This window comes from Cenococcum geophilum (genome assembly GCF_001692895.1).
Source record: "Cenococcum geophilum 1.58 unplaced genomic scaffold K441scaffold_3, whole genome shotgun sequence".
In the NCBI taxonomy this organism is placed as follows: Eukaryota; Fungi; Ascomycota; class Dothideomycetes; order Gloniales; family Gloniaceae; genus Cenococcum; species Cenococcum geophilum.
This window is the reverse complement of record NW_027137561.1, coordinates 5,283,205-5,351,240: the sequence shown is the minus strand read 5'-3', so window position 1 is coordinate 5,351,240 and position 68,036 is coordinate 5,283,205. Positions and strand designations below refer to the sequence as shown.

Genomic DNA, 68,036 nt, shown 5'->3' with positions numbered 1-68,036 from the left:
GCGGTAAGTTATAACTAGCGGCGCCGGATTATAATAAAGGGGTAGATTACCGCGACTATAATAAACTAGAATATAACACTACCACGCATTACCCTCTACGCGCTAGCTACCCTTTATATTCTATACACCGTACTATTTACCTTAAAAGTAGGTAAATATCGCAAGGAACTAGGCTTCTATGCGGTATAGAAAAATTATTATATAAAGTAGGACCCTACCGTCAGGAAAACGGGAGGGTGGTAGGGGCTAGCCAGGGGCTAGCCCGGGGCTGGCCCGGGGTCATTTNAGCTGGATCCGCTGATCTGCTNATATACACTTATTTACGCTAGCCCGGGGCTAGCCCGGGGCCATATTAGCAACATTAGCAACATTAGCATGTTTTATACGTTTTATGCGTTTCATACGTTTTATACATTTTATACATTTTATACATTTTATACATTTTATACATTTTATATAATATTTCCTATAGCTGCAATATTTATAATTATAAAATAAATAATAAAATTTAAAATTTAAAATTAATGGTAGCTATAAGGGATATCTCTCGCAGACTCTAAATCGTCAATTAGCGGCGTTCCCAATGATCCGCCGGCTATGTACTGATTTCCTAACTAGGCCTAGTGCCTGCGTGCCTGCGTGCCTGCCCTGCCTGCCCTGCCTGCCCTGCCTGCCCTACCTGCCCTACCTGTTCTGCCTGTCCTGCCTGTCCTGCCTGTCCTGCCTATCCTGCCTGTCCTGCCTGTCCTACCTATCCTACCTGTCCTGCCTGTCCTACCTATCCTGCCTGTCCTACCTATCCTGCCTGTCCTGCCTGTCTAACTGTCCTACTTGTTCGTGCCTACCTGTCTATGCCTACCTATTGTGCCTACTTGTCTATACCTACCTGTCTATATCTGTAATTCGGGATAGAGGTCGGCCCGATCGAAGGTTCTGCTTAATTCGATTGCGATTAATTATATTAATTTAAATCGTTCTCTATGGGCGTTCGCTGGCTATACGTTTAAACGGTAGTCGTCTGGGGTGCCTCCCTAAGAGGCCTCAATTTAATTCGATTCGATTTGGTAATAGGGTAATATTAAGGCTCTGGTTTAATTCAATTGACCGATTAAATTAATCATGGTGTTCACTGGCTGGTCGTTTAAACAATTATCGTCTGGCTCCGGCGACAGTCATAGTTCTAGCGACGGTCCTACCTACCTACCTACCTATCTGCTTACCTACCTACCTACCTACCTACCTACCTGCCTGCCTGCCTGCCTGCCTACCTACCTGCCTACCTACCTGCCTGCCTACCTGCCATATCAGTACCTAATTTAATTTAGGGAAGGGATCGGCCTAATTAAAGGCTCTAATTAATTCGAATCGTTCTCTATAGGCGTTCGCCGGCTGTACATTCGAACGGTAGTTATCTGGGGTGCCTCCTTAGGAGGCCTTAATTCGATTCGATTTGGTAACGGGTTAATATTAAGGCTCTAGTTCGATTTGATTGATTAATTAAATCAATCGTGGTGTTCGCTAGCTGGTCGTTTAAATGGTCGTCGTCTGGTTCTACCGTCGTCTGGTTTTAACGACCGTCGTCTAGTTCTGACGACCGTCGTCTAGTTCTGGTCACAGTCCTCTACTGGCTGCCGTTCTGGTGCCTCCCTAGGTAAGGAGGGTAAAGAAAGGTTAAAAAATAAGGTGGCATTTAGGTGTATAAGGGGTATACAAAGGCACGTATAGAGGCTGTCGGGAATAGAATAGGGACCCGATGGTACTGTTATATAGGACGATTTAAATAATTAGGAAAATTAAAGTCCTGCTAAGAGCCTACTAAAAAGCCTGCTAGGAGCCTACAGGAGGCCTTTAGAATTTTAATACCCTAATAGCAATAAATGTAATAATAGTAATAATATTTATTTTATAGCCAGAAGCTGGCGTATAGCCCTAGGGTTTAGCTAATATGGCAAAAAGCCAGTGTATAGCCCCAGGGTTTGGCTAATATGGCGAAAAGCCAGCGTANAGCCCTAGGGTTTGGCTAATATGGCAAAAAGCCAGCGTACAGCCCTAGGGTTTGGCTAATATGGCGAAAAGCTAGCGTACAGCCCCAGGGTTTGGCTAATATGGCGGAAAGCTAGCCCTGGGCCCCAAAAGTACTTTTAGCGAAACCAAATTTCCTGCGCCACTCCCCGTTTTCCTGACGACGCTATAGTAAGGTAATCTAATTGCCCTATTATAAAGCCCAATAAACAGTTAGGCCGCCCTCCTAACTTATTATTATAAGTTTATTAAAAATCCTTTCTATATACTCGGCAAAAAATGCCTAATTTATATTATAAAAGTTAACCAGGTCGTTATTTAAAGCATATTAGGTATAAGACTCTAAATTATCTAGCGTCTTTTAGGGAAGTAAGGTACGTATAAAAGCTAAATAGTTCTACTAAACTAATATACTTATCCTCTACCTATCCCATAAAAAAGTAAATAAAGATACTATAAGTTAAGTAGTAGCTTCTAAGATAATCTAGATCTTAAAGGGGATAATATTAGGCTCTATACCGTAACTGTCTCTATTAAAAGGTAAGGCTATTATTAATATGCTACAGTACGACCTATTATTATTAATTTCGATAACGTTATTATATTATGTTATGTTATAATATTCAATTACGCTGTTACGGCTCCCGTTAGGGTCCATATAGCGGGTCTATATGGGTATATATATATATATATATAAAAGGGGAACCGTACCACTAGGGCCGGATAAAACCTCTCCTTCTCTTATTATATAGCCTATATAGCCTCTCTTCTAATTAGTAGCTGCTAAGCACGAGTAGATGTCTCTTTAAGGCGCTATAGAAAAGCCATCTTAATATATACTCCTGGGTCTATCCGGTAAGGTATATAGCTAAGGCCTAGGTTCTGTTCCTGACTGCTCTAGTTATCTAGTTATCTAGGTAAGGTGTAGGCCAGTAGCCTATAAGGCTAGTAGTAGTGTAAAAGGTTTCATTATTTACATCTACGTTAATATATATAGCTCTATACCTTGCCAAGTTTTATTAAGTTCTATTAGGATATTAACCTCTACTAAATTCTACCAGGTTACTAAATTCTGTTAAATTCTGCTAGGTTGCCTAAGTTCTGCCAACTTCTGTCAGGTTATTAGATTCTGCTAAGTTGCCGAAATTCTACCAAATTCTATTAGGTTGCCGAAACTCTGCTAAATTCTATTAGGTTGCTAAAATTCTACTAACTTCTATTAGGTTGCTAAATTCTGCTAAATTCTACTAGGTTAATAAGTTCTGCTAAATTTTGCTAGGTTGCTAGAGTTCTGCTAACTTCTACTAGGTTACTATCTACAAAATTCTACTATATTCTGCTATCCCTATAGTATTTATCCTCCGCCTCTTAAAGCACTTCCTAGCCTCCTTTCTTTACCCTAGCTAGCTCTCTAGCAAATAAAAGGTATAGTAAGAGGTTTATTTATATAAACTAGTTTATAACTACCTTAGTAGCCTTTAGCTTGGTTAGGAGCTCTTTATATAAGGATATTCTAGTATAGTAATACATTTCCGCCCGGCTAGTAGCGTGCCTAGGGCAGAACACTACTACGTGCATTATTAATTGTTGGCTATAGCCGCATAGGTAGGCTAAAGTTGGGTGCCCTAGTACTTTTTAGTGGTAGAGGTATCTATTAAGCCCTATATACTCAGTTCTAAGCAGCGTATTAATTGTACTCTCTACCTTTATAAGCCTTATATAGCGTTTAAAGACTTTTTTATTTTATAGCTCGGCCTAGGCCGTTATATAGTAGGCAAGCGTGCTCTAGTACTTTTCTTATTCCCTTTTCCACCGCTCTTTAAATGCCTCTTATACCCTAGCCCTTTTACTTCTCTTATACTGCGCTTTAGATAAGTCTATTAGCTATATATCTATCCCTAAGATAGTAGCCGCCATCCTCTTAAGCTTATCCCATCTAGTGGGCCATATTAGTAGCTTTATTCTAGGCCAGAGTTAGTAGGCTATTATAGCCCATATAGTATTACACTCCCTTTTAATATACTCTTTTGCCGGTCCTTTTAGCGTCCTTTCTATATAGGCTACAGCTAGCTCTTTAAGGTGCATCTAAAGCGGCGGAAACCCCATCTCGTGCTCCAGTACTACTATTAGCGTTAATTTATACGCCCCCGTAATAGTGCGGAGGTATAGGTTCTATACTACGCCTAGCTAGCGTAGCTTAGTTTTGCTTATTTCCTTAGGCTTCGTCCACTCTAGTAGCGAGTACTAGGTACTATATCTATATAAAATTGCCGGCCGGACTACGGCGGAGTATACTATCCGCGCCTTTTAGAAGGAGGCGCCCTATATAAAGGCCGTAAGCCGGGTTAGTACGGCTATTTAGGTAATCGCCTTCGCCTTAACAATATTAATATACGGTCCCTATTTAAGCTTTAAGTTAACCTATATCCTTAGTATATATAGGTTACTAACTAGGCCCTTTATAAAGCCACGTATATTAACTATAGCCTTTATATTAAACTTTTTATGGCTCCTTATAAAGTAAATAAGGTAATACTTTTTAGGGGTAAATACTACCCTATGCCGGCGCGCCCATATTATATATACTTTATACGCCCTCTCTAGGGCTCTATAATTCTCCTCCGTGGTCTTACTATATATTAGTATATTAGAGTTATTAACGAACCTAAACACTATAGTGGTACCCCCTTATAGCTCCGGCAAAAGTATATAGGCAAAGAAGAGGAATAGGATTAGCGATAGTACTAAACCTTAGGGTATGCTAGTGTTTATCTGCATTATTTGCGCTATATAGCCCCTAATTAAGAGCCTTATTATTTAATCTTAAAGGAAGGACTTTATAAAACATACTATCCAGTTAGGTATGGCCTAGGCCTTTATATTATAGATTATTCTTTTATAGGAGACTCGGTTAAAGGCCCCGGAAATATTAAGGCTTAGCAGTAAGACTATTAGGTTTAGGTTACTCCTCTATACTATATATACCTATTAGGTTAGTAGCTCTAACGCTATTTATATTAAGCGCCCTAGCCTTACTCCTATCTAGCTAGCTAGTAGTATACCCATTTCTTCCGCAATTTTAAATAGCCGGCTAGCTACTATTCTCTTAAGTAGTTTCCTAATAGTGTTAAGTAGCGCAATTAGCCGGTAGGCCTTTGCCATAGTATAGGACGGCTTCTATAGTTTCTGGAGAACTATTATAATAGAGTTTTTAAACGGCTTTAGGTAGTATCTAATTGCTATATAGTTACTAAAGAGCTTAGCTAGTATTAGGGCTAGCTACTCTCTATACATTTTAAGGAATTAATTAGTAATCTTTTTTAGGCCTAGGGCCTTATCGGGGGTAAGCCCCTTTAGGGCTATAATAATGTCCTCCTCCTCTACTTCTTTCTTTATAGTTCGCGGCTTTAGGTATATAAACCCTAGTATATTACTAAGGTCCACCTCTATAGGTAGCGGGAAGAACTGCTCTATAAGGATAGTAGCCTTTTCCTTATTATTATAGTATAGGGTCTCCTCTCCTAGTCTGCTAATAGGAGGGAACTGTGGTAGGGCTTTTAGCTTCCCATCCGCTGTATATACCCATTTTACTATCCTCCACAGTCCCTTATAGTCGTTTATTAGCTTCTTAACGGTCTATCTCTATAGCTTTTTAGCCTCTTACTAGATTGCCCTTTTCTTCTTATTATATGCGACTTTATAGTTAATCTAGTTAGGTACTAACCAGGAGGCCTTTTATATCTAGGAGGCCTACCAGGTTTCCTTTACCACCTCTATATATTCCTTAGACCACGCTTTAGAGGCTTACGGCAAGGGCCGCGCGCTAGGTACTATCTTTACTATAGTATTCTTAATAGCCTAGTATATAGCCTCCGCTAGCGCGTCTAGCTCGTCCCTTATATTGCACGGGAGTTATATAAAGGCTAGAGCCGGCCCTTTAGTTTGCTCTACACTACCTTCCAGTTAGCCTTCTTTTATAGCGGTTTTTTAGGTAGCAAAGGCCCCTCTAACGCCTTTACGTCTACCTCTATAGTAATAGGAAAATAGTTAGACCCTATATGCTAGCGGTCCTACCTTTAGCTCTATAGCAGCCTATTAGTAATCTAGGGGGAGGTAAACACTAGGTCTAGCGTGCTCCTTAATATACCCTTTACCCACGTTTCCATGCCTACCTTAGTGGCTAGGCTTAGGCTAGCTGCCTCTATGGCGCGGATAAGGTCATCCGCCGCGTTATCTACACTCGTTACTACTATACCCCCCTAAAAGGGGTGGTGTAGATTAAAGTCTCCTAATAGTATATGTTCTCCTTTAGTCCTTAATAGCTCTAGTAGCACGCGGAGGCTACTATTTATCTATTAGGGGTTATAGATATTATAAATCTAGATAGTCCGCTCGCGACCCTCTAGTTTAATTATACACGCGTCCGCTAAGTAGTGCGTAGTCGCCTACTTATTTCTATTAATAGCCTTATTTATATAAAAATAGACCCTTATATTACTAACTCCCGCGTATACTAGGTGGTAAGACTTTATAGTGCATATTATATTTCCTTAATTACTACGCCATAGCTCCTAGATGGCCAGTATATCTAGCTAGGAGTCCGCCTACTCCACCTCCTATAGGAAGTAGAGTAGCACGCTATTTTTACTATTATTAGTGTTATACTATATTATTATAAGTGGTTTCTAGTGTCCTAGCATAAGAGATCTATGCTAGCCTTCTCTTATAATGTGGTTGTAGTGCCTACTAACTCTTCTCTCTAGATTTAGGCTTTTACTTCCATCTCCGCGTTAATCTCTATACTTAGTAGGGGCTCCTAGGTTACTAGGACTTGAATTAGGGCGTATATACTGCTATTTAGCGCTATTTAGGGTGTTAATTAGGGTGTTAATTAAAGTATTAATTAGAGAGTCCTCTGGCCCCTTTCCCTCCTAGTATAGTTAATAATCCGCGGTCGGCCGACCTTTTAGGGGCCTTCCTCCGCCTATATAGAGCTTTCTTACGTAGCCGTTTTCTTTAGCTTTCTTTTCTTAGCTTATTACGAGGCCTCTTAGGTAGTAATCTTATACCGTAATTATAATTGCTGTCCGCTCGCGGGCGCCTTATAGGCGCTAGCGTAGTATATTAGAGTAAAAGGCCCTAATTATTGCGGCCTTCTCCTACTACGTCCGTTTGACGCTGTACGCCCTACTCTACGCCTTATAGTCTGCCTTGCAGTTAATACACTTCTTAAGTAGGTCTCCTATATAATTACTTGTTATACTACCCCGCGCAGCGTCCGCATCTAGCCTCTCTTCTACAGCTCTTAGCTATATGATTAAAGCCCTAGCAATTAAAGCACTACGTTACTAGAAACGTTGTCTTATGTTTTATAACTAAGTAGTGGTCTCCTCCTAAGAAGAGGCCCTAATTAAATAGCGTATTAGCTACCTCTTTTAACTATACGCCTATAATAAGCAATAATTTAGCTTTTCCTTCTATCCGGACTCTTTCTGGCCTTTTCTATACCAGCCTCTCTACTATAAGCCCCGCTATAGTAGAGTTCTGCTTTATTATATCCTCTATTATCTGCTTAGCCTCTAGGCCCTAGATAGCGAGGCTTATAGGTACCGCGTAGACCTCCACTAATACTAGCGGTATAGCTAGTATAGCGGAGCGCCCTAGGACCTTCGTCCACTCCGTTTTTTATAGTAGCCTATCTCTTACGTCTTTATCTATAACGTACGCCCTAATATCGCTACTCTGTAGCTTCTTTACGGATTATATTTTATAGGTGTCTAGGGGTCCTATAGCCTAGAGCTTATATACTAGGGCTTAGCTGTTCTGCTTTAAGGCCTTCTTATAGTCGGCGGCGTTGCCTATATAGATTGTGATCTTATTTACTTCTATAGGCTTATAAGTAGCTTATCTTATAGCTTAGGGTATTAAGGGTGTGGTGGCAGTAATATATACGTATAACTACGGACCTGCGGATACTAGTCCACTCTTTATAGCTGTCGTTACTGCCTTCTAGAGGGCGCCAATGTCTGTCCGGATTACCTTTATATCTTAGGCGTATTATTCCTAGGTTCCTTAGGTCTAGATAAGCTCCGCTAATATAGCAAAGGCTACCCAAAGGGTTGTGATCGCGGTAGTAAGGAAGGAGAGCATAGTAGTACGCTCCTTGTCCGCATTAAGCGATCATTTCTATAGTGTCTGCTAGGTTTATTCTGCGGCTTTTATAGTTTATAGAACGCGTTCCTAAAGGGCGCGCTGCTCAGTTGGGGTCGTTAGGTTTAGGGGTTTAGGGGTTTGTTATAATCCGGCTTTAGGGGCTGCATACTAGAACGCACTACGTATGCCTCCACTAACGCCAAATTGGGGTATATGGTATTAATGGGGAGAGTTTCTATAGTCCTTTGGAGCTCGTAGGAGCTCTATTAGGCTAGTTTTAAAGGTTTCTTTATCGGGCGATTGTATTGTGTTGTCGATAACGTTATTCTAATAGATAGTTCTATTCTTGTTAGACAAAAGCCTATAAACCCTAAGCAACCATAAGACATCCGAAACTTATACTTAAAAGAAACGTATATATTATTTAAAAAAAACAACCGCTATGGGATAACTTTAGATAATATATAAAGCAGCTACTTAGCCTAGTTAATATAAAGATATATAGTATCGTTTAGATACGTCTTATTATATAAGTAATAATAGGCTCTATGCCTAAAGAGCTCTATCTCTCTTCCTAGCTAAAAATAAATATAAGCGGTTTAAATATACTAATAAAGCAAATATAAAAGAGGTAATTACTATTATAGACCGTTATAAAAACCTAATAAATAGAGTATTAAGTATACCACCGGGGCCGGCGGTACGTAAGGTTTGCGGTCCTTAGATTTAATAGTACTATACTAACTAATTTTCTAGCTATATAACTAGCTTAGCGTATTTTAGTATTATATAATAAATGTAGTGCGCAATACCGTTACTAGGAGCTATAACTATCTTAAACTAAATACTAAAGCTATAGTAAAGAAAGTAGCGAAACTACTTAAGGATAACCGCTTTACGCTTAGTGGCCTAGTTAGTACTCTACCTTTTATTATACCTAACTAATTAAGGCTAGAATAGAGAGATAAGATTTAGGGCGCTAATTATTACACATTATATTAAGCGCGTATTCTTTAATACTGGGCTAAGGTTACTTGCCTTTAATAAGAATAGTACTAACCTCTTCTTGCCTATTATAGCTAATATAATATAGCTTATATATATAGCGATTTAATATACTTTTAAGGACTATAGAAGCGGAATATAAGTTATTTATAAGTTTAAAGCTAATGCTATAATTATAGGTAAATCTATAGGAAGCCTTTTACTATACTTACTAAAGCGTATTATAAATAGTTGGGAGCGACTATAGAATACCTAAAAGAGCTACTAACCTAAGCGTGATAAAAGGCTATATAGGCTACTTTTATAATAAGTTAATAAGATATAGAATATAACTAGAGATAAGATGCTATAGACTTAATAAGCAATTAGTGATCCGTTTAAGGATATTATAAAAGATTTAGAGAAACTAGATCCTAAGTATAATAATAGGTTTACTTAACGACCGTATACTATAAGTATAAATATATAATATTATATTAATCGCATTATAATATTATATCGTAATACTCGCTATATACTATAGCACTTTCTTACCGTTTTCTATATTATAATATTATACTATTTTAATTGTTATATACGGGCTAATAAAGATAATATAATAGGACAACGGTAAACTAGCGTATTTATCGTAAAGAATAAACCCTAAAACTATATATAAGGTCTCCTTCTCGCAGTATACTAATAAGACGATTTTAATGCTATATAACTATAATATTAACGCTATTTAAGCGCGCCTTAAATAAATTTAAGGTAACAATAAATAGGAAATAGGAATTAATTACTATATTTTACAGTATACTTTCGCTAGTAAGTCTAAGGTTATAAATATTACGGATAATACTATACTAGAGGATATAAAGGCCTACCTATAAAGTGGAGATAAACTAGTAATACTAGAATTTACTAATAAAGAGGATAAGAGTAAAGAAGGTAGTAGAATAGATAGGGAAAATAACGGTAATAAAGAGGATAAGAGTAGAGAAGGTAGTGGGATAGATAGGGAAAATAATAGTAAGAATAACGGCGAGAATAAAGATAATTAGGGGTTTAATAGTATGGTGCTATTATTACGGCGGGACTTATATAAATATTAAACTTAAAATAGTAGGTTAACTAAAGGGCGTTATTAGGCGTATTAAGGTTATACTATACTACTATTAGGTTAAAATATATTCTTTATATAGTATATACTAGGTATATAAAATAAGTAGAGAATATTAACTATATAGAATAAGTAAAGGGTACTAACTATATAGAATAAGTAAAGGGTACTAACTACGTAGATTAAGTAAAGTATACTAATTACGCGGAATAGGTAAATACTACTAACCGCGTAGATTAAGTAAATACTATTAAGTACGTAGGAAGAGTAACGCTTATTTATTACTTAAAGTAAATAAAATATATAGAATATGTAAAGGAGGTATTATATATTAATTATATATTAAATATAGAGAGAGCTTAATAAAATAAAGGCACTACTTACCCGGGTAGCTATAAATACATAATTAGCTATACCGCGTTATTAAATACGGCAGTATATTATACCACGTTATTAAATACGGTAGAATGCTATACCACGTTATTAGATGCGGTAGAATGCTGCACCGCGTTATTAGATGCGGTAGAATACTATACCACGTTATTAGATGCGGCAGAATGCTATACTGCGTTATTAGATGCGGCAGAATACTATACCGCGTTATTAGATACGGCAGTATACTTATACCGCGTTACTAGATGCGGCAGTATGCTGCACTACGTTGTTAGATACGGCAGTATGCTATATCGCGTTATTAGATACGGCAGTATGCTGTACCGCGTTATTAGATGCGGCAGTATGCTGTACCGCGTTATTGGATGCGGCAGTATGCCGTACCTAAGTTAATACTATACGCTACATATTACAGTGCGCGGATTGCGCATTTGGCCGCCAAATGCCGCCAAATGCTGCGAAAATGCTAGTAAATTTTTTCCTGACAAAGTCATTAATTAGATTGCTAGAGAGCCTGGAATAATAATCTAGTTATTATTCGCGACTAGTTTAAGTTCTTTTAAAGCGTATGGGATAAATACTTAATTAAGCACTTTAAATTTATGCATAACTTTAACGAAAAAGGGGTAATGCTAGGCCTCGCAGTATCGGCCTAAGTAATTATAGATGGTAAGACTAGTAAGGAGAGGTTAAAGAATCGGACTGTTTAATAACCAGGAATACGAGAGCTAGTCTTTATAATTAAGATAATTAGCGCTAACAGCTCTTACCTACCTCCGTTTATAATTTAGAAAGGGTAGTAATACTAGGAGACTTGGTATTAAATTACTAAGTAGGATAAACGTCTTTATAGGTATGCCTATGTAACCTTAATAAAAGGCTAGATAGACGACTCGCTAGGCCTATACTATATTAAACACTATAATACTTATACGTAATATCTTATGGAGGATAATAAGGGCGATATTCGAAGCTATCGCATACTTATAATGGATAATTACTTAAGCCACGTTACCTGGTAGTTTATTAAGTATGCGCTATCGCATAAGATCGTTCTAGTTGCGCTCCTACCTCATTTAACGTATAAGTTTCAGCTACTAGATGTGAGCTGTTTTGGACCTCTTTAGTACTACTATAGCGTAGAGGTGGATAACTTCTGTTGTTATAGCCATACAGGAATTAATAAAGAGTATTTTATAAAGCTCTACCCTATGGCGCGCGCTAAGGCGTTTACTTATAAGACAATTTATAGCGCCTAGAAAGCTATAGGTCTTCTACTATATAATCCTACCGCTGTCTTAAAGACTCTACTATGTATAGAGGCCTCTGTAAGCCCTAAAACGAGCTAATTAATTGCGATTTTAAACCGTTAAACCCTAAAGACCCCTAGGACTGTAGAGGACCTTAAGTCTCTATAAAATTAAATTACTAAATTAACTACTGAGCGACCAGACGGTATGCTTAAAACCCCTATTTAGTAACGCGTTAAAAAGCTATTTAAAGCTGCTATTAGCTTTGCTACTAATATATAAATATAGAGAGAAGAGAATAAGCGATTTTAGAAGTATAAGATAGATAAGAAAAGTAGTAGGAGACTCCTAAGTAAGGGCAGAGTCCTTACCTAGGAGGACGTTAATTAATTAAAGTTAGAGGATCTACAAAAATAGGAGCTTGCTGCCTAAAAGTTAGCTTAAAAGGAGTATAAGGAAGGGACCTCTCTACTAGAGCTTAACGTTGCTTTATATACTAGAGCTATATTAAACCCTAGTAAATATAGTTAAGACTGGGCAACCTTTACATACGTCTTTTGGTGTAATCCTTAGCCTATAAAGGAATTTAGTAGTGAGTTGATCTAGAAGGGAGGCTTGGAAGAGTATGGTAGTAAGCTATCTAATTAGTTAACGTTGGGGGCAAACTTACGCCTATAACGTACTTGGAAACTTCTAAGCCGTTTTCTTTTATAATAAGAAGCATAATCGCTTTAATTTGGTCTATTTAGATTTAATATAAAGGTGTTATTAATTTTATTATTAATACAAATATATCTAGGGGTAAGTGACTTACTTAGGGGGTGTCTCGCTTTCTAGGGTCCCACGTTATATAGTATAACTATAGTAATATAAACTACTGTCTTATAAGGCCCTTACTAGATAGCCTAGACCTAGAGAAATACTATATCCTTACTATATAAGAGCCGTACTACAATACCTACACATAATTAATATACTGCCCCTAAGGATTCCAGCTCTTATATAAACCAAAAGCAGCCATATATATATGCTTTATAATCAGTAAGACTATTAGCCTATCCTTATAGTTATAGCAGGCAGTTAATCTAGATATTATAGTTATAATAATCTAGATATATAGAGGACTAGTATAAATTATTAATATGTATAACCCTAGGGTTAAAGGGGTCCTATAAATAGAGAATATTATATTAGTAATAAGCTTACTTAAAACTAAAGGTATAGAGTTTATCCTATTAGGAGACATAAACCTCCACCACTCGTAGTAGGGGGGTATCTATATTACTACTAAATAATAGGCAGAGTGCCTACTAAAAGCTATAGATACCTAGGGCCTTAAGCTAGCTACCCCCCCTAGAGCAATTATATAGTAATAAGGATCTGCCAAAAGTATAATTAACCTTATATTTATAGACGAAGGCCTATACTAAAGACTTAAAAGGTATAACCCTAAAGAAAAATAGGCACTTACTTTAGACTATATCCCCATCTAAATATAGCTAGATTTAGACATTAAGGCGTAACTAAATAGTAAAAGATATATAATAAGGATGCTTAAGGCAGACAGCTTCCTTAATATAGTTAAATAATAACTCTAAAACCTAGAAGAAATTTACCTAATACCAAATAAGCGAGGCTTATTAGCTACCCCTAAGGAAATCAACTAAAGACTAGAAAGGATCTAGGCAGCAATTAAAAATAGGCTAAAAGAGTACTACCCAGTCTTAAGACCGGGCCCCTACGCGTAATATATATAGTCCGCATAATACGCGGTTTTTATAGCTAGCTAATAACAAGCAAGAAGGAAATACTTAAGTAGCTATAACCCTAAAGATAAGAGACAATATAAAGACATAAGAAACCAGTTAAAGAATACTCTAAAAAAAGAAGCAAGGAATAACTAGAGACGATTTATAAATAAGTATACTTCTAACCCGAGCCTCCCCTATAATAAGGGCCTGTAGGCTATAGCGAAATAGGTAAAGAAAAAGGTAGGGCGACTAGTAGAAGACCTATACTTACTACTCCTATAAAGAGTAGGGGAATTATAGGCCACTAATAATAATAATAAAAAGGCAAAGATCCTTATAGAAAGGTTCTTCCCCTAACCAGCTCTAATAAACCTTAGTAATATTACGGGTAAAACACCAGTGACTTACCTACGGATTAACAGCGATATAATAATAGAGGAAATGGCTAGAACTATTAGCCGTCTTTTAAATAATATAGCACTAGGACTAGATGGGATTCTAAATAAGGCCCTAAAGACCTATAGACCACTTATAGCACCCTAGCTTACAGATATAGCTAAAGCATGCTTTACTATAGGCTACTACCCACAACTTAGAAAATCTATAACAACGGTTATCCTATAAAAAGAAGGTAAAGTAAATTACTTAATCCCAGGAAGCTACCGCCCTATTGCCTTAGAAAACACCCTTAGTAAGATCTTAGAAAAGGTAATAGCGGACTATATAGTAGACACGGCTAAGGAATACGCCCTACTACTATAGAGCTAAATAGGGGCAAGAAAGAACCGCTTAATACTATTAGCACTTACGCTACTCGCTACTACCATTAAATCTGCATAGGTAATGCGAAGGGACTTTATAGTATTAATACTCAGCCTAAATATTAGTAGCGCCTATAACAATATACCCCATAAGCGTCTCCTATATATCCTTAGGGCAAAAGGCTTCCTAGAATAGATTATACAATTTATTTAAGGGTTTATAGGTTAGAAAGAAACATTACTAATCTTTAGCGGATATTAGAGCCCCCCTATTACAGTTGCAATAGGAATACTATAAGGATTACCCCTCTTGCTTATACTCTTCCTTTTCTTTATAAGCAACCTGCTTAACTCCTTTAAGAAAGGGGCGACCTAGGGAATAGGCTTTATTAATAATACAAACCTAATTATATACGGGCTAACAGCCATAAAGAATTGTAGAATATTAGAGAAAGCTTATAACACTTATATAGAATAGGTAAGATAATATAGAGTCTAATTCTTACCAGAGAAATACTAGCTAATCTATTTTATAAGAAAANGNAACTAATCTNNAGATCTCTNGCATNTAATNTATATCTAAGGCTTTANGGGNNAACNAGTTTANGNCCTAAGGGTATTAGGAGTATAGGTAGACAGTAAGCTCTAATAGAGCGTATATGCGGCGCAAGTGGCCTATAAGGGCTAAGTATAGTACATCGCATTATTTAGTATTGTTAATTTTATATAGGGTCCATACTTCTAGAGGTTACGCCTACTATATATAGCAGTTATCTAGCCAACTATAATATATAGGTCCAGTATTTAGGCTATTAGAGAATCTAAAAAAGGCCCCTCTAAGTCGCTCCTTAAACCACTCTAAAAGGTCTAAATAGCCTGCCTCTAGAGTATAATAGGCGCATATAAGCAAACGGCTATAGCACTACTTAAGAAGGAAGCCAATATTCCCCCCTATAACTATATATTAAAGCCGCTATAATATAAAGGGCGTAAAATAAACGCAACTCTAATATTATAAAGTATATTAAGACACGCCTAAATAAACTATAAAGGGACCCTAGGGCGCCTTATAGGAGAATAAACTAATAACCCTAAAGTAGGGAAGACATATTAGAGAAACAAGTGAAGAAAGTAAAAGAAGAATAGTGCTGCTTTAGGGCCTAGGCCTATATAGAGGAGGAAGGAAAACGCGTAAGAGGCTAGTAAAAATAATAGCAAGAGAAAGAAAGGAGCTAAAGTAGAGTATAAAAGAACGCTAGGAAACCATTTACTGTAATATAATACTAGTGTGGTGGTGTAGATTGGACGTCGCCTACTGTCTTGGCATTTTCCTATATTTATAGAGCCTTCGGCTTCCTTCCTTCTTCCCTCTATCATATATATTACGACCCTACCAGTTACCGGAAATACACTCTTTTCTTTCTTTCTTTCTTACTGACTGATTCTGACCGACTGACCGACCGACCGACCGACAGACAGACTGACAGACAGACTGACAGCACTGTGACTTTCCTATCTTAGAGAGGTCGTACCCTCCCACACTAGTTAGACCAACGCTAAAGAGGTATATAGGAGTTAAAGGTATAGAGGCTAACTAAGGCAAGAGGAACCTAAGCTGTAGTATAGTTAACGCTATAGGGGGTAAACACTCTAGGGCTCTAAGAAGGCCTAATAAAGGTAAAAAATATAATAGTAATACTCTTAAGAACAGGAATAATAGGACTAAAAAACTGGCTCTACTGGGTGGGTGTCCTAGTAGGTAGCCTAAGATATAAATATAGCTGGCTAAGACAAATACTAAAATATATAATACTGTTATGCCCCTTATACACTAATTAAGAAATAATACTCTTAGTAGCTAGCATAGAGAATTATAATATACTACTCTTAATATAAAAAGGCCTTAAGGCGGTTACCTAGTAGCTTATTAGCTAAAATATACTAAACCAGTTCCGGGTTATAAGGGAAATAGTAATAAAGGGCGGGGGGGCGAGTAACGGGCGCCCCCTAATGACTCTATAGTAGTAGAGTAAAGTATATAATACTAGCGCGTCCGTAGGCTTATTACGGTAGTAGTAATTCCTAAGAAGGTTAAAAAGTAAGGTAGTAAAAGCACTATAGGTGACTCGCAGGCGCCCTATAGGCGCTTTATAGGCGAGTTCTAAAAGGCAGAAAGATAGATTATAGGGTTTTCTTAAATAGAGTTTTCTCCCTATATGTACATAAGGAGTAGTCCGCGTGGGCCCAATAGGGATCTAAATCGGACGTTAAGCAATAAATTATTAATTAAATCGCTTACTTAAATAACTATCTTATAATTAAGTTCGGGTGATATCTAAGATCGTTATACTTATTTCCCTTAAAATATAAAGTAGGGAGGTAATTAATATTAACCTCCTAATATACACTTAATAATAGATACCTAATCGCGATTACCTGGCTCCGTAATAAAGGCTTAAGCCTCTAATTAAGGAATAAGCACCTTAACCTTATTGCCCACCCCTATCGCAATTCCTTTCTTATTTATATTATATTAATCGCTTAGGGGAATTATATACTTGGTAACGGTAGCTTTATAGAGGCTAAACTATTCCTTAATAATATTTGGATCCTTAGAATCCTTTTGCTTTTAATTAAAGCCTTAGGCAAATTAAGCTTAAAGCTCTAGGTATTAGGTAAGGAAGTTTTTATACTAGTATTAACTAAGCTCTAAAGGACACTTCTTTATAATAAGGATACTTTTAGCTATAGATTTAAGGTGTTAAATTTAAGGTGGCCAACCCTAAGCTCCTATTGTATTAATCCATTTAACTAAAGAGGACTCCTTAATGACCGAGAGCTTTTAAAGCTTTTAGTAATACTCCTTACTTAATTGGCGGCCGTTACAACAGTAGTAAATAGAAAAAGGCGACAGGTTATATATTTTGGCAAGCTTACGGCCAAATAGGTTAGAATTGGCTTCTAATAATTAAAGAATAATTTATATACGATCTTCCTTACTAAGTAATAGCGATTTGGGGGTGGTAGAGGACATAGTGGTGGTGTAGTAAAAGGAGTATTTTAATGTTTTGATTTTGATTTTAGTAGGAGGTCCGTGCACTGTCTTAAGTAGGTAGCTGTCTCGTCTAGGTGGCTAACCCGTTATGCTTTAGTAATAAGCTAAGTCTATAAATTCTATCCCTTTATTACTACTAGCTATACCTAGTACTTAAGCAGTTTATTTTTAAGGGGCTATAGGCTAGTAGTATCCTTTGCCTTTTTATAGTACTTCTATAGAGAAAGGGCCGTATAGTTTACCTATAGTGGTTTATTAATAAGGTTAAGTTCTATAGAGTTAATAGGGTATATTTTAGCTTCTAAAGATTCTATACTTAGTTTTACCTATATTTAAGGATTAAGGTACTCTAGTTATAGTAGCGTTTAACTCTATAATTAGAAACTACCTAAATAGGCTTAGGAGTCCTTCTAACTATACTCGCTAGTACTAAAAGCTAGAGATAACAGCTAGTATTTCTTTATTATAAATTAGGTAGTTTAGCTTAGTATTTACTATAGTCTTTAAATAGTAAGTAATAAGGTACTATTCTCTATCTATCTACTTCTAGGAATAAATACTAACTATAATACCGTCTAAAGCGTTAGTTTTTAGCATTAAGGGCCGTTTTAGGTTAAAGTAGGCGAGTAAAGAAGCGAAAATTAGTTGTTTCTTAAGCTTATTAAAGGCCTACTTATATACGGTATTAAAGTAAAAGGGCTGGTTCTTTTAGGTAAGGCGGCTAGGAGGCTAGGTAATCTTACTATAGTTCTTAATAAAGTATTAGTAGAAGTTATAGAAATCTAAGAATAACTATACTCCTCTACTTCGCCACTTTAACCCTAATTTACCCCTAATAGTAATTACTAACGCTTCTAATTATACCTATAGCGGTATACTTCTGCAGCCTTTAGGGTAGAGAGATTAACTCTACTAGCACCTAATTGCTTATTATAGTTAGAAGCTTACTAGCCTAAAAGTATAGTATAATACGCATAATAAAGAACTACTCGCTATAGTATAATGCTTTAAGACGTAGCGCTATTACCTTAAATACGCCGTATATATAACGTGCGTGCTTTGCGATTATAATAATCTTAGGTACTTTATAACTACTAAAAGCTTATCTACTTACTAGGCCTAGTACGCTAAGGAACTAGCTATGTTTAATTTTAAGATTAAATATAAGCTAGGTAAAGTAAATCCTATTAATATACTATTCTAGCTCCCGGATTATATTAAAGGCTTTAAAAATAGTAGTAAGAGGACACTCCTTAATGCTATACTACCTATATTATAGTAAAAGTTGCGGGTTATAGGCCTTATAGGCGGCTCTAGTGCTACTATACTAAACTAGCGAGTAGTATACGTATAGTATGCGAGTAACCCTTGCGAACTTAGCGCCGGCGGACTAGAGCGTCCTACTATTCTCTTTAAGACTACCTTAACTGGCCTAATAGCGCTTAACCCTAGGGAAGACCCCTTAGCCTAGGCTATAGTCCCCCGTAATAACCTAGTAAGTTACCTACGTATTACACATTACTTTACTAGTACTAACTTTACGTAAAGTCTTATGCTATAGTAAAAGGTAGTAGTAGCTGCCTTAGCTAAAATATTGTTTATAAAACACCCCCCTAAGTTACTAATTAATTTTATTTATAGAGTATAAAAAAGGGATGCCTTTATATGCTTTATATATAATTAGTTAACTTAAAAACAAGTTTCCGCTAGTAATAAGGACTATACCCTTAATAATTAAGGACTTTTAAGGTAAAATAATAAGGTCTAGGTGCCGAATTATATACTATTATAATAGGAGATCCTTAAGCAAAATTATAACGATCCTATAGGCGGCTACTATAGTTTTAACTATACCTTTAAGGTAATCGCGCGAAAGTACGCTTGGAATGGCCTTACCTAGAACCTTTACAAATACCTAAATAATTGCGATGCCTACTAATGCTCTAAATCGCGCCGCTATAAACCCTATAGTAAGCTATAGCCTCTTTAGGCCCCCACCTAAGCCTAGCGGCATTATTTACTTAACTTTATTATAGATTTTCTAGAGTCTAAAACTCCTAATAGCGTAGAGTATAACTCCGTCCTTATCCTTATAGACTGTTTTATAAAGCTAGTACGCTACTATCTAGTGTATAAGATAATTAATACTACGCAACTCGCAGAACTCTTATTTAGAGTCTTTATATAAATAGGGCCTCTAAATAATATTGTCTTTAATAAGGGTAGTGTATTTATAAGTAGGTACTAGAGCACTATGTGCTACTATTTCCGCGTTTAATGTAAACTTAGCATTATATTTTACCCGTAGATAGATAGTTAGATAAAGCGTTAGAACTAGGAGCTTAAGGTATACCTATATATATTTACGAACTAAGAATAGTCTAATTAGGCCTCCCTACTTAAAGAAGTAGCCTTTACCTATAACTCTAAGGTCTATACTATAATAAAGCGTTCCCCTATTAAGCTCGCCTATAGCTAGCTACTAAACATCCTAAATGGAGTTCTAGATAGCGTTTAAGACGCCTAGTAAAGTAGGGAGGGGTTTAAGTTAATAAATGTCTAACTTGTAGAGATATACCTATAACGCCTGCGCCTTATATATAAGGTAGCGGCGGCGTCAATAATGCACGCCTAAAAGCTTTAGGTAAAATACTATAATTATTACTATCTGGCTAAGCATTTCGCCGTTAGTAAACGAGTTCTACTCTTTTCTAAGAATATCTGCATAAAACGTCCTTATAAAAAGCTTAACTAAAAGTTTATAGGACCGTTTTAGATCCTAGAGCGCGTAGGGTAGTAAGTATATAAGCTAGAGCTTTTACCTACTATAGTATAGCTCTACCTAGTCTTCTATATCTCCCTACTAAAGCCTTATAGGTCACGCCCTAGGTTTTAACCCCTGGCAGTAAAAGAGCTTAAGGAAGGTAGCTAGAAAGTAAAAGCAATTATTACCTACTAGAATTGTGCTAGATAACTATAGTACCTTATTAAATAGCTAGGATAGCTAAATAAGTATAATAAATGGAAATATAAGATAAAACTTGAGAATTGTTAATAACTGCTAGATAAGTACTATAAGTGGGATACCCTAGCCTTATAGCTAAAGCGCAGGTAAAAAGTAAGCGCCGCTGTTAAAATATAACCTATATTAAAGCGGAGTAGAGGATATCCTAAGAAATTAAAGAATAAGTAATAATTGCTATAAGAACTGCGGCGTATATATAGGGTAAAGTTTTAATTTATTAATATCCTATATAAGCCACACTTTAATATAACCTAATAATACTAGTAACTTATAGGCGAAGCTACGGCGTATACTAGTAATAAAGCTTAATTTAGAAAGCACCCTTTCTAGACCTAGTTTATTACTCTATACTAGCTAAGCAAATTACTTATATATTAGAAAATAGGCCTATTTATAACCGGGGTTTATTTAACTAGGGTCTATAACCTACTAGTAACCTACTAGTAGTAATCTATACTAATAACTTATACTATTCTATGTATATACTATATAGATAACGCATAAGGCTAAAGTATAGGTTAGTAGCGGATTTAATAGGTATATAGCCTTACCGCCCTAAACCTAACTATATATAAGTAACCTATAACCTACCCACAAAGTATATATAGCGCTATACCGGTATAGCGTAAGGCTAAAGTAGAGTTAGTAGTGGGTTTAATAGGTATATAGCCTTATTGTTTATAAATCTAGCTATATATAAATAACCTATAACCAACCCATAAGGTACTAGCGACCTACTTATATAAGTGAGCTTTTAGAATATTTCCAGTCTACCAAATTTAGGCGACAGTATTAAGCTTTACTAGCTCTACCTATTAAATAGACTAATTAGGATTTTCTATACCGGGTATATAAAATTACTACTAGCTTAGTTAAATGTGGGGGAGTTTTAGTAAGGTAAATCTAACTAATTAGATAACTTTAACCGCCGGTTAAAGTTCCTTAATATGTTTGCGCCGTGTATATATACTATCCGTCTCTCTATATACAAAATTAAAACACTCTTTCCCCTTTAAATTTTTTCCTTACTAAGGTTTTTTATGGGGTTTTATTAAGGCTTAAGTATATAAAGGATTAGGGACAACCCTTTTTAAAGGGGGGAGCATTATTAGGTAAAACCTAAGTAGATAGTTATATAGCTATAAGGTATAGGCGACCCTAGGGTAACCTAGGGATAACTTGCCTATAAAGTACGTGCTCTATATATACCTAGGAAAAACCCTTCCTACCTTATATATAGACTCCTCCTTTTCCCTTAAGGATTTGTCTCTATCTATATAATATACCTATTATTCTATTATTGGACTCCCTATCTATATCCTTACCTTATAACTCCTTATCCTTATTATTTTTATTATAATGGTTATTTTTACTACCTAATAATTATTAAATAAGGCCGTTATATAAGAGGGGAGTATATACCTAACCTATAGGGTGCTAGTTAATCGCTAACTTTATTAGCTTTATTGCTAGTATTACTAGCTTTATTACCTTTAGCTTTAGGTTTTAAGTCTAAATTAGCTATATTATCTTTAATAAATATTAAATTTGCTACTAGTTATTAGATATATTTATAGTAATATATATATTACTTCTAATTTAAACCTAATTTAAGTAGAGCGCCTTAGTTACTATAGTAGATCTTTTTAATTAAATAACTTTACCTACTAGTGACCGAGGCGCCTTAACCTCACTAGGGAGACCTCCCCCTAGAAAACCTTATATCTATATATATGCCAATTGAACTCTATGCTATAAGGCTCTAGATTGGTTTATTAATCGTGAACTCGCGTTAAATTTTCGTTGGCGGACCCCAACGATCTGTATGTTATCGTCTGGGAACGAGATAACCGTGGATATGCTACTGATGTTGAGGTGTTGTGCGGAAAGAGAAAAGCCGTTGCGGAACCGCCGGAATTCTGAGACTTGCATTGCCAGCCTATCATCTCTTTGCTTATGGCTTCAAAATGGATATTCTGACTGTACCAATTAGCGCTCCGGCCTTCGTACCATGCTGGACAAACCCGAAACTCGAGTAGAATTTATGGGACAGTAGGACACACGCATCATTCCGAAGTCTCCAAAAAGCCTTCATCACAAGAAACTATTGAAGCAGAGATATTATTTCATAGGGCAGATCTTTCGTGCAAACAACTTTGATGTAAGAAATGGTTTTATGTCAACTAATACTTGCGATATGTCCTTGGCGGAGATTGTTCTGCCATACGGGAAGGTAATATAGTAGAGCTATATATCACGGGAGCGTAGGATCCAGTTCGTGCGTTTGTTTTCAGATCCACTATCGACACTTAGTGAAGTTACCGGCATTTGCTCTATAGATATCCAGGTGAGTTAGTGCAAAGAATATAACTTGAAAATATAATAAACCGAGGCGCTCAATTACTGGTAGTACAAATGTATTCACTCTTTGCTGGCGTTAAGTAAAATGTTACATACGTTTAATATAGCCCAAGAAACCTCAGCTTCCTCATGGTTACTCCCTATTTTTGTTCACAACGCTCCAGACATTTGAGCACCTCCTGCGAGGCCAAAGGTCATGGGTCTGACTAGCCTGACTGTCCGAGAAACGTACCCCTGAGCGTTTGATCGTACAAGGGAACGCCGACGAGTCCGACTTCTCCGTAAAGACTGTAGCAGCTCACCTTCATCCTCCGCTAGTAATTCAGATTTAGTAAATTTAGGTTTTCGTTACTATAAAACGGCAAATATCTACTTACCAGAGTCCAAATCTATAGTAGCATTTTGCTCAACTATAATGGGGTTACTGTCAATGACTTGAACACTTGAACCACCAGGAGATGCAAGAGATGTTTCGCCGGTAGCACTCCGGACCTTAATGAGAGTCACTCTGATGCGATAAGTTCCTTCTTGGCGGATAACCAGATTGGGAAAGGATACATAGCCTACGCCGCGAGTTTCGGCAGTTTCGTGACCATGTAAGTCGTCGTCCCCTATAAAAGGGTGAATGGAATCGAAACGACGACCTTCTAGAAGTGAATTCGGATCAATTGGACTTGCTGAGTCATTGAAACTGTCGGCTGTTAACGTAGCAACCGCTAGTAAATTTGCTGTCTCCGCGTTGTCAGCTTCACCTGCTGTTTCCCCGTTCACAGTCCGTAGTCGAACCGTTACCGGAGGCCGAAGAGCAGCTCCAAGTCGAGCAGTTGATGGCGGCTGAACGATCATATCCATTCCATAAGTCGTTTGGTCGTCAATAACTGATGAACTATGCCGGTTGGCAGGTTCTCGGGGCCGTTGAGTCGTAAAATGTCGTCTTCCTCCGGCCGGGTCTTGTTCGACGTTCTCGTTAGTCCTATTTCTTCCTGAAAGATGTCTCGATCTCTCTCGAACAAAATCTGCTTCGACAGCTCTGGATCTTATTCTTTCCGCAGTCTGCGTTCGTCTTGCAACATCTGCCACTGAAGCGTTTGCTGCGGGGGGTCCTGTTGCTATGGTTGACTGTTCTGCGATTCTGGCAGAGCGTCTCAAAGATCCGCGGGTGCCTGACGATGAAGCAGCAAGGCGAGCACTCGATCTGTTTTCTCTCCTAGAAGTATTGTGGGTGAGGCTGAGATTTCTTCCCCGACCCCTCCCCTTTGGCATCTATCGAAAGATAAAACCTAAAAGATTGCTTAGCGAAATATTCAAGACCGTCAATGGACGATGCTTAAAGCATGACGCTATGCGTGAGGAAAAGAAGAAAAGTAGAAAAGGAAAGGAAACATTGGACAACAGTGGGGTACTGCATCAGCTGCAAGTACATCCTCATGTCCATGAGATCCCGGGGAAAAAGACAAGCCGAGCCCTCAAGATAAAGGAAATGTGGAGTTCGCGCCACGAGCCAGGATGCTCTTGAACTCTCCCCTTTTTTGGCGTCTGCTGGGTGACTGCTACCCTAAGTTGATAATGATCATAACAATGTCCGAGGATTATTGTTGAATCAAGGGCCACTTTACGTGCCCTTTAATCTCATCAATGCTTCTTTCGTGGACAGCGAGCCGGGCAGACCATCCGATTAGGAGTGACTGTATAGTGAGAGCAAGCTAAATATCGAGGACGCTTCGCCTCGCTGCACCACACGCGACATGCGGATCATTGTAGGGGGTTTCAATGCGCAGACAAAGGATGAACGGGGTAAGCGGCTGCCTTAGCCCTTTGCTTGAAGAAGAAAGGACTGTGCTCTGAGAGGGTTGAAACGATGAGAATGAAGGGCAGTTGACCAGTCGTGCAGGACGTTGGCACATTCCATTGAACCCGGCTGGCCATGTGGAAGCCAGGATGCGGGCTTGGTACGTGCACCTTAGATAGCGAAATTATCAATATCTCACCTTTCGCCCTGCACTTCCAGCAACTCCTCACCAAATGCCTCGGTCTTGAAGTGCCCCCAATTTCGTCTTGCACTTGAACTGAATGTCGGCCCTACGGTAGCTGTCAGCGCCCGCCTACGGCATCCTGAGTCCAAAGGCTCCAATATGCTCTAACCTGGGCTTGACAAATGTTACATCCAAAGATCGGTATGCAGGTAATCCGACAGCGGGCTGATTGGTCCGTTCCTCGTGCACAAGGCACGCTTGTTCAAAATCCTTGAGCACGGTTATCGTCGAAAACTGCCCGTGCGTGGCAGATCCTCTACTTTGCTTGATATATTAACCATCGAATAGCATCGGACTCAGGCGGCCAATAAGACGGATGATGATGAGGAACTTGAACATGTTTTGGGAGAGGTGATCCAGTTTGCCACGAACGGCTTCGGACGCCTTATATCCTTGGCGCCTTCTGGGAGAGGCATAGCGTAGGGAAGATGCTTTTCGGGACGAACCTTCTTTTTGACAATCGTCACTTGGGTTTGTATAGACCTCACACACTCCAGCTGGCGAAAACAGCGCTACCTGCTTCGGCCACTCGCCTGGAAAAGCTTGACCGCTTGGGAGCAGGAGTTGGAGGGGTATCTCAGATGAGATGAACTCTCTCGGGACCAATGCCGGGAGGTTGGGCCGGAATACGCTCCTGCAGAGGATATTTTTCTCCCGAGAGCCCTCCGACTGGATTTTATACACATCTCGACGTTGCAGCGCCAGGAGACCTCTTTCCGCCCCTAGCACAGGCTGCAGCAGATTCGAAAGCCTAGAGCCGGGCACTATTGGTCTTTCCGTATATTCCTCATTGTGACAGAGATCCGGAGTGCGTTGCTCACTTCTGGCAGGACTGATTCATCTGATGAGCCGTCATCCCATTAGAACTCAGGTTCGGGGAACAGGCTGTTGAGGATTGCTGGCAGCCACGAGGCTTGTGGCTTGAGCAACGAATTCTCCCATCCAAAGAATTGCGTTTCGGAGCAAGTGGCGTCCTGCAAGATCACAGATCTGTCCACAAAGCGAGAGACATGAAGCCTCCCTGAAATCCGACATTCTATCCACACGGAAGCTCTCTGCTGTCCGGTCAACGCCACGATGATGCTGCCAATACTAGCATCAAAGGCCAATCCTTCCAACCTTCTTTGTGACACCAACGTCTACCATGGCGGTATTCCTGTCTTACTAGTCTTATCATCCCTTTTTTCTACCGAATCAAACTACCAATTTTCAAAGTTTTCAACAGCTTTTCGGAAGTGTCTTACCGATCCAATAACGGTCTCTTTAAGAAATATCTGACAGGGAAGTACCGCCACACCGAGCATCTCCGCAGGTCCTCGCAGCCCCATGACTTCATCAACCTCAAATCCTCCAGCAGATTTTAGGCTTTAGTGATGTAGTCGCGCCTCACCCCGAGAATTGCCGGGAACGTTTGCATATCGACAACCGATAGTATTCCTGCAAGCTATGCGCTTCTATTTCGATGTTGAATTGGACGACATGTCAACTTTCCTAAACGTATTCTTCCCTCCTGTTCCTACAATATGTTTCATATCATTGAAGTCTAAAGACTGAGGGAGGCAACAGTGGTCAAGTCTTTTTTCGAAAATGAATTCTCCAGGGTACATCCTAGATGCCATCAGCCCATTTTAATGCTCGATCCCATGTGCATATGCGCTTAGTAGTTTCTCCTTGTGTCCTTAGATCAAAGCATATGCTGACTCCTGCAACATCCCCTACGGAGGTCAGGCCCACCTCTGCTCCTTCATAAGGTTTAAACTTATCCACCACGCCCAGAGGAATAGTTACATATGTATTTGAGTCACCAGGGTGTCTCACGATGCCGTATGACCCTGACCATCACACAAGACCCATATTTTGAGGTATGGAAACACGAACTCGGTTGCCGAGCTATCGGGACAAAAGGACACATCCAGGACCTTGGGTGAATTTTATTTTCCTCGTTGTCTTGTGCGTGACTGAATGCATAGCTAGCTGCATCAAGCCATCTGAGAGACGTGCGCCCAAAGACCTATCCTTTCTTCTTTTGCTTCTAGATGTAGTGACTTCCTCAGCAATCTTTTTATCCAAACTAAACATGGCTTAGATAGCTGTACAACCTGATAACTCTGGAATACTTGATGGAATATGAGGCTTATGGGTGCTATCTATCTCTTGTCCAACTCGGCACCACAATTTGCTCATTCGTTACGGAGACTTAGGTCGCAGGACGCGCATTTACAGCGTCAATCGTGGCCGTTCTTCTAGCTTGTCAGATTCTTAGCAATTCATAGTCAGGCGGATTAAGGACTAAAATAGATTATCCTCAGCCAGCCTTCTGTCAGTCTAGAAACACCGTCCAAACACAATCAAGCCCAGACCTTCTACACCCTCATTTCGGCGTTATGTTTCTACCAAAAGCACTAAATGAGACGGTCTTGAACGCCTTTCACCCCTTGCGTCCGTATCAGTACTCCACCAAACACATATCCGGCTTCTTTTCGTAGCATTAGTCGGGCTTAATGCCTCAAGACCTGCGACGGTTTGGTATTTGTACGACATCTCTTGCAGAATGTTAACAAAAGCCAACTTGGTAAAGCCGATAAGTTCCCAAGTTCTCGTCCTATGAACCAAGGCAACCGGATATAAGGGAGTGTTCGGTTGCAATCTGGAGGCCTCAGATTCAGTTCAGATACTGTTGATTCGGAGTGATTTCGTCTGCACAGCCTCAAAATTTTGATGTTCCTCTCACCGCTCGCAAAACGCCAGAATAGCACGCTAAAATATTGGCAACTTTACCGTATACAGCTTCTGAAATGGAGCTCTTGGCGTCATTTCAATCTGGAGCTCGAGGCTCCAGGTTCAGATTCCATTTCAATATGAAGGCTTCAGATTGCACACGTCCGTGCGAGTACAAAGCCACAAACGCGTGACAAATTAGGAAGGAACGCGTTCTTTCTGCCGGACTTTCAGTTCAGATTCAATCTGAAGGTTTTGCAACCGAACACTCCCTAAGACATCTGTTTCAGAAAGCTGAATTAGGTAGATGCTCCAAAACTGGGATAATCGCTGCTGCCTCACGGAAGTACTGTTCAGAAAAACCTGGACGTTCTAAATCCGAAGACGGTGTCACACCTCGGAGGGCATACCATTGCTGTCGAAAGATTGTTAAAATGTGTTACCTTTGGCACCTCGGCGCGAGTGAACTAGAGGGATATAGGTCTACCACTCTGCGACACAACGAATATGCGAGACTAGAACGGGCTGCTCACTCTTTGTCTCATTGCCACTCTTATTCTCTTCCGAGGTTGAGCCGAGTGCTTTGGAGGGTCAGCACAGTTATAATTGGCCATAAAGAGGATTACAGTTCCCCTGGATTGTTGCAACTAATCGTGGTTACGAATGCCTAGGCTGTAACCCTCTTCCGTCAAAATAATGCATAAATGTGGCAATCTTGTATCTGCCCTCTAACCGTCACAGGTATTGTAGCAGCTCTTACGCTTTTTGCAAAATGACTAGATTATCCTCGGAATATTAAAGGTATCTGTTGAAAGATACAATGAATAAGGCTTCTCTTAACGCAACTCAACCATGTATACCTTCTCTGACGACATCATGGTTGCGTAATGAGATGATGCTGTCCACCGGGTCGATAAAGAAATTGACAATGCCGGTGCAACATCTCAGTATATTTGTGCCTTTCTACATTGTTTTCTTGCAACTAATGCAGCAAATGATTGTTACAGGGCCTTTGCATGCCGATGATGCCTCGACCCTTTATGGACGAGCACTCCAACTAAACAACCTGTTGATCTTCTCTGAATCAGTTGAAGAAATGGAAATAAGAAGATTTTGTATTCAGATGACACTTGTAATTTACAACCTATTTTAGATATTTTGGTGTGAATGGGGATGAGGGCGCGATGTGGTCGAGATAGGAATGATTGAACGTCATTTCCAGAGATTATGTTAACGTAGTTCACCAGGTGGCGGTCACCAGGTAGTGGCGGCCCCACCACAAAAATACGAATTGCTCAACCACGAATAGTTGTTATTAGTGTAGCTATCTACTAGCTAGTTGCCTGCCGTTTAGGGCACGTACGTGCATTATTACAGTAGTTAAAAGTCGCGTTATGTGTTGCGAGATTTTGGTGGGGGCCGCCACTACCTGGTAACCGCCACTACCTGGTAACCGCCACTACCTGGTGACTACGTTAGTGCAACTGAATTCCAAGGTTGCGGATACCGACCGTTAGAGTCTCACCAAGTTAAATACGGAAACTTGGCATTATCACGAAATTTTATGCGGCCACAAGGATGGCACGCGGCAACCCAACCTCGTTAGTGAGGGAAATTGTGCTAGTTCGTCTCTCCTTACAAGGTCTTTATCGGCCTCTACTTGCCTCTCTCGTATTGGACCTCCTCTCATTCTCTCAAATCCTCACTATTGGATTGCGATCGCGACCCAAAATGCGCCGTGCGGCTTGAGCAATGCGCACTCCTCTGCGATCATGGCAATCTCGATGTCGGTGACCTCACGACTCTTCTCTCGCAGCGCACTCCTGCGCCTCTCGCTCTTCCTCGCTATCTCGTGCATCCTCACTATCTCCGCTTTCCTCTGGACTCTCGCTCCTCGAAATGTCAACCCGGTCGGGATCCCGCATTTCAACTGGCCAGCACCGCCACCGCAGACGCATCCAATTGATATTTTGATGAAGAAAGCGGACCGGGAATGGTACCGGCTTATGGCCAAAGAAACAACCGACCTCGAGTCTGCCGCAAAAGCGTACAGATGGCGAAGAGGGAGGCACCCGCCTCCGGGATTCGACAAGTGGATGGAGTTTGCGCAACAGCATGATGCGGTCATTGTGGAGGACTTTTTCGACCAGATCTATCACGACTTGACGCCGTTCTGGGGCCTCGAGCCGGCGAAAATTCGGCGACATGCTAAGAACTTCGATTTTGTCATTAGCGTCCGGAATGGCAGCACTACCGTGAAGAGCGATAACAGAGACAGGCCGTGGATGGCCTTGTGGAATAATCTGACCGCGACAGTTGCGGAGTGGCTGCCGGATATTGATATACCGATCAATGTGATGGATGAAAGCAGAGTTGTAGTACCATGGGAGGATATCAACGAGTATGTCAAGGTTGAGCGCGCAACCCGCAAACTGGTGGCGCAGCCGGAGGTGGTGACGGAATACTCTGGGCTGCGGGAGTTAGATGAGGACCCGGGTGAGCCTTTTGACCCGGAATGGATCGAAGGTGAACTTTACTGGGACATTGCGCGCGTCGGCTGTTCACCAGATTCTCCGTCGCGCAATGTTGAGGCGCTCACAAATTTCTCTGGCCCTCCACCCATGCCATCCGGTTTCCCAGCGCGTTCATTTAAAGGCTATGTTACCAACTGGACTGAAGCGAAGGACCCATGCCTCCAACCTGACCTCCGCGGAAGCCATGGCACATTTGTCGAGCCGATTTCCCTGTCAACGACGCATTATCTTTTCCCTCTTTTTGGAGGCTCGAAGCTGCCCCTGAACAACGAGATCTTGCTCCCACCAGCGATGTACTGGACAACGGACGAGTTCTATTCTGGCGGTGAGGAACATGGGGGCGCATGGGAAACGAAGAATACGGCAGTGATATGGCGAGGAGTTGCCTCAGGTGGTCGCAACAAACTGGAGAACTGGACACGCTTTCAACGCCACCGGTTTGTGAGTATGGTGAACGGCACTGCTGTCCAGCTGGCAGAGAAGAATTCCAATGGCGTGGGTCCAAACTTCGAGTTGCTGAGCTACAACACCTACCACCTGACAGCCACTCAGTACATGGATTTAGGCACCTGGCTAAACGGCATCAGTGAGGCAGCCTTTGTTAATCTTGTATGCTTCCCCGAGACCGGCAACGAGCATTGCCCCTACACCGATTCATACTTCGAAGTCAAAAACGTCATGAGCATGCGCAAACAGTATGCGTACAAGTTCCTTCCGGATATCGACGGCAATTCTTTCTCTGGCCGTTATAGAGGCTTCCTACGCTCTACCTCCCTCCCCATCAAGGCAACCATCTATAGCGAGTGGCATGACTCGCGCCTTATCCCTTGGTTGCATTTCGTGCCCATGGACAACTCCTTCGTCGACATATACGGTATCCTAGATTACTTCGTTGGAACTGGGATAGCGAAGCAGCAAGAAGGGGAAGAGAAGCCTGGTGTTCAGGGCGCACACGACGAGCAAGCGAAGAAGATAGCAGATTCAGGCAAAGAGTGGGCGGAGCAAGTGCTCCGAAGAGAAGACATGCAGATCTATGTGATGAGGTTGCTGTTGGAGTATGCTCGGGTTTGCGACGAGAAGAGGGAGAGGTTGTTACCTCAGCGAGCTCAGACTAAGAAATCGATTGTGCGGATATAGGAATATCCGCACCGTCCGCTAAGCTGATTTAGGACGGCAATCGTTTTCGTGGTCTGAGAGACTTTGGCGAGATTTATAGGAAAACCTAAACACGGTTTATATGAGAAGACCTTATTAACTTTAACAAAATTAATCTACCCTCCCACAATACCTATTAACATAAAAATTACACTAAATTATAGAGAAAAGCCTACTCTATAAGTTATGAGATCTTTAGCTCCTTATACACGCGCGATATTAAGAGGAGTTCGTTGCCGCAGAGTGTCACGGGACTCACACGCTCTCACGTCCCTGCGCGTTTTGACGTTCTTGACCCGTGCTCACGTTCGTCCCGAGACACCTACGCACGTTCCCCTACAACCCCTATTTATACCCAACCTGGCACACGAAGAATCTTCTTCTTCATCCAAATGTCTTTGTATCAACCACGCATAGTTACGCGTACGTAGCCTTCTTCAATTACTACCCTGTTTAGTACATTGTATTCCAGCTCGTGCCCACTTCCGTGACACAGAGGCTCTAATTCCACTGCCCTACTAAGGCGCGTAGTAAACACGCTTACGCCTACGCCACTAGCCCTCTTCGCAACTAGTAGGTATTCCATCTGCTATATACCTATTTAATTTATTTACTTTACAGCCCTTTATAGGTTATGGTGTAGGCCCTAATAGAGTTATAAGCTCCGCGTCTGTGTAGAGCTGTAGAGCTTTGTAAGAGCTCTGCAGAACGAAGCTTAGGGGGAGACCTGCACGGAGCTCTGCACGGAGCTCTGCACGAAGCTCCGTACGAAAGCTCTGTAAAAGCTCTACTCGAAGCTCTGTTAAAAGCTCTACTCGAAGCTCTGCCTCGAAGCTCTGCTTAAAGCTCTGCTTGAGGCTCTGCTCGAGGCTCTGCCTCGAAGCTCTACTCGAGGCTCTGCTCGAAGGCCCGTATATAGAGCTCCAAAGCTCTACTAACACGCAGCACTAATATACTAGGAAGGTTCTACAATCGGCCCGTATGAACGCCCGTTATGAACGGCCATACAGTCGTCTCTACAAACGTCTGCAATTGATCGCCCGTACGAACGTCTGCACGTCTGCACGTCTGCACGTCTGCACATCTACACGTCTGCACGCCTGCACGTGGCTCTGCACGAAGCTCTGCTCGAAGCTCTGCACGAAGCTCTGCCTCGAAGCTCTTGCTCGAAGCTCTGCACGAAGCTCTGCTCGAAGCTCTGCTCGAAGCTCTGCTCAAAGCTCTGCTCGAAGCTCTGCTCAAAGCTCGAAGCTCTGCCCGAAGCTCTGCCGAAGCCCTATATAGAGCCCCAAAGCTCTACTAACACGCAGCACTAATATACTAGGAAGGTTTTACAATTGCCCGTACGAACGCCCGTACGAACGCTATACAATCGTCTCTACAAACGTCTCTGCAATTTGATCGCCCGTACAAACGTCTGCACGTCTGCACGGCTACACGTCTGCACGCCTGCACGTGGGCTCTGCACGAATCTCTGCACGAAGCTCTCGCACGAATCTCTGCACGAATCTCTGCACGAATCTCTGCACGAATCTCTGCACGAAGCTCTGCACGAATCTCTGCCACGAATCTCTGCACGAATCTCTGCACGAAGCTCTGCACGAAGCTCTACTGGCTCTGCACGAGGCTTTACTAAGGCTCTGCACGAGGTTCTGCCCCCTAGCAGTAGTGGAGGCACTCCGGGCCAAGGGAGGATATTTTCAAGGAAGGACCCAACTACAGCACCTACTAAGTGTTGCAATGGCTTTAAGTAGTAGATGTCTATATATCTGTATAGTTTTATCTATATTAGCAGACTATTTAATAAGATACAATATGTGCTTATGCTTTTAACAACGCGTTTTTTAACTTTAACGAAATTGATGTCAGGACCGAGCGATAGCCGTATTATAAAATTCGTACCATTTAGAAGCCCTAGTTCTTAAAAATATTGTATTAACTTTTGGTAATAATAACGCGTTGTATGAATGAATAGATTAGATATCCGCAATATCCGTTTTGCGGATTTTGTTTATGCTTTTAACAAAACTCGCCAAAGCCTCTCAGACGTGATTTTGCAATTCGGAAGACGGCGTAGGTTATTCCGATGCTAGCTAAAAAATCGCGTCTGAGCTCGCTGAGGTAAGAGAGGTTGGGGTTTATCGACGACTTGAGATGACGTAAGATTTTGGTAACGACTGTGGATAAAAATTATGTACATATATGTAGTTATGTCTGGATACCCGCACACATTTGGAAATGAGAGAGATGTCTTATTCAGAGCCCTAGTTATGTATAACCTCGTTGCATTGTGTCTTTGCTACTTGAGGTCTCGGACTACTCAATGCAATGCAAAAAAATGCCCCTCCAAAAATTGTTCGCGCGACGGCGAACCTCGTCTGCCGTACCTCTCCCAGAAAGCAGCTCAGGCGTCTGCACCCAGTCTCCAATTTACCTACGCATAGCTTGCATGCAGTGCACACTCCGATCTTCTGCCAAAAGTTTCTTCAATTCTTTGACATACCTTTTTGTGAGGCCGCTGGCGACTCACCATCCTTTGACTCACTGCAGTCCCGCACTGCATATAACAACCCCTCCAAAGCGCAAATTCTCCACTCTAAACACCACAACACAATATCGTTCGCCTGTCATGGAGGCACTAGCATCCTCGCATACACAATCCGTCGACGAGCTCGCGGTAACCCTAAAAAACTTCGGCCTCGAGTCGGTACCTAAGGCCCCAAACACCTATCCTGCACTCAACCCTGTGGACATCTACCGCTCTCATACCACAGAGTTACTAGCATCTGTGAGCGGCATAGACCCTAAAATCATATACCCAGCCCTACAATGGACACAAACACTAGACAAGGGCGACTTGACGCTGCCCGTGCCCGCTCTAAGGGTGAAAGGGAAGAAGCCCGCTGAGTTAGCCGTAGAGCTAGGAGAAAAGGTACACAAGCATTCCGATACCCTCACGCGCCTCCCAAACGCGCTACTGCAATTCTAAAAGCTAACGACTGCCTTGCTCCCCAAACCCAGCTCCCCGAATCACCGCTCGTGCAACCCCCCGTCATCAAAGACACCTACATGCAATTCTTCTTCAAGCCCGCGCCGCTCACCTCCCTCGTGATCCCCTCGATCCTCAAGAACGGCAGCGCCTTCGGCTTCAACCCCAACCTCGGGCTGCGCGACCCCGCGGACCCCGCCAAGGGCCGCAAGAAGATGATCGTCGAGTTCTCGTCCCCCAACATCGCGAAGCCCTTCCACGCGGGCCACCTGCGCAGCACCATCATCGGCGGCTTCCTTGCGAACCTGTACGAGGGCGCCGGGTGGGAGGTCGTCCGGATGAACTATCTCGGGGACTGGGGCAAGCAGTACGGCGTGCTGGCCGTCGGGTTCGACAAGTTCGGCAGCGAGGAGGAGCTCGTGAAGAACCCGATCGGGCATCTCTACGACGTGTACGTGAAGGTCAGCGCGATATCGCGGGATGAGGCCGAGGCGATCAAGGCGAAGAAAGAGGAGATTTCTGCGCTGCGGGCGAAGGGCGAGCCGACTGAAGAGCAGCAGGAGCAGCTGAAGAAGCTGGAAGACGAGGGTGTGGATGAGCAGGCGCGGAAGTATTTCAAGCGCATGGTAGATGGCGATGCTGAGGCGCTGGGCGTGTGGAAGCGCTTCCGCGACCTCAGCATCGAGAAGTATAAGGCGACGTACAGCCGCCTGAACATCCGCTACGACGACTACTCGGGCGAGAGCCAGATTAAGGATGAGAGCATGGAAGCTGCGGCGCGGACTATGGAGGAGAAGGGCGTCAGCGAGGAGTCTGAGGGCGCTGTTATCGTTGACCTGACTAAGTACTCGAAGAGGCTAGGCAAGGCAATCGTCAAGAAGAAGGATGGCACCAGTCTCTACCTAACTCGTGATATTGGCGCCGCTTCCGAGCGTTTTGAAAAGTATCATTTCGACAAAATGATCTACGTCGTGGCCTCGCAGCAGGACTTGCATCTAGCCCAACTCTTCAAGATTATGGAAGCTATGGGCCGGAAGGATGTCGCAGAGCGCTGCCAACACATCAACTTCGGTATGGTGCTCGGTATGAGTACGCGTAAGGGTACGGCCAAGTTCTTAGATGACATTCTGAGGGATGTCAGGGAGAAGATGCATGAGGTTATGCGGACGAATCAAGCAAAATACGAACAGGTTGAGGATCCGGAGAAGACGGCAGATACATTAGGTATTTCAGCTGTTATGGTGCAGGATATGAAAGGGAAGAGGTATGCTTATCTCAATTTTCTATATCTCTATGCCAATATTGTCGATTTTGGAATTTCCATCTTCTCATATCATTTCTGGAGCATATGCGGAAGAAAGGAAGTAGCTTCATCACGACGATCATTGTATTCTGACCATACGGAACAGGATCAACAACTACCACTTTGACATGGACCGCATGACATCCTTCGAAGGTGACACCGGCCCCTATCTCCAATACGCACACGCACGTCTCTGTTCTATAACCCGCAAAGCAGCCCTATCCGACGACGAACTGCTCTCCGCCGACTTCTCACTGCTAACAGAAGAGCACGCCGTCGACCTAATCCGCCAGCTAGCCAGCTGGCCCGACGTGTTCCTCAATACGGTCAAGACGCAGGAGCCGACGACGGTGCTGGTGTACCTGTTCAAGATGGCGCACGCGCTTAGCAGTAGCTACGACCATCTGCAAGTTGTGGGCAGCGAGGAGGCACTGAAGCGCGCTCGTATGGCGCTCTATGCGGCGGCGAGGCAGGTGCTGTGGAATGGGATGAGGCTGCTAGGGCTGAGTCCCGTCGAGAGGTACGGTTCTATTGTTTCCCCTTTCCTCCCTCTTTCCCTCCCGTCCTACCGTAATCCCCTAACCTCCTGCCCTACCGTCCTCTGCTCTTGTTCCGTGCAGACTCACTACTAGTCCTCTCCGCTGACGCTAGGCAGGATGTGAGCACCGATGTCCGACATCCATTCTGTCGCCGCAGCACCTCTTCCTCACGACTTCTGCCATCGGACTTTCCAATCTCATGTCTATTCTACTACTTTCCGCATGTTTCGCATTTTTCGCGTTGGTAGGGGGGAAGGAAGGGGAGCACAGAGCACGTGATGACGAGAGCCCGCGCCTCGGGTAATTCTCCTGTGTCTCCTGTGTGGCCGTGAGGCTTAGTGCGAAAAATGGGGGAAATGGGGGGGTTGTCCGGAGTCCGAATTTCTTGGTTCGCTTACTCGCACATCAGTCTGGAGTCGTCACCATCTGCGCGGGCTGGGCGGTGGGATTGCGGAGAAAGAAAAAACGAGAGTGTGTGATGTGCATCTTCGTGTGTGGAGGAATGGGGGTCAACATAGAGTCGAACAGCGCAAAAAGTGTCACTAGCACGGATAGATAGGCAGCGTGTCTTGCATGGGCCTACTGCAGGCGAGGCTGCTTTAGATACAAGTATCTGCGGAATTTAATAGTTGAGTTACATAGTTGGGGTTGCGTGTGTGCCAATGTCGATAGTGGTTTGAAATCTGAGAGGGCTAAGATCGCGCGGACCGCGCGTGTATGCGGGGATTGCATATGAGGCAGGAGGCATCTCATCGTGGCATCCTCTGGAGCTTTCCCGCCGCAGGCATGCTGGAAACCTTATGCGATGCCGCGCTCACGCGCTCCTTGCCTGCGGAACGCAGCGCTGAGTAAATTCACCGTTACGCAAATGCTACCGCAGCTCGCTTGCGCATGTAGAGGCCGCAACTGCCGGACGTCCTGTCATGACGCCGGCCTCCCGTCCCCCCGTCCCCTACTACTCCCACTTGGATCCCGATCTGACTTGCTCTGTGCGAGAGGGACTGAGGTGAGCCAGTCCGGTTTCTGCTGATGCTGCAGGCGCTGCTGGCGGTCGATATTGAGAGTGCGAGCTATCCGGGTTTCCGGATCGTACAGGTTGCACGGGACTGAAGACGTTGAGAGGGTTGGTGGTACAGGGTTTCTGTTGACGACCATAACGCGAGGTGGAATTGCTGGTGTGAGGTCTATGCAGGAAAAGTTGACTGCGACACCTGCAGCTGTGTTAGGGTTGCGGACCTCGTGGCTGTGGAATGGAGAGATAGGGGAGATGGTCCTGCTCGGGAGAGTGGATTTCAGGAGACAATTTCACCTTGATTTTATTGGGGTAGTTCATCTTTGGTGGGCGCTGGGTAGATATTGTTTGTAATAGTGAAAGTGCAGAAGTTATGAATATGTATAAGGAGTAGCATGAAAAATAGTACCCTATTGAGACAGTCCCTAATATTTGAATAGGAGCAATTCCCCCATTAAGCTCACCACTGTGGAGACTATGGTCCGGTCTTCGTTTACGNAAAGCATGCTTTTCAGGTTAGATACAGAATCGAGACGTGTAAGGTGCTATTTCGTTAATACGTTTGTATTAGGGGTCACGAAGTCGATTCCGGTGAGTTACACAAACAGAGAAATGTCGAGGTCCAAACACGACCAGCCTCACTCTGAGCCATGCAGGAGGACGGGGCCTTCTTATTTTCGCAGTGCCTGCATCAGACCTGTGAGTCAGCGGTTCCCAGGGAATTCATTGGTGTCGTGGCGGAAGACACGGCCCGGACCGTGAATGGGTTTGCGAGGGGTTGGCCGAGGGTGGCGCCGGGCACCAAGTGTTTTTATATCGTTGGAGGAAGTGTGCCGTGCAGTTGCGTTGTTGGCGTCCAAGCGCTCCAGCCTCCTAGTCATGAACGACCGAGCGGCTCCCAACGTCCTGGAGTGGCGAGAGACTGAATTTTTCTAGCAGTGAGACGGCTCTGCTGTTCCTGCAGCAAAAGTCGACTAACGCGGTTTGAGGCGGACCTGACGTGGCTGGGCCGTGTGGCCTCAACGTGAAAAAATAATTCTAAGGCGACGCCCTTTATTGGTGTCTTCCCAGGGGCAATCAGGATCTTAGTGTCGAATAGTAAAACCCAAAAAAAAAGGTGTTGGTGCTGACCAACTGGCCAGGAGTATTACTGCATTGGTGGCTTCGCGATATGTCTGACAGGCTGGCGGCGCGATGAGTGTCCATAAGGATTTTTGCTGTGGCAGGGCTGTTAAAAATACGTAGATGGCGCATCTGAGTGATCCACAGCTAGAGAGCGAAGGGTATAGGAACCGTTATGTACCTTGTTCATGTCCCAAAATAGAAGTTCAGAGCCCAATTGGCCCCACAGGGAGGTCCTGACGGAACAAGCGGTGAAAGGAAGACGACAGATCTACGGTGCTTGGGGAATGTTTGGGTGCTGATGGGGGTTGCTGATGGGGGGCTGATGGGAGAGGGACGACATTCTCGAATCGATTGGTATGAATGACATGGGAGCGAGGTGAGCATGCAAGGAGGGGGAGGTGCGGGCGTTCCCGGAGAAGGCAAGCTTCCATTCGCTCATGCGGCCGCGCAGAGACAGCCCTCTCACTCACTCACTCAGTCTCTCTCTGCGCCTCTTTGCGCCAGTCCGCGCCAGTCCCCTCCAGGGTTTTGGAAGGATCGAGGATGGACGATGCAGCAAGGAGTCGACAGGCCTCCCTCCTCCGTCGTCCATCCACCGTCCATCCACGCTCCCTGTCTGCGTCGTCCTGAAACGATTGTCAAGCGAAAGCCATGATAGAACGGTGTTGCGCATCGTGCATACAGCCGGCGCCCGGCCTATCGAGGGCGATCACCTAGGGCAGGCCGGTTAGTATTACTCACATTACCACTTGGGCTGGGGCAGAGTACGAATTGCCATTGTCTTCAAGAGTGGCCCCCCAAAGCGCTTGGGAAGTGCTTGGAAGTGCTTGGAGGTGCCTGGGTGGTGCTGTTGCGATGAGTCGACGGGTGTCTGAGGGGTGCGCTGCTTCATCAGGATCGGGAATTGGGCGTTGCTTTTTTCTTCCCCCCTTCGGTTGAAGCCCGCCTGGCCGCATACGAGAGAAAGGGTTCTTGGCTCCTAGTTTTATAGGTGCCTCTCGACTGGGCCGGTAATATGGTCGTCTGCCTCCGTGGGTTGAAGGGTGCTCCTGGGCAGTTCTGTCTTCTTCGACGGCGCTCTTCAGCCACCAACCCTTTGAGCCATTGCTCGTCCGGCTTTCCCAGCAGGGCTCTTGCCTCTTTCGCTGCGGTAGCAGGCCGCGGGCCAGTGGGCGCACTCGCTGCCAAACGCCCCGGGCTCGAAGCTGCGTCACCACACCTCGCGCGTTTTGGCTGTGCTCGCCAATCGCGTGCAAGCTGGCAGGCTGCTGCGACGTCTGAGAGGGAGCGCTGCCAGCCCAGGTGAGCCGGATGAGCCAGGTGAGCCGGGAAGCCAGGCGAAGTGCTGTGGGGAGCAGAGTCGAGCGAGTCGACGGCGCCGAGGGCCTGGGGGGCCAGAGCACTGCTGCAGGCAGCCCTGGAGGCAGCATCGGCCTCCCGTGACATGTCGAATGCTTTTAAATCCAGGCGGGCTGCTGGGCTGCTAAGCTGCCGGGCAGTGTCACAGGCATTGCGCGCGCACGCTCAGTCTTTGCACGATACCTCTGGACGGATTCCGCTGCTATATCTCATAGCCGTCCCACCCTCGGAGTGCCGTGTCGTGCTCGTCGCCGTCGCAGGTCCTCGCTCAATCTCCCCGAAGTCCGTTGCTGCCCGTTGGGAATTGATTGGAAGCCCTATGTCTCCGGCTGCCCAGCGCAGTCAACCCCCAAGCATCAGGCCGCAATAGGCCAGTACTAGTATGTACTCTATTTAAATAATTCATGCATGCCCACCCCACCCCAAGTCGAACAAAATTCCCCGCCTCGGACTGCGAAAAAAAAATACTTCGTCATACGCTGAGAATCGACATGCTCTCAGTCATGGGCACTCACCCCTAGACGTCTGCAATTTCACCGCTTTCACCATCACCACCATCACTACCATCACTTTCCTCTCGCTCTTTGCAGTCGATTGTTTCTAACATTTCTGAGCGCAAAGTCGATCGCTGGAATCGCATCCCTTGTCCCTTTTCTCTACTCTCGGTAATCGCATCGCGCCGCCGAAGCGCTTCGTCCCGGTTAGGTATCTTTCGAGAGCCCACCCTGACACGCCCTAACAACCCTAACAACCCTAACCACCCGAAGACCCTCTCAGCCCTCACAACCCTCAACACACCTCGCCCACCTTACCGCCCTCACCACAAAACACCCACAACAGCACGAGCAATGCCTGGCGCTCGCTCGTTCGCTGCGACCTGCGAGGATTACAATTCCGACGACAGCGAGGTCGTCAACGGGACTCGCTTTCAGGCCAACGTCGCCGGCCAGGCCAATGTCGCCGCCAAACGATCGCACTCATCCGTCTTAGGCAACGTAAAGCCGGTAGAGGTGGTCGGACCCGACGCTGCCAGCGATTCAGGGTATTCGAGCCATACCACCGCGACAATGAGCAGCGCTGATTCCGCACAAAGCCAAAAGTCGAGCAGCGCTTCCGTGATGGCTAACCCCCCTCCAGCGCCCAGCCCAAAAAGACGACCCACAGCACTAGTAGATCACAGGAGAATTAGCAGCCAGAGCAGTCCAAGAAAACCACTCGCGAAGTCAGGCTCGGTATCTCGAAAATCAAGAGAAAGAGAGGAGCCCGAGTGCACCGTGCCGAATTGTCAGTGTGGGAAAAGTCAGAATCGACGACCACCAACACTTTCGCCTCTAGACTCTGGACTAGAACTCAACATCCCGTCTTTCGACCAACGCTCTGATCGCCCGTCCTACGCTCCTCCCTCACCCATGTCGGCTCGACAACCTCCTTCATACATACAAGGTTCGGCAGTCATCCAACCTGCCGTCTCAGCAAGGCGTCGTTCATCCTCTTCCTCCAGGGCTCGGCCGGTCAGCTACCACGCCGGCGTAACTCCTGATACAAACTATTGGGCACCTGGAATGCAATTTCCTATGGAACATGGCCCACCGCCATCAATGTCCGCTCATTTCAACCAGCCAATGCCATCACAACTCCTGCAGCCATTCTCATCGATGGGTGCCACTCCGCCAACAGGACCAGGCTTTTACCCACCTGGACACTCTCTTCAGACAACGCTTCCCTACGATACTCAACGTCCTCATCTACAACAACGAACCTCCTCCCAATACAACACACGAAGGCCCGCTTCCACTTATGTAGGCCGACCACTCATATCTTATGATCAACAAGCACAACAGAACTCACTGGTATCTGCCCGCGCAGCTCCCAGCGCACGATATAACGATGAACCAACTCAGTCAACATTCGATAGCAGTTCCAGCTCCGAATTCGACGACGATGATGACTACGACGATGACACCGATCGTGCACTTATGCCACCACCTCCCAAATCCAAACCCGTACCGGAGCGAAGACCAAGTATTCGTCACGCGAACACTACCAATAGCTACAACGCTCGCATGACACAATCACAGACTCTTCCTGAACGAAATCGCGAACGAGATTATGAGCCTCGCTTCGCTCGCTCTGCCGCTCCCACTACGAACAACTCCCGCACCTCCTCCATCCGCCGTCCCTCCATCAACGGCGCCGTAAAAGCCGATTCATACTCTAACTCCAACGGCAACCCTAAAGTCACCGTCGAGAATGCCACATCTCGACGACGGCAGTCATACATGGGCCACGAGCAGCGTATCGAGCTAGAAGCGAAGCACCGCGACTCAGAAGCCTACAAAGACACCGCGCAACCCCAGTCTCGACGCCGTCAAACCGACCTCGACGCACGCCGTCGTGACGCCGACGTCCTCGAAACCAAGAAGCGAGAAGTCGAAGCTTACCAGCAGCGCAGCCGCGGCGACACGGGCCCTCAGCTCACTGAATCGGTCCTCAAGGCCGCCAAACGATCATCCCGAATTATCTCGGGTGGGTCTGATGTCGGATCCATGCACAGCAAGGCGAGCTCCCACGACAGGTCCAGCCGCATCAGTCAGACCAGCCAGTCAAATCACACCACCCTCACCAATTCCGGCAATGGAGAGATCAAGATGCGCATTGACCCCTCGACGGCCGTCAATCTTGAATTCGTGGGCGACATGGAGGGTCGCACCATTCGCCTCAACCCAGACGGCGACACGGGATACGCAGAACTTGTTATCGGGGCTGCTCGGGGGAAGGAGACGGCTTATCCAAACGAGCGAGCCAGCACCGGAGACAGGAGTAGCCTCGCTGGGAGGCGGCTTATGCCAAGGAGAGAAGCTGAAGAGGCCAGCGTCAGGAGTAGGCGGAGCAGCCGCAGCGGGCGGGAAGAGAGGGACCGCCAGCCACTAGGACGGCGACGGCGAGCAGAAGAGTAAGGAACTATATTTATGACATGGGACGAGGGTTTATGAGTAGCGTGGTCTGTCTGGTTTGGTTTAGGCATCGGATTGGATCGCATTGGGTGGTCCAGCCCCTCCCGGCTGCCTGTTCGTTGGACTTGTATGCGCACGCTGATTGCTTTTTTTGATTTTCACATCATGTTTCCAGCACCTTTATTCCCCGCATTCGCGATCGCATTGAGTGTTTTCCTTTTTCGTGTTGTTCTTTCGCGCTTCATATCCCATATTCCCCATTTCACGCGTGCTTTGTAGTGAGCGCTTCTTTTTTTCTCGTTTTTGGGCGGATCAGATTGGAAACCAAAAGCTTTTATCCCCGGTAAAAAGTCTTTTCGTCAACGCCTATCCTCTTCGCCTGCCGGAGGAAAAAAAGCGACGCAAAAAGCGACGCAAAGTTCCAGCGCGCATCGCATAGTCTTTTCCATTATATCCTTATATCCCCTTCTTCCCACGAACCACATTTCCTCGGCGTTCCGGCGTTCTTCGCAAAGAATTCCCCCTTTTTTTTTTCCCCGTGCAAGCTTATGTTGGATTCTGGGTTTTCAATCGCTCGCGCACCGCTTTCGCGGTTTTTGGATCTCAGGCCCGCTTTTCGTGTGCGTATGTCTGCGTGCGTGTGTGCGTGCGTGTGTGTGTGTGTGTGTGGCTTTTTCCTGGCTAGATGAGCGCGCGGCTGGGCCTTTTTCTGTTACCCCTTTTTTGGTCATGACCGGAACGAATGAGATTGTACGATGCTATGGCTGTTTCTTTTAGTCTCTTCATTTCCCGTGTCTCGCTCTTCCCCTCATCTCTCTCTCGCGAGTGAGTGAGTATGGAACCGTTCTTCAGCCCTCTGCCCGCCTCTTCTTATCCTTATCATCCTGCTCCTACTCCTCCCTACCGCACCTCACCCTCCTACTTACTCCTCGCATTTGCGCTTCTCTTCTCAAAATATCCTTGTGGGGTTTTTTCTGCAAAGGCGGCTTTTCGGGAGGACTTAATACCCTTATTTTTCTGCGCTTGGGCTGCTTGGGTTCTTTGGGTTATATACGTGAGAGGGTGGGTTAGTTGGTTGGTCGGTTGGCTGGGGGCTGGGTTCAGCTGCGAATTGCGGTTGGTTCAACAGACAGCGCTACGCACGCAGGCCGCGGCCTGCAGCATTGAACGCGCTGGAGGGGGGTTTGGGTTTGGGTGGATGGCGTGGAAGGCGTATGTAGGTTTGGCAGGCTTAAATGTTAGGGTTTTCTTGCGTTGCGATCAACTTGTGCTCCTGTGTGCGGGACCTGCATGTGCGTGAATGAAGTTTTTCTCTCTTTTCCCCTCTTTCACGTGGGTTTCGTTCGTTCATTCGTCCAGCCCGGTTCTTTCCTGCGCGTTTGCCTCGTCCGCCTGCTCTGCTCTGCTCCTCTTGCGATTTTGTCCTGCGAAGTCGGCGTGCGCCTCTTTGGCTCCGGACCTGCTTCTCGGCCCGCAGTGTGGTTGCTTGGCTCCTTGGCTGTGCGGTGAGGCTGTCCATTGTTTGCGAGGGGAATACGGCACGGTTTTATGGGAGGAGAGGGGGCTTGTAGCAATTGTATGCATGGGGTTGAAGGGTGGAACGTCAAGCTTCAGCCCAGAGGCAATTGGGATTCAATGGCAATGATCTGTATACTATATACGCAGAGGTGACGATAATAGAAATGATGGAACATGTTGCAAAGCTAGGAGATATGGGGAAAATACTGTGACCAACTTGGCATCTCATACACGGAGTCGTGGAGATAGGCCAGATTGATGAAGCACTCGACGACAAGATAGACTCTTGCTACCACATAAACAAGACCTAAAAAAAAGGCCAATACATAAAATAAGAACGAATTGAAACGACCTAATTTAGAGTCTTTGGAGGGTGCTAGCAATGATAGTAGAGGCATAATGTACAGGCTGGATGCCATGATGGAGATTCCAGAGCTACGCCACAGCCATTCTTCCGTTCGAGATCGGAAGGGCGCATTCCAGGCGAGGAGATGAAGGCCGCCATACAGGAATGCAGAGATGATGATGCCCACGAGAATTGTCTCTCCCTGGACAGTATATTGTTCTATGTCCCAGGATTTTTCTATGTCCCAGTTCCCATCAATATCTTCAAAACTCACAACATTGGAGATGTGGTCAGTGAGCATTGGCAACCAAAAACTTCGGCTTATCTTCAAGTCACCGGTGCCGTAGCGTTTAAGGGCTTGTGAAGCTAGCTTACAATAAGACAAGCTCATTTCATCGTTACCAGCGTTATCCAGTATCCGGCGCACCGTCCATTCGAATTCAAACCCATAAAAACTGGGATCTTTTGGCGGCGGTTCAGGGTGAACGCTGTGTACTTCTAGGTGTGAACGCTGGGTACTAAAAATTGGCAGGTTATAAAGTCAATGATATCTCCAGACTTATCCCAGGTTTCTAGGACGATCAATCATATCATAGAAAAGATAGCATACACGAGGCACTCGGTCTAGAAGGAAACCAGAAAGGGATGGAGAGGCTTACAGATCCGTTATTTCAGCTTGCTCGTTTGATTGATCAATACTGGCTTGGACTGATGAAAATTGTTTCGGACTAGTAGATCTGTCTTGTAACACGTCCACACCACTTCTCACCGTTCTAGTCGTATCTGTCCACTTGGAGACTTTTATACCGAAGAAAGGGCCAATGCCACTGATCATGCACATCAATGCGAATATTTCTTCTATGTTCTCTCCTTAGATTAGGGTAGGCTCCCCAATATCTAGGGGTTTATGCCACCATAAAATGTAAATAAAAAGCGCACATAAAGCGTGACAGAATACGTTCAGCTCAAGAATACTGATCGATAGGCCTTGGATGATTCTGGTTACGCATTGAAGACAAAACCACATAGCCTGGGCACAAACAATCGTTTTCGCTAAACTATTCGCCTTGGCTTTGTCTTTGATTTGCTCGAGAGATAGCTGGGGTAGAAGATGAGGTTCTCTCTTCATCAACAGACGAACGCCAGCCCATGTGAGCGTCATCCGTTTCTTGCTAGAAAACGGGCCTTTTATTTCAGGAGGCAGAACACTTGTATCTACAGCAAAGCCTCCCATTATAGAGTAGTAGCTGTGGACCATAGTCCAAGGGTGCCTGTGCCGCCTTTGAGGATTGTCTGATCTTCCAGGAGGGAGTTCTGTTTCACCAGGGAGCTCTACGTCCTGATTTGCTTATGCAGTTAGCGGCGTAGTCATATTTCACTATCTAAATTGATAAAAAGATATGACATAGGGCTTAACTTGTTGGACGCAAGTGCGCAACCCCCAAGGATAATTGAATTGACGTGTGAACAACAGCGCGTGCCAGTAGAATACTTACCGTACGAGTACTATGATTGGGCTGGTTTGAACGCGGAGAACCCCTGATCTTCCTTCTAAGCCGGCGAAGGAAGGACTCCGATTGTGGCTGCTCCAACCAACTTTTCACATCACGGGTTAAAGTGATTGCCTGTCTGTGTTGTGCGAACGCAGTCCACGCCACATACTCTGGCGCAAACAAGCCCAAGAAGACCCAGCTTATTTTGCGCCAAAGCTGCTTAGAACGCCAAAACGGCGCCGAGCGCTCGCTGGCCCCAGGAAGATTGAGATGCACAGCCGACCAGACGCAAAGCGCCATGGTGACCAAGCAGGATGAGAGGATGCTGTATGTTCCACGATACCTAGGCTCGGGTCGCCACGAGGCTGTAACGTTGCCGGTTTCGTTACCGAAAGGAGTGAACATTATTATTAGCCTTTTTTTTTTCAACAAACACGAGCAAACCACGAGAGCAAGGCTAAATCAGACGGAACAGCGGAGGGCTCAAAATGAGCACACAGGCTGAATGTTTTGGGACACAGAATCAACCTCAGAGTGAGTCGGAACAAGGCAGACAAAGTCGATGCAGCCACAAGCGCTTGAGAGGCAGAGAAAGACGTGACTCAAATTTTGCTCGTACAGAAGTGGAGACGTAAGAACCAGTGAGATGTGGGAGAGAAACAAGAAGAGAAACAAGAAGATTACAATAGAAGGCCCTCTTGACTGAGAAGTATATTTAGCTGAGCCGTAAGGCGTTCAGCACCGTGGCTGCAGGCGCAACATGCTGTTGGACATGTCCCGTCTGCACAGTCTTCCGCATCATGCAATCGCTGCAGCGAAGTCATCCTTACAGCTAAGTGCTTGATATGCATAAGGTTGAAAAGACCTTCCAGTAGATCTCTTACTGGACAATTTGGTACGAGCGTGCAAGGCCGAGATGCTGCGCCGGAACATGTTAAGGGTGAAGCCCAGCCTTGCCAACGTTAGGCAAGTCCTTCCATAACATAGCGGCCTCGGACACAGCTTCAGGCACAAGTTTTTCACCGACTTTTCTATATTTTTATCCAGTTTTCATTTCCTACATCTTGCATGCTTCAAAAAATATTAGCGTATAAAAAAAACTTCCTTTCCATATGAATTGGTTGGCGATCGCGAGTATCATTGTTCTACATACATCCATCGTGCATTCATCCCAGTCCTATCATACCTATGCTATGCTATGCGCGTTACGTACAATTTCGCGATTCTACCCGCTATACCCATCCTAAAGACGCCAACACCAGTAATGAAGCCTAGGTATAAGAATGCCTTCCCTGAGACATCAAACAAAACTAGAGCCAAGCCCGAGGCTGTCACGGGTATCCAACACAAATCCCAAACCATTCCGTAAGCCTCCATCAAACAATGCTGTCTCACAGTCTTGGAGAGGATCATAATTTCTTTCCACAATCTCGTCTACGGGTTGTACCCGTACGCTCGTTCCATTCATGAATCGCTGTCACTCAAACTGTCCCTTCGTCCGCGAGCCCCACTACGCCTATACCCATCCATAACATCCCTTCCCCTCCTGCCACCACTTGACCCGCCCACCTGACTCACACTCTCGCCCACGCCCACGCTGCTAGCGCTAAGACCGGGAATAATGCATGGGTAGCTCTTAGTGCCCGTCTCGTCCGTTCCACCGCTGCTGAAAATGTCCGAGTTGGATGAGGGACGCGAGGAGCGGTGTCTACGCGGCGAGGAGTGTCTGGAGTGAGAGCCGGAGCGGTGCTCCCGCTCACGGCGATTGGGCGTGGAACTGTGTGAGCGTGTAGTAACTACCGCAGCGTCGGGTTCAGCACGTGGGCGATAATGGGTGTAATACGTCTCGCCTGCTTCAGTCGGAGCGGAGGCAGTGTAGGGAGCGGTATACGGAGCAGTGTAAACGGTAGCGGTATCATCACCAGTGACGAAAGAATAGGCGGCAGATGGGGCGGAGCGACGGGCAGCTTGGACCGCATCTGGGTGCGGAATGTTCGAGGCAGATGGTCCGGCAGCTTCGCTTTGTGGCTTTTCCTCTATGGCCTTGATATTCTTGGCTTTGGCTTTGCTCGCCTTTTCGGCTTCCTTTTGTGCTTTGGCTTCTGCGGCGGCGGACTTTTGGGCAGCCCTCTCAGAGCGCCTGGCTTCCTTCGCACGACGCTCACGCTCCTTCTTATCCTGTTTCTTGTTCTTGTTTGCGGTGAGGGGCTGCTGAGATACGTTTGAGTTGACTTCCGAGGGCTCTGTGTTGGAGTAATCGAAATAGCTGCCGTCGTGTTGTCGATTGAGGCCACCGACTCGAGCAGGTTTCTCGTGCCGGTATTCAAGGACATCAGGGTCTTTGTGTTTGCTGCTTTCCTTTCGATGCGTTCGTCCGCCCCCTCTGATCCCATGCCTATGACCATGTCCAGCTTCCATATCACGTATCTCTGACATGTCGGCGCTGGTTCCAGTTTCGTTGGTGTATCCTTCACTCATAGCGCTGCGTCCGTAACTTCCTCCGGCAACAACACTGCCGCCACCGAGTCTCGTACTTTTGGTTGCGTTTGAGAGAGTTTTGCCATCTGGTCCCTTGCGGCGGAGCACAGTCGATTTATAGTCATCCCAATCACTCTCTCGCCATTTGAAGCCGCCATTCTTAGCCCAGAAGAAGAACCAAATGCTCCCGAGAACCATGCCAGCCCCAATGAGGGCGAAAAGAGCTTGGAACCCTTGGTTATTAATGGCGTTGGCCGGTTGGGAGCCAGCTGCCGGGTCGACCGACGGAGCTCGCTTTTGAAGTGTGTGGAGACCACGGACAGCCATTGGTGAGAGATTGGTGAGGGAGCGGGCGTCGATGTTGATGGTTGGAATTGAGGGGATGAGGCTGCGGGGTAAAAGATATAGGAGCGTTTCTGGGAGGGGCGCCATTGTGTCGTTTAGAGTTGAAAATAATGGTTGGAGGAACAAGTGCCCTAAGGCTTGAGCCTAAGCTCAGATGAACAGTGTGCGTCGTTCAGCAGCGTGTAAAGTTGGTCGGTTTGGAGGCGTGTTCGGCCGCGGATGTTGGCGTTCGGTCGGTCGGCGCTCTGAACGACGAGCTGCAGACAGCGAGATCTATCTTTTTGTTAGATGTAATACAATGCAAAAGTGAAATGTGGGGAGAGAAGCGTGGGAGTGAGCGCAGATACTGATATGTGGTTGGAGTTGGGACTGCGAATATGGGGTGGTTAGGAAAGTGGCTGGGAGTTTTCGGAGATGACGTGCCGTCAACACAAGCCCGCTGGCCGAGCAACGCGAATCGACTCAACACCAGGGGAACATCACCACTTTTCGGACTGCTGTCGCATTAAGCGCTCGATAAATAATATCTGATTATTGGAATTAAGTCTGCATTCGCGAATTCATAGAACACTATTATCGTATTAGTTTCCTTCGTATCCATGTTTGTTAGGCAGTAAACACAAAGATTTCCTTTAGGAAGGGCGAAGTACCTTTTTCTTTCCCCTTGTACTCCATTTTCCTACCAGATTCAGTAGTCCATTTTAGCATTACCAGATTTTCAATTGAGCAATGTTTATTTTCGAAGTATCATCACATTTTAAAGTCAATGTTAGACACCCTTTTAGACTAGTAAAAGAACAACCGGCCGCATAGTTACGTCGATACATTCCTCCCTTAATCAATCCATATCTTTGAACCTCTCTTATAAGCATCACTCCATCGTGTCACATCAATTTTCTAAGTATCTTTTCATGCATCGCATACTCCCCCGAATGGCCCGCCGTCGTCGCCGTCAATCCCCCTCCTCCTAGCACGCACTACCCCAGTCAACAGCCTCTCCCCACCCGCTGCCTACACAACTAGACTCGCCACACACTCCTCCATGCTCTACCTTGCCTTCTATCTGACATACTCACCCTCATCCACCATCCTCGCCCTCTGGCACCACGGGCCCTACTACGACTTCACGCCCTTCGGGCTCCCTGCGCGGCTAGCATGGGACGAGCGACGGGAGCGGAGGCACGAGGAGAGGAACAGGAATTGGCTGACCAGGCTGGGTGAGTTGCATGGGGTGGCGCTGTTGAGGAAATGGGGCGGGGATGGGTGGTTGAGGGTGGTGTTGTATTGGGGGAGGGAGAGAGAGCTGGAGAGGAGGGAGGAAGTGGCGCATTGGAGGATGGCATGTAGGGGGCTGAGGGGGGACATGCATCTAAGGATTATTAGGTAAGATGAGTGGAATTTCTTTGGATGCTTGAGCGAGACGTATGCAAATAATGATGTTAGATGCGGTTGCGTATGCTCTCTGAGATACGTAAACAACCCCAGCTAAGCCGCGTGGCGCTTTCGCGTATTATGGCTCCGTCTTCGTATCTATGCCTATTGCCATCTAAAACAAACTTCTTGGATTGGCGTCCTATATTAAAAACGAACTAAATGCCTCAGTGACCTACGCCAGCACGACAACGCTTATGCCTCCGACTTATCCTTCTCCGGCTCCCCCAATTTACACAACCCCTCCATCCCAACCTTCGAATACCCCCGCCACCGCTCCCTCCGCTCCTTCCTCCTCACTCACCCGTCCCTAATCCTTTTACACTACCCCTCCACCCTCCCACCCGCAGCCTCCCTCTCCGCTGATTCCTCAACCTCGCCTCCGCCCTCATCTTCGTGCACACTGGACATATCACGCATGGTAGTTTCCGCCCCACCTGTCTCTTCCTACGGCCGGACTTCTCTCTCGCGGTCTTCGATTTCGTGAACGCGTCGTACGGCGCAGCGGAAGGCTGGGATGTTTCCACCACGCACGCGCAGCAGCGGTCGGAGCGGGAGTTTGGGTTTCCGTGGCATGCGATAAAGAGTGTGCACGAGTATCAGAACGAGGGGCCAGACGATGAGGCATCTGAAAAGGCGCATGAGAGGTTGGAGGAGAGTGTGTTTGAGAATGGGAGAGCGGTGGACACGTATTTGACGAGACTTTGGGACGGTTATGTATTGGCTGCTTGTGGGGAATGAGCCGGCTTGGGTGCTACCTGCTCCATCGGATGTTAATGAGAAGTGGACGATTGGGGAGTTCAAGAGAGAGCTGGAGCGAACGGCACCGAGTCTTGGGAACTTGGTTGGCGCGAGGATTAGGGAGAGATGCTGGTGTTTAAGGTATGAGGGTGTCAGACAGTTGTCTAGGGACCTGAAAGTGCTCGTTGAGGGGCTAGGCCTTCAGGTAGGGTTAGGTGAGATCGTAGGGATTGATGAGGCGGTAAAGGCATTTGTGATAGAGCATGTGCTAGTACATTATCTGAGAAATGGATCTCTAGCGGGAGAGAAAAAAGAAAATTACGTCTGAGCAAGATTTGGAGCAATAAAACTGCTCCTACTGGTTTAGGCCTGTATCCCTTCTAATACCATTCAGCAGGTTGACAAGCGAAGGTTGTTAGTGTTGTCTACCCTGTCGGGCATATGAGGTCCACGGAGCAGCGGATCTTAGATGATTGAGAAAAAGGGTATTGGAAGTTTCAGGCAATGCTCAACTCACTTCGGAAGCGGTAGCTCTACAGTACATTTCGACGTTAACAAATTATAGGCATAATATCTCCGTTTCTCATCGTATTGCTTGGTATGTCCGACCACACACCAGGGAAACAGTTCTGGAAGGTTGATACGGACGGCCATCAAATATCCTTAACTGCTTAAAGGGTTTTTCTAGAGCTGAACTAGAGTCTTCCAATGACCGTTCTCCTGGATTTCAGCTGCTGTGGTTGTGGAGAACCTGCAGGTAATTTATTTTCGGGCTAAATGTTGAGATGCATGGAATCCGTGTTCAGCGCCACCCGAAGCCACCGGGACCATATTGCCATCTACGGATCTTGCAGCTGCCAGATTTCAAGCCCTCGCGATCTCCGAGGCAGCCTTGACGGAATTTCTGCAAAGAATACCCCACGTTCTTCTGAGCTGAAAATTTCCTCGGCTGTTCTTTTTGATAGAAGCAAACACTCAAAAAATTTACTGACCGCTATTCCTTCGGTAGGGGCCAAATTGATATGATTAACGGAGATCTGAATGCCGACACGAGTCGGAAGTGTGAGAACTAACAAGAATCGCATTATTGTAAGCGCGGTAGACGAAAGTAAGAGAAGATGCTTGTGAAGGAAGCCAAAGAAAGTCTTCTATAAGCAGACGGGCACGTGAACCTTTCTAGAAGCTTGCGCTCAGACCCTCATTAGCCAGTCGGGTCAGACTCCTTGCCAATGTGTTAGGCGGGTCTAAGTTCACCGATCGCGAATCGTCAGAATCCAGGCCATGGAAATATTTGCGGTGATTAAAGTAAGACCTCTATTATCCATCGGAACGGTCTGACTAGCTGGGGGGTGGCAACGAGGCGCCTTCAGATGATATGAGCCATCCCGTAGCTGCGGGGTCAAATGGCATGCGGAACTTTAGCCTACCTTCACCGATCCAAACTACGTATACTGACGCGTTTGATTTCTTACGCCGCATCATGAGGAGTACAGTAGTTCAAAAGTCTATGGGGTCAAATGATGTAGCTGAGGAAAATGGACATGGTCCGAAGGGGTCGGATTCACCGAACTGGAGTTCATGCATCAGCACTATATCGCTCTCAAGAGTTGCCCGAATAGAGAAGTTGGACGCAAGGATGGAGGATCAGTCAGCCCCGCCATGACTGGAAAGGCGAGGTGTGGGCGAGTGCAATGGAAGGCCTTTGACTAAATAGGACGTGAGGCGAATCGGTAAGGCTTAGAGGTGAGGAAGATGGTGTAGGGATGGTGGAGGGATGGCATAGGAGTGGTTGGCCTTGACTCGCTGCGGCCCCGCATTCGACGCTTGACAGGGAAGTGGTTTGGCACCTCCGCGTGCATGAAGGTGCTCAATGAAGGCAACTCCAAGTAGTCAATTGCTCGATTCCACCTGCATCACCTTTCACGACGCTCTAATGTACTGATCGCCTGCATCCTGCATGAGAGCTTGCTTTGCGATGCAAGATCGGGATGTCCTGCTGGCCAATTCTTCATGCGGCCGTCAAGATGCAGGGACTTGAGTTGCCGTGCGGCCAGATGACCCATTCGCAGACCTTCTCACCACACCATTACGAACATCACGGCCATCACGCGTATCTGCGGCCTCCGTCACTCACAAGTCATTTTTCTCTTCGCGCCTTAATTTGCGTCCATTTCTATCAGTGCTCAACTAAGCTTTTCCGCCCTCATCCGCCTAGTGGTGGGTGTGTGGGCATGCAGCTGCTGCATGGCGACATGCATAGCTGAATGCCCATCCTCGATCTGCACTGTATATAATTGCCATGGAATCCTCCTTCGTCTCCGATCGCTGCAGTCTCGAGGAGGATCTTCGGTGGAGTTTGTTTCCTCTATTGTTTGCTTTGTCCTCGAGTTCTCTTTCCTTCCTGCCTAGGCAAAGTCTTTCTCAAGGCATCATCATTTGTCTCAGTCGATGAATCACACTCGGTGCGCGTTCCCCTCCGCTGCGCCTCTGTGATATCCCACGCGGCTCTTTTCGATTCCGTGTGCGGATCACGTATATAAGCCTTGCGCGTGCGGCTTTTACTTCATTATACTCATACAAAAACCCGCCGTCATTACCGTACCAGCCGTCTCCTCTGTACCTCACCCAGGACTGTTGCCTCGACCATCGACCGGCCTTGGGCCGGAAAACCACGTAAGGCTGTCAGGCAGCAATACGGTCGTTACAGTTGAATAATACTGTACTAAGCCTCTGCCTCTACCACCAACGACATACTATCCCGGACGATGCCGTCCTTCTTCAGCGACCTTAACAGGAACTACTCCTGGCCTCCGGCTGTCCAGACGCTCAGTATTTCATCCGACGATGACAATCTTCCAGATATCGATGAGGATCCCTTCGCTCACTTCCTCACTCCAATCAATGAAGAGGATGATCCATACGACGCCCTCTCGTTCAGCGCAGGCATTATCGCGACTGACTCGCCGCCCTCATCCAAGGCCTCCAAGTTCAAACTAACCGTAGCTAAGAAGTGGGCACGCTATGTCGCGCGCCACCACGAACAGTTACACGATCGGTACCACGTGGAGACGCCTGACGACGACGAAGACTTCATCATGGAGCTCGACGACGCACGCTTGATAGAAATCCCTCACAGCCGCTCGATCCTCAGTCAAGACAAGCCCGAGCCAACACGCGGTCGGGCGCAGGAACTCCTCTCTCCGTCTGTACGGCGGCGCAGAGGGCGTGCATCGCGCACGCTGTCAGGCCATCGGCACTCCTGGCGGGAGCCCAGCCCGGACCTCTTCACTGTCATGGAGACAGAGGAGGTGGAGTCCACCTCATCGAAGGCGAAGACCGAGGATGGCGCTGAGCGCCGGAGGTCGAATGCCGGGGAGTATGTGGAGAAGTCTAAGTTGTGATAACACACTAACGCGGTAACATCAGAAGGCTAAACTGTAGCGATGGATTGGGCTCGGAGGCGACAACTCTCCGGGAAGCATTTGCATTATTACGGCGTTGGGTTTCCAGCATATTTTCTTTTCTTATTCTCTGGCATACTTGCATCGGCCGGCGTTGATAAGATTCAACTCATCTGCATCTTTCGGTGTTATTTGCATTATTTTGCATCTTCATTTTTCTTTCAGTTTGACATTTTGAAATTAATATTTCTTTTTCTACATTTATAACTGCATTGGGCGGCGTTTCATTTTTCGCTAGGGCTTTTCTTAGGACGGCCGGCTTTAATACATTTGGAATCAGCAATAGAATATACTAGGCAACGGTGAAATTGGTCTTCTGCTCAAATGCCTGTGATGTATGTTTGCCACTTAGGCAACCAATGCTTAGAGCATCTAAGAATGCTTACCGCGGCTATGGGAACGACTTTTCAAACGGCAGATTTTACAAAACATACTATATAATTATGTTTTAGGCTAATGGCCCAATATTGAAATAAATCGAGCCATAACTTACGAATCCCTACCATCTTGTAAATAATTACTAGAAGCTCACTATTCCTACCGTGGTACACCAAAGGACGTTCATGCATATAAAATAGCGTATCGACCTAATGTGGAGCCGTCGGAGGAATTGGGTATGGGATCCTGCATGTTCCTCAATACACACCCGTGCTGATATATACAGCATGAGTTCTTTCAACACACCAACAGTATTCTGGCTGTTTCTGAAATCGCTGGACGCTATGGCTGGACTTGTGGTGACGTGTATCTCGCGGGTCTACGGAAGCCGTCAGAACGTCTGAGCCCGCTATGGGCGAGGATTTCAAAGAGAAATTCGTTGCAGTCCCTAGAATATGTCAAGGCCCAGATAAATTCAGATGCTCCATACAGTTGATGGACGAATTGGCCCCTTATGATATTATTTTTGAGCAGTCGGGGGTCGACTGGCTCTTGAAGCCGGAATTCTCTCAGTAATATAATACATAGTTAAAGTAACAGGCTTGTGGAGGATGGCGATAAATTGTTGCATCCAGGAAGAAGATCAATGGCTCAGGCGGCCTTGGAATGGTGCTTATGGAACGTGGATCTCGAAAACTCGAGTCCGTTGAATAAAAAGCTTTCTTTGATGAAATCTTGTGTTACTCAAATTCAGAAATGATTAAGTTTCTATAGAATATTTCCCTAGACAAGGAGTTTTCGAGTTTTATACCCGAGGCGGCCAAGGAATGAGTTGATCAAAAGCACAATTAGCTCAAGCGTTGGAACCCTAGAGTTATGGAGATCATGCAGAATTAGAAAACTTTAGCCGTGTTCAACGTTGAGTAGCATTTGAGGCTGAGGGGCGATATAATATGATAAACAGTGACAAAGGCGAAACGTGGTCAATATGTAAGACTTTCGATCGGTGTAGCAAAACAAGCAAATTTATGAAAGAAAAGAGATATACGAAAGTTAGGAGGTAGATAGAAGCATCGATAAATTGGTGATAAATTAAGGTTACCTTGCTGCACGACTCGCAGTGGTGCAGAAGTAATACTGGCTAATGAGGTGTCTGCAACCTTCAAGACGTTTATCATAATAATAGTTTATGCTGGGGCAAGATATGAAGCGAAAATATTATATCTACATGGGCCTTGACACACTTGCCATGATGTCTAGTTTCGTCTCAGCTCGTACGATGCTATGCGGTCGCATTTTCATCCCAACTTTCGTGCACGTGAAGTTGACTATAGTTCTTGACACAGCCTTGCTCAGCACTTTGATTTCCATCTCTGACAACCTTCTCGTCTTGAACAAGCCCCTCCGCATATGTCGAACTGTGCTCCTCCTCTCTCCCTGGCCAGTGGAATAATCTCTTACCCCACGCTTTCTCAGCTTCCCCCACCATATCCTCAAATAAATACGGATTTCTCTCTCTAGCAATACGGTTTTCTATCTTCTTGGAGGTCCCGGTCCCATACAGTATAGTAAGTCGGTGGCGTACGGCTTTTCGCACTGTACCGGTTTGAACCAGAACACCTGAGTCACGGAGATGTGCTAAAAGCTGGAGGCCATACGTCCAGTGGACACGGTCCATGGAACTACCCGAATGGCTTTGTTGTTGGCGGTGCATGCTAGATCGGACCGGAGCAAGAATGGATTTTTCGTGAGGGGCCCAGGGGGCAAACGCGGCCTTAAAACCCCATTCTATCAGCGCGGATTGAAATGAAGGAGGGAATATTTTGCGGAGAGGATGCTGAGGGTGCGACCCTGGGACGCGATCAGCATATTGATGGAAGGTCCAGGAGCTGCTTGCGTCGGAGGTGGCAACTGTGGGAAGAGGAGGTAATTTTGCGGAGAACTTAGACTGAGTCAGTGCAGCTGTACGAGGCGAATACCACGCCAAAAGCCATAGCACAAGCCGCCGCAGTTCCCTCAGACGTCCAGTTGTACCGTAACGACGTAATATTTCGGCCCATCGCCATGGAGGAATACGACCGCCAGATTCAAGAATGCCAAGCCAAGTTTTCGTGAGAAAGCGTAGATCATCGGTTTTATACTTGTTGTGATTTACTGGACGCTTAGAGGACCTGCGAAGACGGAGGACATTTGAATGAAGACTACGTAGGGATTCTGGCGCTGTGTATATGCTATTCATACGCATATCTTCAATAACTCGAGATACATGAGCGTATCTGGAGTTTTCGGCGTGGGTGCGTAAAAGTAGGTTCCAAGACTCAGTAACCGGATCATGATGATAAATGGTGAGAATAGCAAGAGTGCGATGAACTTGTTTCCAGTCTTCTTTGGATATGAAATATGCCAGCAGCTCCTTCTGAAGTTCGGTATCCTCGAAAACGTCAGGATGTTGATCACTTTCTAGCAAATCGTGGACGATTTCGAGTCTGTTTTCCTTCGTAAACTTCTCAATAGCTTTGGAAAATATAGATTTGCCCACAGATATGCCAGCTTCTTTTAGTTCTTTCAATCTTTGTGTTATCTGGTCCAAGGGGTTTCGTAAACACATCTCTCGCAAGGCAAGCGGCCCAATTGTCTCAACGCCGAACATACCCAGTCCCTTGGTGACCACACTAGGTTGAAAAGCCTTCGTAGCAAATAGTCTGGCACAGAATGCATCGTCAAACTCTTTTGGCTTAATGAAATGAGCTTCTCCAAGGAGTTCATTCATCATCTGTCGAGAAAATTTATTGCTTCGTTTGTTGGGTTCTTGCTGTTCAAGCTCTGGAATTTTAGAGCATTCGTTGGAGCTTCGCCTTTTAATGTGTTTGGAACCTTGGGATGATGCGTAAATCTGATCTCGCAGACAAAATTGCTCTACTATCGGAAGAGATGCCACAGCTGATGACGGCCAATCGCTACGGCGAATGAGGAGGGAATGCCAGTCCAGAGCGTCCTTATGCTTTCCTTGGTCACATAGCCTCGGTACTAGGCAATCGTAAATATTCCGCTCATCGCTTGCTAGGTAAATCCTTTGGAAAACGGCCAGAGAAGCAGGGCTATGCGTTGCTATTAGTGCCAGCCTGCGCAAGGATCCACTTTGCGGCGGCAGTTGCTCGGCCAGCATCAGATGGTACTTGTAAGCCAAATTAACATCTCTCACAAGCCAGTGTGCCAAAATCCTCTCGTAAAGAGTGCCATAGAGGTTTCTTGTTCTTTGGTATAGATCAACGGCGTAGGTGACAACGTCTTCCACAATACCCCGGTTCTTGATAAATGTTCCCCAAAGAATATCAGCTTCTATTCCAGACGTAGGAAGATCAATTCCTCGAGTCCTCATGCCTCTCCAGATATCCACTACTCCTCTACTCCTATAGACCCTCTCTCGAAATTGGAGCAGCTCAACCCATAAGGAATATTTGTGGCGACTCTTTAGATCATCGATTTCGAGGGGAAAATTGGCTATAGCACTAGAGAAGTTCGATTGCGTCTCTAGATATATCCAAGGCGAGCTCTTTGGACTCGCGCGAACCCGGCGAACACAGGGCGGACGAGGTTTTTGGGTATTAACAGCATCCCCTCCCCCCCCCGCAGTCGCAATTGTGCTCGTTGACGCGTGCCGGCACTTTGAGAATGGCTGGACGCAACAATTATTCAATAGGATGTATGCGTCAGGGAGATCCGGCCTGTCTACAATTTTTCGGAGGGCTCGCGATGCAGACGGGCAGGCGAGGAGCCTACCTAAGGCCGTTGGCATCGGCTTGAAGACGAAGGGTCTAATTCAAAGCCGTCCGACATGGCGTCTAGCAAGAGAGGGGCTGAAAGAGTGTGTGAATGTTGGTTGTTAGATCTTTAACAAAATAATTAGCGGCTCTGTTAGAAATGTTGCGGCTGACTAAGTTTCTCTTGGCTTTCTCCCGCATCAGACATCTTCGACTTCACTCTCAATTCCCGACAACCTCCAATTGCACTCCCTGAGCAGCTTCTCGCTAGCAACAAACCCTCCCCACTCCTTACAATGGCTGGGTACGTACCTTTATGATTCAATCTTGTAGAGTCCATGCGCGATATGGCCCGATGGAGCTATAGCGGCCCCCTCAGCCGGGGTACGTCACGCCGTGATTGACTACGGCTAACAATGCTCGATAGTTTTGTATACCGCCCGAATCGGGTTCCGGAATACCAGAGACTCTTCCAAAAGCACGATGGCGTCAGACAATGGTGGAAGGTTCGTAATTCTGGACTCTCTCGATAATGTACCTCGTCATCGGCCAGCACTATGTTGGATCCCCGGGAATACTCGCCACTGAGATGGCCTCCGAGTATTGAATACATATAGCTGGATTACAGTAACGCGAGTCTGAGCTGATGGCTGTATTCCAGACACCCCGAAGTCCGTACATGCTCTACCCCTACTATGCCATGCTTTGGGGAGGATTTGCAGGCAGCATGTACATGATGAGTCGCATGCTTTTGGTAGGTTTCTTGCCTATTTACCTATTATTTAATGAGATTGAGCTCTATTGGACTAATACAATACAGGGCCACAAGACTTGGTTTAGCAAGGGTTAGAGTGATCGTGCGTGTAATAGTTGCACAAGGGTCTCAATAGAATTTCGGGGGGTTACTGTAAATACCTCATTATACAAACACAGAAGAGAATTTACATCCAAGCATGTGCGAAACTTTGCGGCACCTTTTTGATTGAGTGATATCCGCATAATAAGTTTAGTGACGAGGCACCTACTAGTATGCCATAGCGTGAGATAGACCATTGAAATAGAGAAATCATTTGAAGCTCTTCCTCTATATACTAACAAAAAATAAAAGCTCCCTATGGCGTAGATTCGTTCATCCGTCTGTTCGATTTAATCAGTTTCGACGCTAATTACATGCTTCGCAGCCGAGAAGCTCGCACTCCAAGATTTCCTCGCTGCACCCATCCAAACACCACCAACCAACCAGGCCCAACATCTCCATCCTGCGCCAACCCATCACAGGGTCCTCAAGGCGATAATGGCAGATATACTGAAGGGACTCTTCGGGGGCCGCAAGCCAGCCTTTACACCTGTCCCAGCAGGAGATGATGCAGGTATATCAATTCGCAACTAGCTGCTCCCCTCCAACGCCAACGAGACACATCTAACCAACGTTCACACCCGCAGACTTCGCAGACTTCGCCGGGGCGCCCTCCCCAGCCCCAGCGTCAATCTCTCCCCTTACGGCCTCCACCCCAAGCGCGCCCCCAGCGTTTCCAACAGGCGGCGGCGCGGTTCCATACACAGCATGGTATCGTGTCTGGGAGCGCACATCGCTCAACGATTTCCGCCAGGAAATGTATATTTTGCCATTTATCCTTGTCGTCATACTCGTGCACCTCTGGGGCACGCGCGCGAACCGGCGCAAATCTCGCGCGTGGATCACGGCGCACGCTCCGGTACTGCAGCAGGAGTTCGCTCTGGTAGGATACGGCGGGCGCAAAGCCCCAAACCCAGACGATGTGAGCTCGATGGGCCTCACCAAGGCGGTGGCGAATGACGAACTGGTCGTGCCAGAGACGCTGCTGAGGGAGAAGGCGGCGAACGAATACACGACTTATGCGACCGGCCGCCAGAACGTTGCTTTCGTTGATTTCAAGCTCTCGCTGGTTAAGAGGTACAACCCGCTGATGCGTCTTGGAGAAGCTGTGTTCGGCATGCTTTTTGAGAGCTTGCCAGCGCCCGAGGAGCGCATGGAGGCTATTTGCTATGTCTTCGATGGACGAGAGAACCAATTGGTGCCAAGGCTTGGTGATCGCAAAACCACGCCGAACTCGACATATGATGGGTTTGTCTGGGCGATTGTGCATAAGGATCTCATGAAGCGGCTGAGAGATGAGCGCTATGATCTCTCTCTTACAACTACAAAGGATCACCCCATGAAGCGGCTGAGAGATGAGCGCTATGATCTCTCTCTTACAACTACAAAGGATCACCCCATGAAGCGGCTGAGAGATGAGCGCTATGATCTCTCTCTTACAACTACAAAGGATCACCCAAAATTACCCGACTGGGCGACTGTTATGAGCGAGAGCGCTGAGGTCACTGAAATCCTTCTGACGTCTGAGTTGGTCAAGGCAGTCAAGGAAGCTGGAGAGGCCCTGGAGGCTCTGGTTGTGAGCGACCAGCCAATGGATCAACCAAAGAAGTATGTCGCAATTTCAACATCGATGCACTTCGTCTTTTGAATTGCGCTAAAATTTACCCTGAAAGACTCGATGAAACAGTTCCTAAGAAGCGGATTTCTCTCTCACTCCGTCTGCCCTCCTCTTCTAGCGAATATGCTTCTACCCTCCCGCTCTTCCAATACTTCCTCTGCATGCCTGACCACCTGGTCTCTATCGGACGCTTCCGCCCTGAAGCTATGCGACGTGTCCGTCAAACACGTGAAGAAGAGATCCGGAAGATTAGGCGGGTGGATGAGGAGGAGAAAGCTGAGGAGAGGAAGCTCAAAGGTGACAAAGAAAAGAAAGAGAAGCGCGAAGCACTGCTAAAGAGCATGAGCGCTGAAGAGCAAAGGAAGTATCTTGAAAAAGAGAGGGAGAAGGATATGCGTAGAAGCCAGAAGAGAAAGACTATGAAAGCTTAAAAATGGATATTCTAGCTGGCGGTACGAGACAGTGTAGATGATCCTGAAGATTTTTTTAAAAAAAAATTAGAGACCTCGTGGTGGTTCAATAATGTTTCTGCTTATTAAATTGTAAGATTATCTCCTCTGGGACGAAGCACCATCTTGAAGTCTTCAAACATGAGACCGGCTTAAGAAGGGTATATATTGAAGTACGTTATTTCCAAAAGACTCAAGCGCCCTCACTGCCAAAACCCTGTGTCACCTATTCTACGGGGTTGTTAGATCCACCACACTCATACAGTCCGCTTGCTACTTCTCACTGAGCTCGCCACTGTGAGATCAGCGTTATCTATTAATACAGATGGTCAGCAAGAGCCAATTGGCTTTTGCTACTCCCGTCTGTTACCTCCAACAAAGTATCTAGATAGAGCAGGGCCGCCTTCCAACGTCAGCACTAATATGCCTAGGCGATTTAAAAGTCGACATCTTCTCCTCCAGTCCACCTTCCTTTGTCCATCTTCCTCAATCCACCTTCCTCAGCTCGTGTTCCTCATTTCATTAGGACGCAGTCAGCCATGTAAAGGGATAACTTTTCTGAAGAAGGGCCCGGGAGGGCTTAGCTATTTATAAGGAGAGTGATTTGCCACCAACATTCTAGAATGTTCATGTTAATGGATAGATTCCATCTCTAACGATAACGGTACTGTAACACGAGACCAATATTTAACACTGGCTTATTCCTGGACTGCTGGACGCGCGGGCTAAGGGAAAGCCGGTTTTGCAAGCGATTGTACCCGAACCCTTTGTTCCCCGCTATGTCAACATATTTTAGCATGACATAGATAACTTGTTGCGAATGAGGTACCTAGGTGGTCGTGCGGGCTGAGCAATTATGAGCGCTGGATGATGGTGCGGGCTAGCGCGAAACCGGTTCCATTCCCCATACCTAGCAAGAAGCGCAAAAGACCGCCTTCGGTCCTAGTCAGGCGGCTAAGTCTTCCTAGCCAAGCACTGCTCGTCGCGCGAATGCTGGTCCTACTGGAATAATAGAAGATGGCAAGAGACTATCGTAGACAGCATCAGCCCTCGTCTCGTACACAAGTAGAGAATGAGTCAAAGAATGCGTCAAAGACTTCTCCACACTCCTCGTACTCTAAAGTTCTACGTCCCTGCACCAACGCCTATAATATAAATTGGCTATATGTATTAGTTGAGAGGAATATACCGCTCAGCGGCTATAAACAAAAACCTCCGAGTTTAAGACCTTCGAGTTACGTAGATATTGTAGACAGGCGAGGAACTGTCGTCCATTGGTGACTCGAATTCGGTTGTTGACCATAAAGAACTCGCGACCTTCTTTGAATCCCAACCCAAGGCCGTCATCTATCTCCAGAATCTTGACCAACTTTGCCCACGACGGACAGTTAGTAGATGGGCCGAGGATGTCGCCCATGCTAACTATATCTTGCTTGGTGGCGTCGTCGGCTCGCATAAAATGGAAGACCATTGCGGTGATCGGGAGTGTGTTGCTGCTATCCAAATACAGCTCTTCTTCTTCATATGGCGTGAGGTTCACAACCTCGGTCTGGCAAAGCGATTTTTCTGATTCCACATTCTCCGTAGCGTTCTGGCTCTCCACTGAGTCGTTCCACGATTTGACAGGATGTTGAGTTTCTTCCCTCGCCAAACTCGACGATGTCAAACCTGAGAGAGATACTCCAGCCGTGGATTCTGCAGGAACAGGTCTTCGCGAGGAACCTAGGCGGCTTTCTAGATCTTGTTTCGCCGTTGCCTCCATTTTCTTGCTCAACTGTAATGTAAGGGCTTTGTATTTCCTGTAGACTTTGGGGTCAGTAGCCGGTGGAGGCATCCAAGACACGTATAGCTTTTGGTGACAGGATGATGTTACAAGGGGCTCAGGGTGAGTCGCAAGGAACATGTAACACAGGTAGCATGATTTCTTACTCACCCCCATAAAGCGAAAGGAGGGTTTAAATTGACAATTATGATCGTAGAAGTTGAGAAGTTGCATTTCGGCATGGACCGTTAGATTAAGAGGACAGGCTGTTCGAAAGAGTGCCTCTGGGTCCACTGTGTTCCAGACCGTGGCAAGGCGAGAGAGGTATTTGTCTGCACTGCGTCTAACCACTCTCCGCAAGACGCAGGTCAGGGGTAACTCTTGCTCGGGAAAAGTAAATCGCGTAGATACCGGCGCTGGTACGGGTTTCACTATCATTGGGTTGAACAGAGCAGGAATCTCAGAAGCTAGTTGTACCAACACCTTGCAAGCAATGCCATAGCGGCCCAACTTAAAAACCGTGCATACCCAGCGAGGTAATTGTTGTGTGTTGGTGGAAAATGCACCCTTCAGAAACTCAAGGTAGTGCTGTTTTGCCTCTTGGGCCCATCTTATATAACGGATTAGAACCGTAGGCTCTGGATCTAAAGGTAAATCCCTAATTTCAAAGACCTGTCTAAACCATTTCAGGAATCGCTGAAGGGCGGAAGGATCGGTATGCAATATAGACGTAGACGATTCCCTTAAGCGTAATTCAATGGCCGAGACAGGCTCCTCGAGGATATTCTTGGTTGCGCGAATGTCTTTCAAGTAGTATCGAATCTTCGCGATGTCGAGTGTAATAATCTTGAGTAGGATCTCCGTTTCCGCGGTGGATGCGTCGAGAACTGTTTAAAATCAGCTCGACAAGCTGGCTTACGCATAACCATGCGAAGGCGGATAGCTTGCCTGCGCCTGCGACACTGTTTAAGGAGTCTAGGACCTGTCGAAGTTGGCATAAGGTATTTTCGCGTACACCGGCATTGCTGGCGATCCGAATAATTGTCCCTTGAGGTAGGCCTTCTTCCATGCATGCTGCCGAGACGCTATCGCCATCCTTTTTAGTAGCGCATAGAAAAGCAAATGAGTCAAGGAACTTCCGTTTCAGCTCCTGAAATCGAAGCGCCGAGCGATCGTTTAGATCTTGGTCGAGGCCGTGTACCGTAGGCTCGCCGCGTACAGGATCGAGCATGTGGAGAAGAACCGCCGCTTGGATAAAGTGATTTCGAACATTGCCAGTTATCTCAATGGGAGCCATCTTTGAGAAGCTCATTCAAAGAAGTAGATAGGTTAGCCCTTAGTCACTGGCAGGAAAAACCTAGCTTGACATGAGCTGCGCCGCGCGATCGGAACAAACGCTCGGACCTTCCCCTGTTAGCCCTAGGTTACCAAGTAAACTCTGCCAAAGTTGTTTCTTTGTGAAGTTCCGAAATTGGGTGCTAGGTTTCAAGGTCTGCACGATCCCCGGAGAAAATGTCGTGTGTCTTCTTCCTGTCTCCATGCCGTTTGGCGGAAGAAAAGATCAATTAATTGAGTATCCCATAAGCTGGTGGAGGCCACCTCGAATATGGCCCGTGCGCGAACACCAAAATGTTGACAATCGTCCTCGAAGGACTAGAAACGGCTGCCCTCTATGTAAAATACCGCTCTGCACGAAAGGAACCTGCTAGTAGAAACACCTAAATCGAATACCGTGAATATAGCATTAAATATATACATTATTCGGGTGATATTAAGCTTTAAAGTCGCGAACAATTTAAAGCATTATTGCGATAATAAGGAAGACGATTTGGAAGGATCTAATTGGCTCGGTTAAAAGTGGCCTCAATCCACCAGCTTATGGGATATCCCTAGCACGTTGAAATTGGTCCTAAGCTTATCGATAAGAAGTGGCCACTTAAATTAGCTGAATTTGATACGCGCTGTTTTGATTCTGGTGTTCGTGCACGGGCCTTCTTCTCTTAGGCTAAGGGATACCAATCCCTCCGCAATCTCGACCAGCAATCTGAGCCATTCTCCCTTTCACTCCTTATCCTTTTGCGCCTACAATCATCGCGATCCAGTCCGCACGCTCCACCAACCTTCACGGCCGAACGATCTTTCTTTGGGGATTTCGATGCCTTCACAACAAAATGGGGAAGTGAAAGTCATTGTGTTCGAACGAAATGAGTGGCCTTAACTATTGACCCTAAAGCTATGGGACACCAGCCTCTATATGGCCGCGATCTTTAGAAGTTCCTGAGAATTCGGCGCCATATCTGCCGGTGTTTTGAATCAAAATCTCCTTCTGCAATCTCCTTGGACTCTTCGAGGTCACGACGCTTTCCTGACTGTAGATCGATCTCATCAACGCGCCAAAATCGTGTCTTGAAGGCAAATTTATAACCAAGGTAGATCAAGGGGAATAGTGGCAGCAGAATATAGGCATCAACAAAGCTTCCAGCATTGAAAGGGCTTAGTGTTGTCCACCCTTGAACGAAAGCAAGGAAAATGTTTGCAGCTAGGCCGAAGTACGCATTCCAGGGATATAGAAAGGACACAAAGGGTAATTCATTTGTTGTGTGACCCTGCGCTGCCCAGGCTCGTCGAAAGCGGATGTGGATGAAGGATATCGCCCCCCAAACCAGAAAAGTTGACACACCGCTCAAGTTAACGATGTATCCATATGCCCTTCCGGCGCCAGTGCTGACATTCATCATCGACAGACAACCACACAAATTAGTGAAGACAATAGCGGGTATTGGGACTCCTCGTCGATCTGTCCATCCGAGGAATCGAGGGGCCTTTCCGTCTTGCGCCATATAGAGGAGGGTTCGTGAACCGATGTAGATTGAGCTGTTGACTGCAGACAAACAGGTGAGGAAAATGAAAGTGTTGATGAGGTTTACTCCCCCTGCCCATCCGGCGTTTTGAATAGCGATGGTCATTGGGCTCTTGAGAGCGCGACTTTTAGCGCTAATCAGTCCAGCTGCATTGGAAGGACATGTCAACCCAAAGAAGAAGGCCGAGCCCATGTAGATAAAAATGATTCTCCACAAGACTTGCCGAATTGCTAGCGGCACGGCAACTCGAGGGTTCTTCGTTTCGGTAGCAGCCACGGCGACGGACTCGACACCGGCGTAGAAGGTCGAACAGAAGACAAAGACGGTTGCAACGCCTCGAAATCCATCTGCGAAGGGGCCAGGATTGTGCCAATAGCGGAATCCAATCGCCTCGTGTCCTTTAATACCCCCAGAGACTTCATGCACGTCAGTTTGTGTATCTTTTAATCACAGAGTATGGGCCCGTCGAGTACAAACCGTATATGGTAGAGAAAAGGAAATACGCTACAAGCCCAACAAGCTTTATAAGGGCTAGCCAAAACTCAGCTTCACCAAATGCTGCAACGCCGAGTAGCTGGAATCCCAGAAAAGCGAACTAGTATTCAATGCCGTAAGTTCTCAAATTAATAAGAGAGCATATTTTGAAGACTTCTTACCCAAAAGATTAGGAAGTATCCCCAAAGGGGAACTTTGCTGCTCCAGAATTCAAATATACTGGATATGGTATTGTACTCGTTGGAAAGCACGGCAAACCAAATGATGTAGTAGTTCCAGCCTACTGCTACCCCAAATGCCTTATCGACGAATCTGTCCGCCAGTCCCGTAAATGCTCCTCCACTGGGGTACAACGTGGTAAGTTCTCCCAAGCTCTGCATAATCGAGAACGCGATGATGCCGATTACCCCGAAACCGATCAGCAACGAAGCCGGTCCGCCGCTGGAGAGCGCACCGCCAGAACCGACTAAGAGACCAGGGCCGATGATGCCTGCCAAGGCCATCATACTTAAATGACGGGTTTTTAGACCTCGCTTGACGCCACTATGTGGGTCGATGGCTCTGAAGTCCCCACTGTCATTGTCCACGGTCTCAATTGGGGCATCAGGTTGCTTGAGATCCGACATTGTGGACAGGGGACCCAAACAACTTGACGAAGGAGATGGTAGGTGTACGAAATCAGTACCCTGCTAAAATCCATGTGCGTATTTAATACCTCCAGGTAGCAAAGTTCAAAATGGCGTGTTATCGTCGCATGTTTGCGCAATTAGACGAACCATGCAGACCTAGGAATACGCGATCATTCATTGGGCAAGAGCGATGTTTTTTTGCCAAGCGTGGCGAACGTGGGGAACAACAGACCACAATTCAAGCCCATTGGTTAATCTTACAAAAAGTTTAACTGTTCTGCTTCATACTGGTACACGTCTCGTTCCGGGGTATTTTTGCTTTATTCCGGAACAAATCATCCTTAAAGAGGAATAATCATACCATTTTAAGAGGTTATATTCCGTAATAGTTTCAGTTTTCCCGCACTGTCACGTGCCTTCGCCTCACCAAAACTGTGGTTCTTTTCACGTGATTTCTCAATTGTATATAGTATATTCTTAGCACTACAAATTTTAATAGTAGCTGAGCCCTTAGATAGATTAATTAACTAACTGTAAGGCATATTGCCCAGGTGTACGGTAGGGAGCAGGCAAGCCGAGCATGACTCACAGTAAAGAGTATGGCAATAGCGTCGTACAGAGAGAAAACCGATGAGGAGGAAAGGGCTGCAAGCCCCCTTACACTAACGCTTAATACTATATCTAGTAGCTAAAAAGGTTCCTTCAAGTTAAGGCCTTCGGACTGTAAATATAGGGTCCCTAAACCCTATTCGAAGTAATTAGCTTAAGGAGCCTTACTAAATATTTAAAATATTAACGATTTGCTAATGTATTCT

At 45.6% G+C, this 68,036-nt stretch overlaps 16 protein-coding genes across 16 annotated transcripts; 7 read left to right on the top strand and 9 right to left on the bottom strand.

Moving 5' to 3' along the window:
• Positions 1–22,579: 22,579 nt before the first annotated feature.
• K441DRAFT_602177 (uncharacterized protein) lies at positions 22,580–24,329 on the bottom strand. Its single transcript, XM_067645259.1, has 3 exons — positions 23,256–24,329; positions 22,975–23,192; positions 22,580–22,850 (listed from the first exon to the last, which is right to left on the bottom strand). The coding sequence occupies exons 1-2, from the start codon at positions 24,139–24,141 to the stop codon at positions 23,029–23,031; spliced, it is 1,050 nt and encodes a 349-aa protein (XP_067509552.1). The 5' UTR covers positions 24,142–24,329; the 3' UTR covers positions 22,580–22,850; positions 22,975–23,028.
• A 4,163-nt stretch (positions 24,330–28,492) lies between these two features.
• K441DRAFT_652419 (uncharacterized protein) lies at positions 28,493–28,917 on the top strand. The gene has a single exon (XM_067647364.1). It carries the CDS (start codon positions 28,558–28,560, stop codon positions 28,780–28,782), a length of 225 nt encoding a protein of 74 aa, XP_067509551.1. The 5' UTR covers positions 28,493–28,557; the 3' UTR covers positions 28,783–28,917.
• A 50-nt stretch (positions 28,918–28,967) lies between these two features.
• On the top strand, positions 28,968–33,560 carry K441DRAFT_692760 (glycosyltransferase family 90 protein; the record flags this gene model as incomplete). The annotated part of the gene is made up of 2 exons (XM_067652589.1): positions 28,968–31,251; positions 33,527–33,560. The coding sequence occupies exons 1-2, from the start codon at positions 29,402–29,404 to the stop codon at positions 33,558–33,560; spliced, it is 1,884 nt and encodes a 627-aa protein (XP_067509550.1). The 5' UTR covers positions 28,968–29,401.
• Positions 33,561–33,947: 387 nt separating this feature from the next.
• K441DRAFT_536709 (arginyl-tRNA synthetase) lies at positions 33,948–36,242 on the top strand (the record flags this gene model as incomplete). Its single annotated transcript, XM_067642435.1, has 3 exons — positions 33,948–34,250; positions 34,340–35,571; positions 35,717–36,242. 3 exons carry the CDS (start codon positions 33,948–33,950, stop codon positions 36,240–36,242), a joined length of 2,061 nt encoding a protein of 686 aa, XP_067509549.1.
• A 2,740-nt stretch (positions 36,243–38,982) lies between these two features.
• K441DRAFT_167035 (uncharacterized protein) lies at positions 38,983–39,759 on the bottom strand. The gene has a single exon (XM_067640291.1). The coding sequence runs from the start codon at positions 39,714–39,716 to the stop codon at positions 39,024–39,026; it is 693 nt and encodes a 230-aa protein (XP_067509548.1). The 5' UTR covers positions 39,717–39,759; the 3' UTR covers positions 38,983–39,023.
• A 734-nt stretch (positions 39,760–40,493) lies between these two features.
• On the top strand, positions 40,494–42,602 carry K441DRAFT_537520 (uncharacterized protein; the record flags this gene model as incomplete). Its single annotated transcript, XM_067642485.1, has 1 exon — positions 40,494–42,602. One exon carries the CDS (start codon positions 40,494–40,496, stop codon positions 42,600–42,602), a length of 2,109 nt encoding a protein of 702 aa, XP_067509547.1.
• Positions 42,603–44,100: 1,498 nt separating this feature from the next.
• Positions 44,101–45,439, bottom strand: K441DRAFT_166997 (uncharacterized protein). The gene is made up of 2 exons (XM_067640290.1): positions 45,123–45,439; positions 44,101–44,981 (listed from the first exon to the last, which is right to left on the bottom strand). The coding sequence occupies exons 1-2, from the start codon at positions 45,302–45,304 to the stop codon at positions 44,303–44,305; spliced, it is 861 nt and encodes a 286-aa protein (XP_067509546.1). The 5' UTR covers positions 45,305–45,439; the 3' UTR covers positions 44,101–44,302.
• On the bottom strand, positions 45,335–46,798 carry K441DRAFT_602167 (uncharacterized protein; the record flags this gene model as incomplete). Its single annotated transcript, XM_067645258.1, has 2 exons — positions 46,001–46,798; positions 45,335–45,777 (listed from the first exon to the last, which is right to left on the bottom strand). The coding sequence occupies exons 1-2, from the start codon at positions 46,359–46,361 to the stop codon at positions 45,335–45,337; spliced, it is 804 nt and encodes a 267-aa protein (XP_067509545.1). The 5' UTR covers positions 46,362–46,798.
• Positions 46,799–47,042: 244 nt separating this feature from the next.
• On the bottom strand, positions 47,043–49,152 carry K441DRAFT_652412 (uncharacterized protein). The gene has a single exon (XM_067647363.1). The coding sequence runs from the start codon at positions 48,864–48,866 to the stop codon at positions 47,421–47,423; it is 1,446 nt and encodes a 481-aa protein (XP_067509544.1). The 5' UTR covers positions 48,867–49,152; the 3' UTR covers positions 47,043–47,420.
• Positions 49,153–50,325: 1,173 nt separating this feature from the next.
• Positions 50,326–50,885, bottom strand: K441DRAFT_652411 (uncharacterized protein). Its single transcript, XM_067647362.1, has one exon. It carries the CDS (start codon positions 50,850–50,852, stop codon positions 50,658–50,660), a length of 195 nt encoding a protein of 64 aa, XP_067509543.1. The 5' UTR covers positions 50,853–50,885; the 3' UTR covers positions 50,326–50,657.
• A 2,831-nt stretch (positions 50,886–53,716) lies between these two features.
• Positions 53,717–54,352, top strand: K441DRAFT_684166 (uncharacterized protein; the record flags this gene model as incomplete). The annotated part of the gene is made up of 1 exon (XM_067651755.1): positions 53,717–54,352. The coding sequence occupies one exon, from the start codon at positions 53,717–53,719 to the stop codon at positions 54,350–54,352; it is 636 nt and encodes a 211-aa protein (XP_067509542.1).
• Positions 54,353–55,696: 1,344 nt separating this feature from the next.
• K441DRAFT_652408 (uncharacterized protein) lies at positions 55,697–58,592 on the bottom strand. The gene has a single exon (XM_067647361.1). It carries the CDS (start codon positions 58,167–58,169, stop codon positions 56,073–56,075), a length of 2,097 nt encoding a protein of 698 aa, XP_067509541.1. The 5' UTR covers positions 58,170–58,592; the 3' UTR covers positions 55,697–56,072.
• Positions 58,593–58,967: 375 nt separating this feature from the next.
• Positions 58,968–59,446, top strand: K441DRAFT_602159 (uncharacterized protein; the record flags this gene model as incomplete). Its single annotated transcript, XM_067645257.1, has 3 exons — positions 58,968–59,057; positions 59,213–59,305; positions 59,372–59,446. 3 exons carry the CDS (start codon positions 58,968–58,970, stop codon positions 59,399–59,401), a joined length of 213 nt encoding a protein of 70 aa, XP_067509540.1. The 3' UTR covers positions 59,402–59,446.
• A 333-nt stretch (positions 59,447–59,779) lies between these two features.
• Positions 59,780–61,676, top strand: K441DRAFT_652406 (DUF1682-domain-containing protein). The gene is made up of 4 exons (XM_067647360.1): positions 59,780–59,921; positions 59,995–60,737; positions 60,858–61,015; positions 61,081–61,676. Exons 1-4 carry the CDS (start codon positions 59,846–59,848, stop codon positions 61,454–61,456), a joined length of 1,353 nt encoding a protein of 450 aa, XP_067509539.1. The 5' UTR covers positions 59,780–59,845; the 3' UTR covers positions 61,457–61,676.
• Positions 61,677–62,666: 990 nt separating this feature from the next.
• Positions 62,667–64,579, bottom strand: K441DRAFT_702725 (uncharacterized protein; the record flags this gene model as incomplete). The annotated part of the gene is made up of 3 exons (XM_067653421.1): positions 64,185–64,579; positions 63,282–64,123; positions 62,667–63,248 (listed from the first exon to the last, which is right to left on the bottom strand). The coding sequence occupies exons 1-3, from the start codon at positions 64,546–64,548 to the stop codon at positions 62,667–62,669; spliced, it is 1,788 nt and encodes a 595-aa protein (XP_067509538.1). The 5' UTR covers positions 64,549–64,579.
• Positions 64,580–65,359: 780 nt separating this feature from the next.
• On the bottom strand, positions 65,360–67,218 carry K441DRAFT_602152 (amino acid permease; the record flags this gene model as incomplete). Its single annotated transcript, XM_067645256.1, has 3 exons — positions 65,360–66,513; positions 66,575–66,692; positions 66,754–67,218. The coding sequence occupies 3 exons, from the start codon at positions 67,216–67,218 to the stop codon at positions 65,504–65,506; spliced, it is 1,593 nt and encodes a 530-aa protein (XP_067509537.1). The 3' UTR covers positions 65,360–65,503.
• Positions 67,219–68,036: the final 818 nt, after the last annotated feature.

Excerpts from the sequence above, each read along its gene's own strand:
- K441DRAFT_602177 (XM_067645259.1), bottom strand. The coding sequence starts at position 24,141 with ATGCCAAAGGGGAGGGGTCGGGGAAGAAATCTCAGCCTCACCCACAAT. Across the intron at positions 23,193-23,255 it reads TACTATAGATTTGGACTCTG|CGGAGGATGAAGGTGAGCTG; the intron begins GTAAGTAGATAT and ends CTGAATTACTAG.
- K441DRAFT_652419 (XM_067647364.1), top strand. The coding sequence starts at position 28,558 with ATGCCGGTGCAACATCTCAGTATATTTGTGCCTTTCTACATTGTTTTC.
- K441DRAFT_167035 (XM_067640291.1), bottom strand. The coding sequence starts at position 39,716 with ATGCTGCCTCCAGGGCTGCCTGCAGCAGTGCTCTGGCCCCCCAGGCCC.
- K441DRAFT_166997 (XM_067640290.1), bottom strand. The coding sequence starts at position 45,304 with ATGTGCATGATCAGTGGCATTGGCCCTTTCTTCGGTATAAAAGTCTCC. Across the intron at positions 44,982-45,122 it reads CAAGCTGAAATAACGGATCT|TACCCAGCGTTCACACCTAG; the intron begins GTAAGCCTCTCC and ends GCCAATTTTTAG.
- K441DRAFT_652412 (XM_067647363.1), bottom strand. The coding sequence starts at position 48,866 with ATGGCGCCCCTCCCAGAAACGCTCCTATATCTTTTACCCCGCAGCCTC.
- K441DRAFT_652411 (XM_067647362.1), bottom strand. The coding sequence starts at position 50,852 with ATGCGCCTTTTCAGATGCCTCATCGTCTGGCCCCTCGTTCTGATACTC.
- K441DRAFT_652408 (XM_067647361.1), bottom strand. The coding sequence starts at position 58,169 with ATGAGGACTCGAGGAATTGATCTTCCTACGTCTGGAATAGAAGCTGAT.
- K441DRAFT_652406 (XM_067647360.1), top strand. The coding sequence starts at position 59,846 with ATGGCAGATATACTGAAGGGACTCTTCGGGGGCCGCAAGCCAGCCTTT. Across the intron at positions 60,738-60,857 it reads TCTCTCTTACAACTACAAAG|GATCACCCAAAATTACCCGA; the intron begins GATCACCCCATG and ends ACAACTACAAAG. Across the intron at positions 61,016-61,080 it reads CCAATGGATCAACCAAAGAA|ACTCGATGAAACAGTTCCTA; the intron begins GTATGTCGCAAT and ends TTACCCTGAAAG.